The following is a 72,089-nucleotide window of genomic DNA, read 5'->3' on the forward strand; positions in this document are numbered from 1 at the left end:
GTGCTGTGACTAGGACCCTGGTCTTCTGACTCCAAATGGGGACAAGGCCCACCAACTAAGGGATTTCTATTTCCATGGGGACAACTCTATCATACTTTCTGGTATGTCTAAACTTCCAGTCACCTCCTTGGTCAAACTATAAGCATTTTTTTTTTTTTTTTACAATACCAGTTAACTTTTGACAAATGGGTGCTATGTACCAGAGATCATGCTGTTTTACATACACTGTTCTTTTTATCTTCACTCATCTCTGAGGCTCAGGCAAGTTAATGGACTTCCTCAACTTCCCCAAGGTCACCCAGCTAGTAAATGGTAGAGTTGGAATTCAAGCTCAGGTTTTTATAATAACAACCACACATTGCAACTCCCTCCCATAGGGAGATTTACCTTATGGAAAGGCAAAACTAATCAAGGGGGCAGGGAAGTCCATAGAGTTCTTTACCCCAAGGGTCAAGAAGGCTACACATTGGTCCCTACCCTTCTCTGTTCTGAAGGGACCCCGAGTGGCTCTAGTACTGGCATCCTGAGTCCTGAGTTTCCTGGCTCCCTCCTTCACCCTATTACCCCTCTGCTTTCCCCTAGTGCTTACAGCATGCCCCAACCTCCCCTTTCCCTCCCACTCACCCGAGACCAGGCCCCTTTTCATGTTCTTACTCTGAATCAGAGGGAACCTGCAGCCTTCCCTCCCAAAGGCAGAGAAGTAATAGCTTGTGGCTGGATAAAAGCTCTGAATCGTGAGCCACAGCCATTATTTCATCTGAACTTGTCATGTCCCTTCTTGCAAATGACCCCTATTCATCACCCTCGATGGCCTTCCCTTTGGCACCCACACACGTGGCAACAGCTGTCCTCTCCCAGCCCCTTTCTTGGACATCTTCAGACAGGGACTTGCCTCCTAGGCCATCCTCAGAGTCCCCTCCACACCACCAGACTTCTAAAGGCAGAGTTCATTACAAAGCCTATTGCAGCCCTCAACAACTGTCTGCTTAATGGAGATGGATCTGTCCCCCGGGAGGGCTCCAAAAGCAGCAAACATCAGTTAACGGTTTCTTCCTGCAGTTTTGTCCAAGGTAGGGACTGGACTGGTGAAAGGGAAAACAAAGAATCTCCTTAATATGTCTTTTAAAAATGAATACTTATTCATTTTTTTCACTAACATTTTATTTGAACTCATTACATAAGTTCAAATAAAATCATCCTCTCTGAAACCTGCAGGCAGGGAGGTAGAATTTCTTCCATTCCTAGTTATGATCTCATGCTGGGAAGTAGGGGAGCAGGGAACTCAAAGAAGATTGAGAAGCAGAAGGACTCTAACATCTGGGGTAGGCAAAGTCTCACTTGATTACAAAGCATTGACATTAATGTTCCCTCTACTTTCCGTTCAATTGATTTGCGTACTCTGTGGCATGAGCATGTGAATTAGTCTGGGTCTTTCTCTTGGGCCAAATATCACTTACTTCTCTTTTATTTTTTAAAATCCTAAGGAATAGCAGAATTGATTCTCTTCTAGGGAATCTATGTTGCCCTATTTATTCTTCTAAATTATTCTGATTTAATCCACTCCTCTTTCCCCTTTATCAGTCCTGATTCAGTTCCATTATAATCCTCAATGAGAGGAGTTAGTATGTGTGAGTTGGAGATGGGGGTGGGAGAGTAATTAGTTGAAAAAGGAGCAGCCAAGAAAGATTAGGAAGTCAGAGGACCCCAGCCCCGCTGCAAAGCCAGGAGGCAATGACGCATCTGTCAGACAAAGGGCTTTTTTCAAGGGTGCCAAGGACTAATGGACTATATTTTCTTTTGAAGTATTTTTTACTGATACTAATGGACTATTTCTTACTGGGTATTTTTCCTGACACACTCTTTAAAAGGAAAAAAAAAAATTGAGGAAGACTGCTCTCACAACCCACAATTTCCATTTCCTCCCTGAAGCTTATGCTGTTCTCTGGCACTCTTTGCAAGGTAAACACACACACACACACACTCACGAACACTTACTGCACACGGGCACTGCTCTAAACATTAGCACTTACTTTTCTAATTGAATTCTACAAACATCACAAATCTACAAATATGAATTGAATTCTAATTGAATTCTACAAACATTACAAATCTACAAACATTTTCATAGTTGGATAGTTGGGCAGACTGACCAGTTGTCTGCAGACCATTTCTCTTTCCTCCTGGGCTCACAGTAGGACTACATTCCATAGCTTCTCTTGCAATGAATTAGGTATAGTCACACGATGGTGGGCAAAAGGGATGTCTGGCCCATAAAATTACATAAACCTGAACATTTTCTCTCCTTTCCTCTTCTTTTGGCCAACCGGGGAGGATTCTGGGAACAGAGTGTGGAGAGAGGGGTTGAGAAACCCACCATGTGGAAGGATCCTGGGTCCCTGAGTCATGGCCAGAAGACAGTGTTGCAGAAGATGAGGAACACTCAATGTCAGACTGTTACATAAACAAAATTTAAATTTTTACTGTTAAACTGCTCAAATTTTGGTCACAGCAGTTAGCCTACCTTGACTAATACAGCCCCCATTTTATAGATTATGAAATTGAGATTCAAAGGAATGATGTAATTTCCCCCAAGTCTAAAACCTATTAAATCACAGATCTGGGATTCAGATCTGACTAAAACCACAGATTTTGCCACCATCCCACAGCTGTTTCATAATCACTTCTGCTACTGCTTTCAAGGAAGCAAAAACTCTGCTGAGATAAGCATTCATTTCATACAAATGCACTTACAGATCATTGATGTTGTCCTAATTACTCATCTAATGAAGATGGCTCAGGGGAAAATAGATCTAAAGTGGGGAGGTAATCAGGGCCAGATCCTGAGCCTGGGAAGAGATGCTGCTAGGTGACCTTGGAGGACCTCAGGGCAGCCTCAGCCAACAGGGGCAACGCAGGCTTTGGGAGGCTGTCAACACGGGAGGAAGTGGCTTCACTGTGCTTAGAAAAAGGTAGATCAAGTGTGTCTCCTGGAAGGAAGGAAGCCATGACACATGCCAAGGAGCGTCACTGAGAGGTCCTCGTGCACAGGTAGCACACCAGCCCAGTGCTGCTCCTCTGTTTGAAATTCTTCAGTCACTTCCCAGCAGCTATTGCATAAAATCCAGCTTGTTAATTTGCATACAAGGGCTGCCATAACCTCCAACTGTTACCCTACCCAGTCTTAACTCTGTTCCTTAAAGAAAGCGCAGGTAGAGTGTGGGGAGAGCACACTCGACATTATGCTACATCCGTTTGGACCATCTTAGCTCCCTGCTGTCCAGGCCTTTGCAAATGCTGTTCCCTTGGCATAGCCCTCCATCCCTAGTCCCAGCCTCCCTAAAGCTCAGGTCAGATGCCACCTCCTTCTCTACTCTGGGTCTGATGCCCTCACCCCGACCCCATGACTTCACAGTCCCCTCTGTACGCAAACATGATGGTCGGATTGCATTGCGATTGTTCATTCTTGCCTCCTCCGGACCACATACTGTGCTTCTTTGATTTCCCAGCACCTAGCAAACACCTAGCAACCAACATTTGTTGGTTGTTGAGCCCAACCCCCAACAAATGTCATCTGAGTGCACAGATAGATGGTTGAATACTCAGAATCCTGAAGAAAAGTTACTTGGCACTGTGGTAGGCAGAATTCAGTTATGAACGTCCAAAAAATGTCCTTGTTTAAATCCCAGGAAATAAGTTATATTAGATGGAGAAATGGAATTAAGGTTGCTGACCTACAGACCTTAAGATAAGGAGGGGGAGCCAGGTGCAGTGGCTTATGCCTGTAATCCCAGAACTTTGGGAGGACAAGGCAGGAGGATTACTTGAGCCTAAGAGTTTGAGACTAATTTTGGCACCATAGCAAAACCACATCTCTAAAAAAAAATTTAAAAATTAGCCACACATGCAGGAAGCTGAGGCAGGGGGATCACTTGAGCCCAGGAATTCAAGGTTACAGTGAACTATGATCAGGCCACTGAACTCCAGCCAAGCAAGACTCCATATCTTAAAAAAAAAAAAAAAAAAAAAAAGTAGGAGGGTTTGGCATTGTGGTTCACATCTATAATCTTAGCACTGTGGGAGGCTGAGGCCGGTGGATTGCCTGAGCTCATGGGTTCGAGACCAGCCTGAGCCAAAGCGAGACCCCATCTCTAAAAATAGCCAGGTGTTGTAGTGGGCACCTATAGTCCCAGCTACTCGGGAGGCTGAGACAAGAGAATTGCTTGAGCCCAGGAGTTTAAAATTGCTGTGAGCTATGACACCAGGGTACTCTACCAAGGGCAACAAAGAGAGACTCTGCCTTGAAAAAAAGACCAAAAAAGTAGGGAGATAATTCTGGATTATTCAGATGGTCCCAATGTAATCAAAAGGGTTCAAAAAAGATGGAAGAGGGAGACCAAACCGTCAGTGTCAGAATAATGAAATGTGGGAAAGATTTGGCAATCTACACTGACTTCAAAGATGGAAGCAGACCATGAGCAAAGATGCAGGCTGCCTCTAGAAACTGCAAAGGACAAAAATGAACACACACACACACACCAAAAAAAAAAAAACAAAGAAAGAAATGAATTCTTCCCCTGGGCTTCCTTCCTTCCTTTCAATCCCTTGATTTTAGCCCAATGAGACCTGTTTAAGACTTCTGACCTCCAGAAACATAAGATGACAAAATTTAATACATAAATCTAACTATAAGATAAAAAAATTTTTTAAGGCACTATTTGTGGTAATTTGTTACACCACCAACAGAAAACTAATACAGGCACTTTAAAATTGTATACAAAGAAATTCCAAAGGGGCGGCACCTGTGGCTCAGTGGGTAGGGCGCCGCCCCATATACCCAGGGTGCAGGTTCAAATCTGACCTCGGCCAAACTGCAACAAAAAATAGCTGGGTGTTGTGGCTGGCGCCTGTGGTCCCAGCTACTCGGGAGGCTGAGGCAAGAGAATTGCCTAAGCCCAAGAGCTAGAGGTTGCTGTGAGCTGTGATGCCACAGCACTCTACTGAAGGCAACAAAGTGAGACTCTGTCTCTAAAAAAAAAAAAGAAAAGAGAAAAAGATTCCAAAATAGAAAACTGCTCTTTATTCATGCACATTAATTGAACAATTATATGCAAAGAGCTGTGCTAGGACCTGCAGGGTACAGAGCTAAATCAGAACAAATCCTGACCTTGAGGACTATCCTAGGAAATTTGAGGTGGAGATAGCTGAGGCAGGTAATGATCTGCCTCTAACAGAGATTAGGAAGCATTGAAAGAAGAAAGAAGCAAAACATAGAAAGGAAATAGGAGCTGAACTTGTAACTGAGTGGGTGTCTCTTGCCAAACATAAGCATAGAAAAAGGTGTAAGTAGGCTAGCTGCCTCTGGAAAGTAGAAGTGGCCTTTGAAGGCAGCCGTCCAATTTGGGCTCTGGATCAGGCTATCCTGGGAACCCAGAACCGCTTACCTTTCCAAGAACTAGAAGAAGAAAACATTCTAGTATATTTCTATATTTCTGTATAGAAAACAATGGAATGAGATACATAGAATGCTAAAGCCAGAAGTCACTCCTGTCCAAACCCCTCACTCTACGGATGAAAGCATCAAGACTCAGGGAGAGAAATACCACTTTTATTTTGAAGTCTCAATCTTCACACAGCCATATTTCCCAGGGCTTGGTTTAATCTCTGTGGAGTAATCATTACAGGTGCCAGTGTGCACGTGACTGCCTAATTCCATCATGAGGCAGAGGCTAAATCTCACTCATATTTTAAATTCCCCTTACTAGTCCCTAATACACAATTGAAAAATAAATGTCTGTTGAATGAATTAATATAAGATCCAGACAGAGAAAAATCAGAAGAGCAGAGACTTCCTAAGTCATGGTGGCAGGGAAAAAGAGATGAGTAGCATTTTTCTTCAATAAATATTTAGGGTGGCACCTGTGGCTCAATGGGTAGGGCGCCGACCCCATATACCGAGGGTGGCAGGTTCAAACCCGGCCCCGGACAAACTGCAACAAAAAAATAGCTGGACATTGTGGTGGGCACCTATAGTCCCAGCTACTCGGAAGGCTGAGGCAAGAGAATCGCCTAAGCCCAGGAGTTGGAAGTTGCTGTGAGCTGGGTGACATCACAGCACTCTACAAGGGTGATAAAGTGAGACTCTGTCTCTACAAAAAATAATAATAATTCATAAATAAATATTTAATGCTTTATCATCAAAAATAAAGTTATGTTTTAATGAAAATGATTCTAATCATGTTTTCTGTTTATTTCAAAACTGATATTTCTCCTGGAAACCCCTTCAAAATGTAGTCCTCAGATATTTATCAGTTTTATGAATTCACACTAGTAAATTGATCACTGAGAGCTTCAGTTTCCTCATCTGGAAAGTGTGAATAATGTCACCTATTTTGTTAGGTTTTTTGGAGGATGACAAATAATGCTTGCATAGCTCCCCAATGCACAGTACAAACCAGATGCTCAATAAATGATAACTCTTACAGCATCCTTCTAGGTCAAGGTGCTTCTCTTTGCACTCAGCAGCCAAGCGCTGAGCCCACCATCACAGGGCAACTCGAGCCCTCTCTATTCCCTCCTACTACACCCTAGGGGAAAGAACCCCTTTTTTTCTGACATGCCTCCATCTACCCTTTTAGTCTAAAATCAGCTGACCCTTTGGCTATGTTGACAAGCTGCGGGAGCACTCTTCTCCACACAGAACCTGCGCCAGAAAGAGCTTCACCCAACACCAGTTGTTCCACTGAGTTCTCTTCTAAAGTCTGCGCTAGAAACTTGTGTCTTTCAGCAGATGACTTCTCTTACGTCCATGATCAACAGAATCGAAAACAAGGTTGGATTTTTGCAGAAAATGCTAAATTTAAAAAATCAAGCTGTAATTGTATAGAAAGCAGGGCCTCGATTTTAGGAAACATACAAACAAATTCCGAAACATAAGGTTGAAGAAAAAAGACGGCAAGGAAATAAACAGAAATGTCACGTTATACCTCAAAGAGGTAAAGTTATGCATGGGTTTTACTCTTTGTATATTTTGGGTTTGGGGCATTTCTACAAGGGGCACGTGTCACGTGTATCATTAGAAGTCAAACGTAAAGATTATTCACGGGTTTCTCTGCGTATCCCTCAGGGAGAAGGCAGAATGGAGAATAACGTGTTGGTCGCAGTGTTTTCTCGCGGGCTCAGTGTGGCTTCTCCCAAGCCTCACCCTCTTCTTTTCTTTGCCTTTTCATTCCATCTGGGCAGATTTGTTTGGGGCATTCTTTGCGCCCAGTTTCACATCACAGTTCACTTGCAAACACATCCTTGGAACAGTCTCAGTTCTCGAGAGCAGGACGCGTCCGTCCTCGTTCACCTCCCCAACTCTCCCCCAATGAGAACCTGCCCCATCATTCCCAGGGGTCCTGCTTCTGTTTCTGCATCGGTCAGTTTGATTCTGCCAAGGGCGAGATAAGAAAAAATGAAAATTAGGACTGTAGGTGGGAAGGGGGAGAGAAGAAACCTGTAAAATTCAAAAGGAGCATGACTAAATTTGCGGGACTTGGTATGTCGAGGGCACACATCTAACAACGACAAAGTCTGAAAAGACAGTGGAAAGGGATCCAAATGGCCTTCTCTTTACTCCAACCCTGGTAGGAAGAGACAAGAGAATGTGCATCTGAGAATGTGCATCTGAAGGAGAGTTGCCAGCCTGTCTTTTCTATGAGGACACACACTCCACAAAGGAAAGCACTGTACTACAAGGTCCCCTCCAGACAGGAGCAAGTACAGCCAGACTCAAAGCAAGCAATAATTCCCCTCTGTGTCCCCAGAGCCACACCTGCGGAGGCCTATTTACCTCGGCCTTGTCTATTCTCTGACTCATGGGTTTAATTGAACTCTCTGTCTGGCTCTCTGCCTTCTACTACACTTTTTTGTTTTTAAATCCCAGCTGTGGCTTTAAAACTGACTTCCACACCCAGATTATAAAAGGGCCATTTATAATCACAAATATCGCTGGTACGTATGATGACAGAGTTAAAGGTATTACTCATTTAAATGACCTCGTAAGAGAATCGTAATTCTCTATAAAGTTTTATTTTTTAAACTTGGGATGTTTGTCTCTCTTCCCATTGCTATTTCAGGGGGAAGAACTGCCAAATAGAGTTTTTCCACATTTGACTCTAAAGGGGGCCTGGAGCGGGGAAGAAGTTGATCCTTGTTACAACATTGGTGCCAACAGTTGGCCTGGAATAAGTGTTCACAGCCAGATTTTCAAATTCCAGTAACCAGGAGCCCTCAATGAAAAGACTCCTACAAATATCTCTCCCTGAGGCCTCTGGCCAAGAAGGGTGGGAAAGTTTGATCTTGTCTGGAGCCAAGAGGGTCTAAGGATGGAGTGGAGACAGACAAGGGTGCTGGCAAGGAACACAGCAGGGTGTGTCCTTCCAAAGCCCGTCTGAGGTGAAGCCTGTTCATTATTGGATTTGCCGGTAAAGGGCCAGCAGGATTTCAGAACAGTTGCCTGTTTATTGTACCATATTGCGTTCAGGGAGCGACTAGCCAACTGGTCTATTTGCCCAGAGAGGCCCAACTCAACCCCAGCCACCCTTCTGCAGGCATCTTGGCAGCTCTCTGAAGAGCCTCCCTTCTTTGCCTTTTGGATGAAAGTGGTCCTGGACTGCTTTTATTTTTCCAAACTCCTCTGTGCACAAACAGGATGTTTAGAAGAGCTCAAGTTAGCCAAGGTCCTGCTGTGTCTGCCATGGATCCTCACGTGGAGAGCAGTGTGGGGCAGTGTCGGTGGACCTGCTTCTGCCTGGGCTCTGCCCAGAGAGCTGAATCCCACCCGCAGCCCCCACCACAGCCCCCCTCTCTCTCTTTTTAACAGAACTTGGCTGCAGAGCTGACTGGCAGGGCTGATGTAGGTGAGACACCTTCACTTTCAAAGCAATCTTAAGGAGCCCTCCCTATTCCCAAAAGTTTCCAGGGAGAAAGGTGAGTCCCATAGATGGGAACTGGCTCCTTGCTCTCTTCTCAAGAGCCTAAGGCCTGGGGCAGGACTCCAAAGGACGATCCTCTGTGGAAAATCTGTTCATGCTTAATGGTCCACTAGGCAAAGCGCTTCTGAGGAAAGACCCGCTATTGCCCCCTGACCGGACAGAAGGACACACAGCACAGACCATGCCCGGATGAATGAGCACCAGGGCCGGCTCTGCAGGGGCTGAGTTTATCCGAGACACAAAGGGCCTCAAAGGGGGTGCTGGGTAGAGGCGAGGGAAACCCCAGCCACAATGAGAAAGGCACTGGACCCTCCTGCAAGGAGGAGAGAAAAGGAGGTGTCAGCCACAGGCAAAGGCTCTTCCCCTGGCTCTGTCCCAGTCCCCGCCCAGCCAAGCTCCCAGCTTAGCTACAGATGTTTTCAGACTGATCCACTCCCTGCCATTGCCAGAGGTCCTTGAGGGCCACTGGGCCTGCTGCAGCAGCTACTGGAGGCAGGTGCGGCCTCTGCCCACAAGCCCCTTCCCTCCCCTACAGGCCCTGCTCTCTGCCCATCCTGTCACAGTTGCACCTCTAGTCACACCCATCCTGCAGTGTGCCCTTGCTCTCAAACCAGCCTGTAGTTGCCACTCTGTAGCCCCAACCAAATTCTTTTCATTCCCCTCAGTTCATCTCCACTCTCCTATACCACGCTGGGGAACTCAGGACAAAGAGTTCCAGCCCAGGAGAGTAAGCAAGGCCTAGCAGGTGGCCAGTTCCCAGGGCAGCTGTGGGATCAGAGTGCCATCCCTCTCTTCTGGGTGTGACCCAGCCTGTGGCTCAGGCTAGGCAAGAGAAGCCCACAGGAGACTGACAGAGCCCCAGGTTTGAGAGCAGAGCGCCACAGGGTCTGTAGCACCTGCCCAGCACCTGCTCGTGGCGCCCACCCTGCGCCCCCCACACCAGCCTGTAGAGGAGTCCTCAGAGGCAGGGAGGCCTTCCCATAATAATGGCTGTGTGGAGGCTTTAGGAAGAAAGGGGTTTGATGGGTTGTAATGCTAGAGTTTGAGCTGCTCTTGGATTCCTTTCTGTTGCCACTGTTACTGCAACTGCATTCTTAGCTTTCTCCTCCCCCCAGATCAGAGGGGCTGGGAGAAGTAAACCTCTTCCCCCATATCACTCGACTCCATCTTGAGCGAAGGCCCTCTTCAACAGAATTTTCCTGCCCTGGAGAGAAGCTCTTGGAGATTAAAAAATTGCTGGAAACTTGTACTAGACTGTTTATTGCAGCTCAATTTACAATCGCCAAAATGTGGAAACAGCCTAAATGCCCACCAACCCAGGAATGGATTAACAAGCTGTGGTATATGTATACCATGGAATACTATTCAGCCATTAAAAAAAATGGAGACTTTACATCCTTCGTATTAACCTGGATGGAAATGGAAGACATTATTCTTAGTAAAGCATCACAAGAATGGAGAAGCATGAATCCTATGTACTCAATTTCGATATGAGGACAACTAATGACAATTATGGTTATGGGGGGGAAACAGAAAGAGGGAAGGAGGGAGGTGGGTGGGGCCTTGGTGTGTGTCACACTTTATGGGGGCAAGACATGATTGCAAGAGGGACTTTACCTAACAATTGCAATCAGTGTAACCTGGCTTATTGTACCCTCAATGAATCCCCAACAATAAAAAAAAAAAAAAATCGCTGGAAACTAATTGATTTGTATTGTTACTATGACCCCAGGAGGGGCCCAGTGATCACTGGTCTGGGCCACTGTCTACCCAGCCACGCACAGTGCATACACACACAGGCTTGAGAAAACCTCTAACGACTGCAGGGAAACTCATTTTTTCAAAAGCACTTAAAAACACTTTGTTAAAAAAAAATGGAAAAAAAGTACGACATTTTTACAAAAGACACCTGAAAGTTTCCCGTTAGGTAGCTTGTTTAATGGAGAATCCAGAGCAGTGAGAGAGACCACCAAAAGGTTTAAGCAAGGTTGGGGTGATATTTCCAACAGATTCCCAACAGGTACCATTTTGAGGATTTACGAATGAAAAAATCAGAACTTTCAGGAATTCTTAGAATTCTTTAAGTATTCCTAAAATTAGTAATAATACTTAATAATACACGTTACTCTTTATTAAGGATATCTAAAAAGTTGTTTCATAAATAAAACTATTAAGTTCAATAATATTTATAAAGACTGTGGCCTGTAGCAAATATTCAAATTCTGGAAAATGTCAGCAAACAGTCTTCCTTGTACATATTCAAATAACGTAACATTCAGATATGCTAGTAAGGTTTGCAGCATTTGTCAGGAAAAGTCACGGTTGAAATTGCCAGTATAGGAATGTATTTTGCTTCTAAAGCTTGTTATTTCTTGGAACACCATTTGTAAGATTAGTATGAATATTTGTATAAAATATATTATGCATAAAATCTTACTAATATGTAGCTTATTCGCAACAATTACTTACCATTCTAGGCAGACAGATCACAAACACACATTTATAACACGACTTTTGCTGTATATGAGGACAACCGACTGATTAGATTGTGACGCTTTCGTTCTTTGTACCCTTGTCCTGGTTTCTGGAAATACCAAGTTTAATCTTGGACTCTGCCTGTGTCTCCTGCTCTTGCATTTTCTCTGATATCAGTGGAGTCCTTCAAACCACTAACAGCTCTATGTCACTTGCAAAGCTTTCATTCCCAAAGAAGAATTCATTCATTTATGGTTTCAACTGATTTTTCACGAAATTTGGGATTGGAAAAAAAAAGGTTTTTTCCTGAGCTATGTTGGCTAGGAATTACTATATGGAAAAATTGGTCAAGATGTGCTCCAGGACCGTGGGAAGACCCACCAGCCAGGCTCTCTGGAAGGGGAACAGGGAGCTTGATGAGGGGGGAATAGCTGGGTCTTGGGAACTGCAGACAATGCCAGGGCAAAGTGCCTATGAAAATAAAAAACCACAAGCCCCTCTTCTTCAATTTAGAAAAATGTATTAGAAACAGAAATGCCTCATTGAGTAGTTATGAAAGAACCTTTAAAGAATTAAAAAAAAGAAAGAAAAACGTTAACAAGTTACTTTGAAGGAACAAGTTCTGACCTAGCCACTATCGGTTATTAGAGAGAAAAGGGAAATATTAGGGGATATTGACATAGCTGTTTTCAGTCACTGAAGTTAAAAGTATATCTATTTTTAGGGCGGTGTGTGTGGCTCAGTGGGTAGTGTGCCAGCCCTATATACCGAGGGTGGCGAGTTCAAACTCAGCCCCAGCCAGCTAAATCAGCAAGGACAACGGCAACAAAAAGAAGCCGGGTGTTGTGGTAGACGCCTGTAGTCCCAGCTACTCAGGAGGCTAAGGCAAGAGAATCGCTTAAGCCCAGGAGTTGGAGGTTGCTGTGAGCTGTGGCGCCACAGCCCTCTACTGAGGGCGACAAAGTGAAACTCTGTCTCAAAAAAAAAAAAAAAAAAAAGGGGCAGTGACTATGGCTCAAAGGAGTAGGGCGCCGGCCCCATATGTGAGAGGTGGTGGGTTCAAACCCAGCACCCCAGCCAAAAACTGCCAAAAAAAAAAAAAGAAAGAAAAAGAAGGAAAAAAAGTACACCTATTTCTTATCTTGTCATAAAGTTGAGTTTCTGCCTAGGTTTTATCATACAGCTTTAGATAATATCAAGAAATTTGGTTTTGATAATTCTAAGGATGGTAGGCTTATAATCTGGAGACCAAGTTTGTTCCTTGAAACTTCATTTGTTAAATGTTTGTGGAAGAAAATTTTTTGTTTTTTTTTTAATTACAACTTCATAAGTTAGCCATGAGCAGTTGATTTGACCCACCAATCCTGGTGACAATTAACTCTCCATGACATTACAGGCATTAATTCTATTCCATTTATGGAATCTCTATAAAAGGACTTTACAAATTTCATTAAATGTAGAAAATTAGCTAAAACCACATTTCCTAAAAAATGTATTTCAAGGAAAAGAAAAGAACTCTGTAAGAGACTGCCTTTAAAATGCTAGATCCTTGGTCTGTCAATGGCACAGCCCTGGCTCCCGAACCCCATAGGTCCCCCACAAGGGAAGAAGTTGCTCGCTGAAAGGGCTGGAATGCTCAAGACTGCTGTGGATGACTCTGACAGCCTGGAGAAGAGGGACAACCAGTCACATGATGGCAGTGACCCCTGAGTCTCCATTCCCTGCCCGCTTTGAGAAAGCTCCAGAATCCTAGGAAACGGGAGGCTATACTCAAAACAGGGACAGACACAAGCCCCAGATTTCTGTTTGAGGTTGTGGGGAGGGGCAGGGAGAGGAAGAGAGCGGCTTTGTAATTTTAGTGTAGGACAGGTAGAGTGAAAAGAGGAAACAAGCCCCCTGGTCAGGGCCAGGCAGAGGAGCATTTAACAACAGCCAAGTGTGGTTCCTTAAGGCTGCGGTAGGCGTGGCTTGTCCCCAGAGGGGATAAACCAGGTACAGCTGTCAGGAAACGCAGAGATAATGTACAGTGGGGGAAGATGTTCACTACAAGTCACCCAGGGGAATTTTTACTCTCTGAAGCAGAGGGAAGGGGAATGGGTAGATCACAGTTTCAGAGATTCAACTCCTGGGTGCAAGGAACTTCTCTGGGTTTCGGGGGACCTTTCCTCCTCTAAGGTTACAACTAGCTACATAATATCTGTCATATTTACTATTGCTTACAAGGTAACATTAACATATAGCAGAGCTTCAGAATTTCCAAAAAACAGAGAGGAATCAGTGAATAATTAACTTGGTTGCCAAGGGAACAGTTTCTCACCCCCCAAAGTCTCACTTTGTCACCCTCGGTAGAGTGCAGTGGCATCACAGCTCACAGCAGCCTCCAGCTCTTGGGCTTAGGCGATTCTCTTGCCTCAGCCTCCTGAGAAGCTGGGACCACAGGCGCCCACCACAACACCCGGCTATTTTCTTTTGTTGCAGTTTGGCCAAGGTCAGGTTCGAACCCGCTACACTGGGTATATGAGGCCAGTGCCCTACCCACTGAGCCACAGATGCCGCCCATGGGAACATGTTTGTTGAGTGGACTAAAGACAGTCACTGGGACGACCTATACATGTCCTCGCATGAAGGCTGGAAGTAGACAGTGGCCACAGGAACAGAATTCCATGTAATGCGTAGGTTGTTTTAGGGTCAAGAAAGCAAATCAACACCTCTTCGTTGTAACTAACAGGCTGCCCTGCAGAACAGGGTTGCTAGAGGAAGCTCAGAACCTCTGGAAGGCTGGAAGAGCCCAAGGAACTCTATGTCATCCTCCCTACAAGTGTAAGAGAATTACAGATTTCCCATAAAGAAAAAGGCACAGCAAATTTGGATTCAGCCGCTACCCCTTATAGTGCCAGTTTGGTGAGAAGAGATGAGTATGTGGATGGGCGCTTTCTGTTTGAGTTTGTCTTATATCTTTTTTATTTTGAAACAATTCCAGACTTATAGAAAATTTGCAAACATAGTACAAAGAATTCTTACATACCCTTTACTGTTCATTTAGATTCACTTTACCACATTTGCTTTATCATACCTTGCCCCTGTCTATAGTCTATCCATCTAGCTATAAATCTCAGAGGTAATTCCCTTCCCCCAATCCATGCAAAGAATATTTTGTATACAACCTCTTACACTGCCAGAGCGCAAAGATCAAAATCAGGAAAATGAAATCGAGAAAGCACTACCATCTAATCAACAAAACCTATGCAAATTTATTGTCTACTGCTGTTCTTTATAAATAAAGAAGAAAATAATCCCCTCCAGTCCAGGATCACACGTTACAGTTAGTCATCCTGCCTCTTTAGTCTCCTTTAATTTGGAACAGTTCCTCCGTCTGTCTTCATCTTTCACGACTTGACGTTTTTGAAGTACACAGCCGTTTCCTTTGAAGAGCGTCCCCAGGTTGGTTTTAAGCTATCCTCAAGATTATAGGTTTGGGTTCCGCGTATTTGACAGGAACACCGCAGAGGCGATGCTGCGTTCTTGGTGCACCCTATCAGGAGGCACACGATCTCCGGACAACACTAGTGACGGTAACGTGGATCACTCAGTTACAATTATCATTATTTATTTTAGTGCCCAAATTGTCCCAGATGTGACCAGTAGAAGCCCCTTGGACCCAGCTGTTGTGGGTTTTGACACACCCCCATCAATCTTTGAGCAATTCCTTACTTTCTAACATAGGATTGTGTCCCACCCCAACCCTAAAGTCAGCTATTTCTCCAAAAAGCCTTAATTCCCTTTACTGGAAGTGTTTTAGAAAGAAGATCTGGGTGTGAATGCTGGATATGCTCGTGTGTGTGTGTGTGTGTGTGTGTGTGTGGTGTATGCACACGTGGGTGAATGTGTGTTGATTTAAAACATGAAAAATATAGTTAAATTCACTTATTTTTGTTTAGATTCTATTTGGGGGTTTTATTGACTTTACATATATTTTAAGCATGTAACATGGTTCTAAAAGTCAAACTATAGAAAAATGTGTATTTATAGAAGTGCCACTCTCCTCTTATCCCTTTTCTTCTGTTCTTATTCTCAATTCTTTCTGCCTGGTTCTGTTGTAACCAATCTCATTAGTTTCTGGTTTATCACTCTTGTGTTTCATGTTGTAGAAATGAACAAGTCCATATACACAGGGTGGCCATAAAGTTCGTTCGTTGTCTATTTTAAATTGCACATGACCTATATGGCCACCCTGGGTTTTCCCCTAACTTCTTACCTAAAAGGTACATACTATAGAAGTTATTTTCCTCTTTTCAGTTTGAATATTCTAGAAATCCTCCCCTACTTAGTGCAGAGAGATGGTCCTTATTCTTTTTTGTAGCTGTATAATACTCCATTGTAAGGCTGTACTCCAACATTCCTTTATTATTGGCCATTTAGGGTTTTTCTCCAACATTTTTCAGCCGCAATCAATACTGTAAAGAATTACTTTGAACAATAGCTCTTATTTGGGGGGATAAGTCCCTAGAGGTAGAAAATGCACATGTAGTATTTTTAGATATTGTGAAATACCCTTCCAAGAAGTATGAGATTGCCTATTCCTGATAACCCTGCCAACAATGTGTTTTGCTACTTTTTAATTTCCCCCAATTTAAGTGAAAAGTTATCTGAGTACAGTTTTAATTTCCATTTCTCTAGCTGTGAGGGGCATTAAACATCTTTTCCTATATTTAAGGATATTGTGTCTTTTGCCCATTTTTCTGTTAAGCACATGCTTTTTTTAAACTTTGCTGTGAATTGCATTTTTCCCTTCAATTTTCCTGGCAGACGCTGGAAGTTATACATTTGTTTAAACATTTATTCTGTTCTTTTACTTTTCCATGACAAAATCTTATCTGTGGTAATGTTTTAGTTCTTGATGTGGACGTGTTCATCCTGAAATTTTTATCAAGCTGTGTGTGCATTTATGACTTGCATGCTTTTATAAGTTTTTTTTTTTTAATAAAAAGTCTGTGTCAATTTAATTCTGGGCTAAATTATCAGTCTTGCCTGTCTAATCCCTAAAGAAAAACTGATGATTCCTAGAATTGTTCCCAAGTGGCCCTGACACAGGACTAACGGGAAGGGGGGGCCCTCTCAGAAAGGGGCCGTGGAAGCTCATACCTGAATAAACCCACAGCACAACACACACACAGGCTCAGTCTTACCTCCAATCCCACCACGGCACCCACTCCCACCAGCCTCCAGGACCTTGTCAAAAAATTGGCAGCCCGAGAAGTGTCTTTCCAACTCACCAGCCAGTGGAAAGCACTTATCCAGCAGACAGCTGTAAGACCCCTGCTTTTAAGTTTTGGTGGCAACCTCTTCTTTGTGCCCCAGTAAGTGACACCTTCTGTTTCAAGTCTCATTTTCTCCATGGTTTGCAGGAGTTGGAGGATGACACAGGTAATCAGGTCTTTAAGTGTTAGGCCCTACTTAGAGATTACTGTCCTTTGAGGAGCAGCAATTCCTGGCCAGGTCCTTTCTCTCCTCTCCTCTGCCTCTGCCATCTCTCTGATATGGGAGAGATTGGTAATCCAACTAAAACCGCGGCGGGGGGATGAATAGAGGAATATTTTTCAGGTTACTTGTATTATTTCTGCACCTTTCAGGGCAGTCCAGAGAGAAGGGAGATTTAAGTAAACTGCAGAGTTGTCACGCTGCCGGCCTCAGGACGACCCAGCCGCTCACTTGAGACAGATGAGCTGGGAGGAGGTGTGGGGCAGATGGTGACAGTAGCTGTGGGGAAGGAGGCTAAACACTGTGGGCAGAAATCAGAGATAAACTTTCATCCTCCTCATTCCCTCCCCATGGAACAGACAGAGGGTGCTGGTTATTTCAAGGAGGTTCCAAGAATGGCATTTGAGACATATCACAGCCTTCCCCAGGAAGCTGGAGACGAGGCATCCAGATTTCCTCTACTTTCCCCAGCAGACACGCTCTGTGAACCCCACGCCAATGTCACCATAAACACACACACACGGACACACTTTCCCTCATTCTCTCCCACTTTAAGCAGTGCTGGGGGTAGAAGCCCATTCCTGTTATAAGAACGGGTGCCCACATCCAGGCTCTCCGAGGATCACTGGCCATCAGTCCGGCCCCAGGTCCCCACGGTGTGCTGTATTTTCCACACTTGCGTCGTGCAGGTCCGGAGCACGGGCTCATAGCTGCTAGCAGAGGTCTTCTTGATCTCCAGACACCGTTTGGTGGCCCTGTTTATAAAAGCCCTTCCCTGGACGGGGAGAGAGACAGGGTCAAGATGTTGAACTGTCCTAGCAGCGTATCCTTCCCTACACTTATTCTCCCTGCTATGACCCCCCACATGCTCAAGGGGTCCCTCAATCATCTGCAGGTCATCCAGGAGAGGACTGGAAACACAGTGTGGGATCAGGGCTTCCTCACACAGTCCCAGCAGCCCTAACCAGATAGCTTCACAGGATGTCCTCAGGCTCTCCAGGGATCAGTGCTGACCTCGTGACACCAGGGCATCTTAGAGAGCTGTGGGCCTTCTTGTGCCCCCAGGCTTATGTCGGGGAACATTTGGGGCTTTAGTTCTACAAGAGCCAGTGTTGAATCCTTGCTCACCACACACAAACAGTGTGGCCTTTGTCAAATATCCTAATCTCTCCAAGTCTCAATTTCCTCATCTATAAAATGGGTTTAGGGTCAATATTAAAGTTAAAAGGGGTTAATATTGATGAGCATCTTGTACCTGGCACATGAAACGTGTACAATGTTAGTTCATCTCTGCCACGAGCCATTCTGAAGCGGGTGCGGGAAGGAAGGGCCGTCCTTCTCCTGTTCCCGTGTGCTCCTCCCAGCCCCACACCCTGCACCTTCCTCCTGATCTCCAGGTCTCAACAACCGACCATCCTGCCATCTGTCCAGACGGCCCCCTCTCTGGCCAGGCCTCCGCTCCCAGCCCTCTCCTTCCCCACATCCTGCCTCACCCTGGGCAGGAATCACTCACATGCTCTACATTAATGCCTGGCTCGGGTTGTGCCCCCTCATCCACTGCCCTCTGCTCTCCCCCCGAGGGTGCACAACTCCTGCCCTGATGTCTGGTGAGAAGCCCTGACCTCATTGTGCCCCTTCAGATAGAATCAGGTCTCTGCTCCCTTCTCAGCATCACCTCCCTGCCTCTCATCTCTTCTAATCACAAATTGCCCCCACAAGCCCAGCTCCCCCAAAGGCACCTGCCCCTCCTCCTGCCCCCAGCAGCCCTGCTTCCTCAGGCACCCATCCAGCATCAGTCTTCCTGGGTGACTCCAGATTTCACTGCCACAGCCGCCTCCACCCCAGTAGCTCCTCTCTCTGGGCCCCTGTTTCCAGATGACGGCGCACTCTGGACAGCAGCACTGCCCAGGCAGACCTGGCTCACAGAGGCAGTGCAGCAGCCTGGCCTCGGGGCCTGGCTTCCTCCACCAGGTTACACTTCCAGGCTTTCTCAGCACACACTGTCCCTAGGTCCCCAACCCTTGGGGCTCACTTTAACTCAATGTCAAGAGGCGCACACTTCCAGTCCATCTAGCCCCTCACCTGAAGGCCATGGGCAATCTTGAGGACACTGCCTCCCTGACCGTCTCAAAGGAGCTGCTCCTTCCCGTCTCAACTGCCAGCAGCCCCCTCTCGGCCCTGAGTGCTGGACCCCCAGGACTGGGGGGCTCTTCCTGTCTACTAGCCTTCTTTTATTTCTCTTCCTTGGCAGACTCCTTTTCTACTACCTTTAGATATATCCAAATATCAGAATATTAGAAGGACCAACAAAATGAAAAATTACATTAAAAACACCCAGATCGTCACTCTTACCATCCTTTCAATCAACACTCAGTGTTTCTCTCCCTTCTAGAATCAAATTCCCAGGCAGCAAAGGAAAAACACACAGTGGTTACAGTTCTGTGCTCGAATCCTGGGCATTTACTACTCTGTGTGACCTTGGGCAAATTATTTGACTTCTAAGAGCCTTAGTTACTTCACAGGTGAGGCAGCGCTAATGATAATACCTCTCTTAGAAGACCCAGTCTGATAAGGACCAAATTAGATAACATTTACCCCCATGTGCTCAATAACTCTTGGTCATTATAATTTATTATGACTTTTTACACAAAGCTGATGGCCTATTTCCTATTTTCTCTCAATTTCCGTGCTACATATGCTTTCACAGTATTTCTCATACCCTCTAGTTTATCTTCCACTGTGTTCACCTGGATCTCACACAGTTTTATTTTTGCTTTTATTTGGGGGTGTTGCCTGTCAAGAGTTGTTCTTTTTGGGGCCTTGGTGTGTGTCACAAAAAAATAAATAAATAAAAGAGTTGTTCTTTTTCTTTTTGAGACAGAGTGTCACTATGTCACCCTTTTTAAGGTGCCCTGGCGTCACAGCTCACACCAATCTCAAACTCTTGGTCTTAAGTGATTCTCTTGCCTCAGCCTCCCAAGTAGCTGGGAGCAGGTGCCTGCCACAACACCTGGCAATTTTTAATTGCAGGCCCAGGTCGGGTTCGAACACCACCAGCCCTGGTGTATGTGGCCAGCTCACTAGAAACAAAGACAGAAGGTTTTAAAAAACTCTTGACACTCTCGGCAAACTGAGCTTCAGAGAGGGTCAGGAGCTTGCTAAATGTGCGTGAGCTAGGATTTGAGAATGTAAAATTAAAATTGAAAATCTCAGGGACCCAATATTCATTATGCCACAAAGGAAGAATTGAGCCTGAGAAAGGAGTCACACAAGCACTGCCACTGTCTCCCCAGTGAGCACAGGAATCCTCTTTTAAGAAGGGAAGGCGTGGGCGGCGCCTGTGGCTCAGTGAGTAGGGCGCCGGCCCCATATGCCGAGGGTGGCGGGTTCAAACCCAGCCCTGGCCAAACTGCAACAAAAAAATAGCCGGGCGTTGTGGCGGACACCTGTAGTCCCAGCTACTCTGGAGGCTGAGGCAAGAGAATCGCGTAAGCCCAGGAGTTGGAGGTTGCTGTGAGCTGTGTGATGCCACGGCACTCTACCGAGGGCCATAAAGTGAGACTCTGTCTCTACAAAAAAAAAAAAAAAAAAGAAGGGAGGGCGTTTAGAAAATGGCCACACGGGGGTTGGGGTAAACAGATTATGAGAGGGAGAAAGGAAACCCATTCTCCTGGCCAGGTGGTCTCCTTACACAGGTATGTCTCATGATCACAGCCCTCAGGAAATATTTTTTTTCAGGCCTTTAAGGATGTCACTCTCAGCAAGCCTGTCGCAGATCAAACAGGCAGGGCCTGGCTGCATTTCACAGAGAATCTCTACAAACCTCTCCCCGGCCTCCCCGCCTACACAGCCTTACAGCATTATTCCTGTTTGCTGGCAGCCATCTCAAAATATGTCAAAGAAATGTATTTGTAGGTAAAATAGTTCTTATTTCCTTTAGCCCTAAAGAACACCCTTAAGATGTACAGTCCTTATGAAATGAGTGCATGTCAGTTATAACCTTAAAACTATAGCCTCAATAATCTCTTAAATATCAATTACAAGTTTATCTCCACTGATGCAAACCAAGGAAGAGATAGAATCACTCACCTCCCCAAGCTGAGAAGATACAACATTGACTTTTTTTTCTTTTTTTTTTGAGACAGAATCTCATTTTGTCACCCTCATTAGAGTGGCATAGCGTCACAGCTCACAGCAACCTCCAAGTCCTGGGCTCAAGCGATTTTCTTGTCTCAGCCTCCCAAGTAGCTGGGACTACCGGCACCTGCCAGAATGCCTGACTATTTTTAGAGATGAGGTCTCGCTCTGGCTCAGGCTGGTCTTGAACCCATGAGCTCAGGCAATCCACCCAGCCTCGGCCTCCCAGAGTGTTAGGATTATAGGCGTGAGCCACTGTGCCCGGCCACAACATTGACTATTTCTTCTAACCCCTTTTATGACCAGTTCATCTTCTCTTACACAGATTCACTGAGAACCAAATAGAACTTCACAAGAAAACCATCAACTACCTTAATCGCACCTTAATATGCCTCGGTTGAGTATCACCTATCATTCAAGTTGTCAAGCGCAAACTCTCAACTATTAAACTATAACAAATTCCAGTATTTCTTCTTTCTAACCTTAGTAACAGACTGTTTCATACCCAGTTTCCTTTTTCTGGTCTGTTCCCTACATGCCGCCACAAAAATTAATTTTCCTGAAAACTGTCAAATCAAGTCTGAACCTCTCATAGTATTTTGGAAGATACTTTATCCTTTAAAAAATGTGCAACTCACCGGTTTAAAATCCCAGTAAATGTGCAGTCCCTTTTTAACTGCCTTGGAACAAGGCTCTAGAGAGGGCTTCTCCCCACTGCCAGGGTCTGTCAGGCAGCGATCATCAGCGTTTGCCTCTGCAATCAGCACCCCCATGTAGAGCTCCCCAGTCAGGAGATAGTAGACATGCTAAAAGAGAGCAAGGAACCAGCCGTGGGCACAGGCAGGGGTCGGGAGGTGGAGAAGGGGAGGGGATTTGGCCTTACAGAGGTCATGAAGACCACTCTTGGGTCCCCGAGACACTCAGTCACACAGGGGGAACTTCCTAGGCAGCAAGGAGTCACCTCTGTTTCCTACCCCCCACCTCCCAGTTGATTCCAGGGAAGACAGCAGGGGGCACTTAGCCTGCTTGCTTCCCTGCAAGGGCTGTAACAGAAGGCTTGCAAGGATGAGGGAGCTTGTCTTTGAAAACAAAACACAACTGAACTTCAAAAGTTGTCACTGTTGGCGGTGGCCTGTAACACAGTGGGTAGGGTGCTGGCCACATACCATCAAGGCTGGTGGTTCAAACCCGGCCTGGGCCAGCTAAAACAACAACAACAACTGCAACAAAAAGAAATAACTGGGCGTTGTGGTGGGCACCTATAGTCCCAGCTACTTGGGAGGCTGAGGCAAGAGAATCGCTTAAGCCCGAGAGTTTGAGGTTGCTGTGAGGTATAACGCTGGCACTCTATCTAGGGTGACACCTTGAGACTGTCTCAAAAAAAAAAGTTGTCACTGTTAGCCCCAGCTATGGGGCTATGGTAAGTAAACCTTTTCTTTTCTCTCTTTTGTTTGTTTTGCTTGTTTTTGTTTTTTGATACAAAATCTCACTCTGTCACCTTGGGTAGAGTGCTATGGCATCATAGCTCACAGCAACCTCAAACTCCTGAGTTTGAGCCATCCTCTTGCCTCAGCCTCCCGAGTAGCTAGGGCCAGAGGCGCTCACCACAACACCCAGCTATTTTTAGAGATGGGACCTTACTTTTGCTCAGGCTGATCTGAAACTCCTGAGCTCAAGCAATCCACCCACCTTGGCCTTCAGAGTGTGAAGATTACAGGTGTGAGCCACATGCCCAGCCAGGAAACCTTTCAAAGTCCTGATCTGCCTCTACCTTGCTCAGTGACCTTGGACCAGTAGATTGTTTCTCTGTCTCAGGTTTTCATCTCCCTGGAAATGGTATCTATTGTCCATAGCTGAAAAGGTTTCCGTAAGGACAGCAAGGTAAGACAATAGGTATGAATATTCTCAATAACAAATAAGTCCCCTGGCTGTGGCCTCCACTTGGTGCCAGAGCTTTTCCATCCCTTGGAGGAACTTCCATGTAGCCTATCTCTTCTCTACGGGAGACGCACAGGTGGCTTCGCCTGCCCACTTTGTGAGGCATAGAAGGAAAAGTAGAAGGGATGGGAGGTGAATGTCAAAAATATTACCACAGTGAATGAACGCTACAGAGCATAAGCTTTCTACCTATCCTCCCTGTACCTGAACCAGAACTATCTCCCCATGACTTTTAGGACAAGCGAGGAAGTGCTCAGCGACCGGTGCTGTCTGGGTTTCACACTTCTATGTCGCCCAGGCTGCTGAGCTCCTGCCTCCCCATCTTCTAACAGCGAGTAAGAATCTGGCAAAGGGTTCCAAGGGCTGAGCCGTCAGAGACTCGGCCTGTCAGGCCAGGGAAGAACATGGAAGGTACCTGCGGACTGAATGCATGACAGTGATACATGATGGGGGTGTTGCCTGGAACAGGTCCTTCATCCAGGCAGATATTTTCATTCAATGAGTTTTTCATCTGAAGGGAAAAAACACACAACACTGTAGGAAAGAGCCAGAGAAAGAGGGCCCCACGCCTCCCCAGGGCCTGCATTTTCCCCAGTACACCAAGGCAGCCAGGAACTCCCAGCCACCTGGAGCAGAGCCTTTTCTAACACGGGGAGACAGAAGTGCTGTAGTGAGGCCGCTTTGGGGCCCACCTCCTGGGAACCCCACACCGCAACCCATTACCTCACTTACAGGGAAGGGGCGTCCCTGCAGAGCTCCGGTGGGAAAGGCCAGACACTCAGATTGGTTAACCAACGGAGAGGGTCAGGACAGGGGCTGCAGAGACTAAAAGCAGAGCGAAGGAAGAAAGGCAGGAACTGGGAAGCAGGAGCTGAAAGGAAGCAGAGGGTCCAAGGGCAAAGAGCAGGGAAGGAGGGTGGGGGAAGAGGAGTCTTGGGCTGGCTGGGTTCTGGAAACCCTCAGCGGGGCAGTCCTATGACTTGGGTTTCGTTGTCTTTTGCAGTCAAGCATTTGAAATCTAAAATGCAATTTCATAATACATACTGTCCCATAGCCCACGATGCTGCGGATTGGTTTCAGGACCGGATAAACATTTTTCAGGTACCAGTCAAAAGTTTTACATTTCAGCTTCTCCCGGAGGGCCATTCTGGAAGAAATGTCTCCATAATCGATTCCAGAGTTCTGCAAACAAAACACACATTGCTGTGCCCTGAGCCATGAAGCCTCTTTGACTCTATCCATGGGTATGGACCACACAGATGCGGGCTGAGTGCCTTTCTCATGGCCTGCGAGGTAAGATGGACATTTTATATTTCCAGGGATAGTGGAGAAACCTTGAACTATAGAAACCTCTGTTGGTTTCAAAGATATTTGCAAGGACTGTAAGTGGGGTCCCTTGGGCTTCCTTCTCATTACAGCAAGCTGAGGCAGACATTGAGATACTTGTGTCAGTAAAGTACAAAACTCTCTTCATGATAACCAAAAAAGACTCTCAAAAGGGAATATTCTAGCACCACGATTTGGAGGTTAAAAGAGATTTTAAAAGTAGTATTTGTGGAGAGTTTAAGTGAAAGAATACTAAAAAGTCAAAATTGAGAAGGAAATGGCGACATCACGTGTGTATTTTTGCCCTCTTCCCAGAAGTTTCCTTTGTGGTTTGTCTCAGATCATCCCTTCTAGAAGTTCACTGATTTAGGGACAATTCCCTTGGGAATTGTGCTTGGGATAGTCACAATGACTCTGTTGAGATCAAAAAAAAAAGCTAAGGATGTCCTGGGGGGGACTTGTGTTCTTTCATACAGTGAGTATACTGGGACACCGGAATAAATTCTTATCCATCTCCTTAAACAACAAGCTAACTGTAGGAGATGAGTGGCACCTTGGATTGTTAAAGAAAAGTTTTTGGTGGCTTTGAACCATAGAGAAAGTGCAGGTGTTTCTGAACATTTTCATATTCTTCAGACCTAGTGTTCCCAGCGTTCACCCAGCTCCTGACCCTATCTTATTTCCACACTTTCTTTCCCAGATCCATTCCTCATTTGCCCACCATCCTGACTTCCTGGGGCTATTTTAGAATCCCCTGTGATGGAGGGGAATAGTTTGCCAATGAGATGAATGCCCCTGTGTGCCAATATGGTCCAATATGCTCAAGCCCAGAGGCCGAACTCAGGAATGGAGACAGCACAGCATGAGAAGCTCAGGTGGCGGGAGCAGAAGACATGGGCTAAGCTGAGAACACCACCCTCACTCTTGTGCATCCACTGATTTTACAGGGCCGCCTCCCAGCAGCCTACCTGCCATGTTTGTGTCCTACTAAGACAATGACTTCCTGAGGTCCGACACTACCCTGCAAGGAATCCCCCTTTATGGAAGAAGGATGAAGAACTTGGAAAGTAGAAGCCCGACTTCCCTGGTTTGAATCTTACCCCCTGTACTATCTTAAGCTCCTTCCAAGTCTCTGTGCCTTCATTTCCTCATCTGTAAAACCTAGAATAATAAAAATAAAACCTACTTCGTAGATTTGTTGTAATGGTTAATGAATTAACATAAAAAACAGTGCCTGGAACACAGTACTATACTGTGACGTAAGCATTACCACACCGCCATTGGGACCTTATGCTAATTTGGGGGTGTCCAACCTGAGGCCCCATGGGCCGCATGCTGATTTTGTGAAGAATTCTATTGCATACCTGTAGTGTCAGATATCATGAAAAATATGCTAATCAGCTTTCCTTTTTTTTTTTTTTTTCTTTTCTTTTTGAGACAGAGTCTCACTATGTCGCCCTTGGTAGACTGCAATGGCATCACAGCTCATAGCAACCCCAAACTCTTGGGCTTAAGCAATTCTCTTGCCTCAGCCTCCCAAGTAGCTGGGACTACAGGTGCCCACCACAACGCCTGGCTATTTTTTTTTTTTTTTTGGTTGTAGTTTTCATTGTTGTTTGGCAGGCCCAAGCTGGGTTTAAACCCTCCAGCTCCAGTGTATGTGGCTGGCGCCCTAGCCGCTGAGCTACAGGCACAGAGTCTAATCAGCTTTCCTTATTGTTCATGTGTTTACTGTGTGGCTCAAGACAACTCTTATTCTTCCAATGGGCAGCAGAAAAGGAAAAAGGTTGGACATGTCTGACAGTCTAATTCTTTTTTTTTTTTTTTAAAGACAAGAGTCTCATTCTTGCTCAGACTGGTCTTGAACTCCTAAGTTCAAGCAATGAGCAATGCTTCCAACTCAGCCTCCCAGAGTGCTAGGGTTACAGGCATGCGCCACTGCGCCCGGCCACAGATCTAATTCTTCAGGGCTGGGATGGCACTTTTCCTTTCCCCCTTCCCATTACCCCCATAACCAGCACCTCCTCCTCTTCCACTCTTCCCTGCTTTTGTTTGATTCCAGGACAAACCTGGAGAGGTATGTTCCAGGCCAAGTAGACCATGTATTTGTACTCATCCATCCAGACTTCAGCCACTCGAAGAGCATTGCGCTTCAAGGCAGGTGCCAGATCCAAGGCATAGGGCTTGTGATGTCTCTCTAGATGAGCTATCCGAGAGCAGGGTAAGATTTCAATCTTCCCTCCACACTGCCACACCTGCAAGAGAAAAGAAAACATTGCCTGCACAGGCTGGGCCTCCCAGTCAATGAGCGGTGTAGCTATGGACACCAAAAGATTGCATTTTGGAGCCCTTTTTAAAGAATGTAAGTTCAGTCCTCCCACTTCCGCTTTTATGTGTAGTACTACCTCCCAACCTACTTATAATATCTAAATAATTCTTCCTTAGAACTCTACCAGACTGTTTCTCTCCTGTCACTCAAACAGCTCCTGAAATCCTACTTCCTTCAGAAGTCCTCCTAAAAGATAGAAGAAGAGGCCACCTGTGCACCCTACCCACAAGGGCAGTGCCCATGTCTTAGGAGACTCCATTCCCTGAGCCACTCTGTCTGAATTTAGCTTCCCATGACCTTTCTCTGCCTCCAGGCCAGACAAAAGGGCAGCAGCAGAGATAGACTATAAGGTGGGCTCATAAGCCCTCTTCCTGGTGGCCACGCCCTTGCTTAATCCCCTCCCCTTGAGTATGGGCCTGTGACTGCTTCTAACCAATTGAATATGGCAGAGGGGACAGCATGTACTTGATCTGTACATGTATGTGATTGCATTATATAAAACAGTGTGTCCAGCCTGGTAGGAGATGCTCTCTCTTTTGCGTTTTGAAAAATCAAGCTGCCACATTATGAGCTAGCATAAGGCGAAGGCTTCCAGGCAAGAAACTAAGATTGGCTTCCAACTGATAGCCAGTAAAAAACTGAATGCTTCCTCAGTCTGGACCACTTCAAGGAACCAAGTGCTGCCAATAATCATGTCTGCATGAGAGCAACTCCATCCCTAGTCAGGCCTAGACAAGAACCCAACCCTAGCTGACATCTTGATGGCATCCTTGCAGAGGACCCAGCTCGGCTGTGTGTGGACTTCTGATCCACAGAGACTGTAAGATAATGAGTGCAGCCTGGTTTAAGACACTAAGTTTATATAATAACGTTGCACAACAATAGATGACTAATTTAAGTATTTCTTGACCAAGAGATACCATGACTTAGGATCCAATTATAAATATTCTTCCTTACCATCCTGAGGAGTACAAATGTACTTGTCAGAACTAACACTTGGCTCAGAAAATACAGTCTTCATCCCAAAAGACAATAGAATTATGTGATAATATTGGATTGATACCACGTCTCCTGTGTCCCCTCCTCATGGCTATTTGTGAGAGCTGCAGTTTCTAGGAGTTAATTAGCCCACCTAACAGTGGTTAGCAACCTACACACTCCTACCAATGGGAGCCTCTGAGATGCGGCTGACTGATTTGGACCCTGCTGCTTCAGTTAACATATCAAAAAAGGGTCCACCTGAAAAGTCAGCCTCATTGTCAGACTTTCAAATCTTTTCACCTCTGTCCCTGCTTCTTAAAGTACGGATTTCCGGGTTTTCCTTACTCAGTACCCCACAGCCTCCAATAGTAGGATGGAAAAAAAGACAGGCTTTGAAATCAGATTAGCTGGGTTTAAATTCTGACTCCATCACTACACACCTAGAAGCTAAAGACAAAACACCCGTTCCCCCTCCCTGAGTGGCAATTCACTCATCTGCTAAAAGGCACGCCCACCATGTGGGTTGTCAGCAGGATTAAATGGCCGTTAGGGCAGCCTCCCAGCTTAACTTGAAGTCCATCTTTTCTCCCATCACCCTTCTCTGTGTATCCTCCTTGATCCCCAGAATTAAGTAGAAGTTTACATCCAGTTTAGTTTCAGATATTATTATTCTCTCCAGTCAAATATCCAAAAATCCAAATACAACTTTACTTCAATTTTCCTGGTTGATGTAAGTTTTCAACCCATAGGAGTTTAGGAGAGAACAATTAATTGTTGGCACAAGAAACCTCAAATTTAAGTTAAAAGCCAGCATTGCCATTTACCATGGCAACGGTTTTGCCACACTTGCCCAACAGTTTTCAAACTCTACTTTTCCAATTTATTCCCAACTTGCCAAACTCTTTCTATTCTCTCTCTCTCTCATTCTCCCTTTCTTTGATACACACAGAGACATGAAGCTTCTGGAAATAATAATGGACAACTTTGTGTTATACTGTCTCCTAAAACTTTCTATGAATTTAACCCTCACCAGGCAGGTGTGATATTATTGTTATCTCCTTAAGTAACTTGCCCATGTACATCAGCTAGTAAATGACAGTTCTGGATTCTGAACCCAGGCAGACCACTTGTTAAGCTTTGGCAAAGCGTCAGGAATATACAAAGCATTGGTTTTCCTTTCCTACCCGGCATCTCCATGTACACACATCCGTGAACCATCCCCACTGTGGCCACTAGATGTCAGAATAAGGCACTCCGTGCAGCTCTAACGCCTTCCAAGGTCTGTTACTATAGAAAGATGCTGCCAAGTTGCTTCGAAGTTTTGTTGTTGTTGTTGCAGTTTGGCTGGGGCCAGGTTTGAACCTGCCACCCTCAGTACATGGGGCTGGCGCCCTACTCACTGAGCCACAGGCGCCACCCTGCTTAGAAGTTTTAAAAAGCAGACAGTCACACACAAACCAAAGAACCCAAATGTAAGCAGAATTATTTAATTCAAGAAAAGGAAAAGAAACTTCCCACGTTTTAAGCAAAGTCCATTTAAAAGCCACACACACACACAAATGTTAAAAGAAATAGGATTTCTTAAAGAAAGTGAAATAGCAGTATTCTATGTGTGTTTGAGAGAATAAAAACAGAGAGAGCCATCCAGATGCAAAAGGAGGTAACAAAGCATAAGGAACTGAGGAATAATGAAGGCTTTGTGTCCTAAGTGAAAGAATTAGGGTTTCGGCCAAATTCATCTAAAGCTCTGGTAGATAAAAAACACCCACCTACAACATAACTAAGGCCATCTTCCATCTTCAGGACTTTGCTAAGTACCAGCATAAAATGATGACTTTTGCATTTATATTTTTCTGCTGGAGACTAATTGTATCCCTCATATCTATTTTCCTCTACACTTACAGTTATAAAAGGAATAACAGGGCACTTAACCAACTAAAGTACATTTCCCAGACGCCTTTGCACACAGGTACGGCCACATTCCTAGCTAGTGGCCACTGGAATGTGAGATCAAACTATATGCATGACTTTCAGGTAATGCCCTTTAAAAAAAAAAAAAAATCATGTTCTTTTTCCTTCCTACTGGCTAAAATACAGATGTAATATCTGGTGTGTAACAGAACCACAAGGGAAGAGTCTTGGTCCTCACCATGACATTGCCACATTAGTCCTGAACTGCTTATGTTCAAACTGTTACAAGGAAAAAAAAATTAACTTATATCTCGTCTAAGCCTCTGTTATTTTAGCCTCTGTCACAGAAGGTGAACAAGCATTCTAATTAGTAGCTTTACAAAATCATTTCTAATCACGATTAGAGTTTGACTGCCCCATCACCGTTATGCAGTACATTATTACATAAGAATGCTTCTTTTCATTTACAAACAGGAAAACTGATCAAGACTCGATGATCATGCTTAGTAAATAACCTAGACAAGAATTGAAGTTCATGTGTTGACATGGGGTCTTGAGTGTGTCCTAATTGGGTACAATATATGGCCATATATGTATCTGAAGACAGTTTCATTAAGGAGGAAATTAGAGAGAGTGGAACTGAACAAACCCTAGATAGGAAATTAAATTACTCTAGACATTGCAATGGACCAAAGTTCACCTTGTGTTAGGCACAGAATTTCGAAACTTAAAGGGGAAAAATCCATTTTATAAAAGCTCAGTTCCCAAAGCCAGCATTAGAACTCAGATCAAGCACTTTTTACAATGCCGTCTGACATTCTTGCTGTGAATTTTTAGTACTAACCACACATTGAGGGTAAGCCATGTGTCATTCACTGCGTTAGGTGCTTTCTGTTGCAGGTATGGCTTTGAGAGCTTGTATCTTGCACAACTAGGATCACACAAATTTTTAAATGGCAAAGCAGGATCGAGGTAAGCCTGTCTCTAATTTCTGTATAATTTCCACTACCTTATGTTGCCCCTTTTGAGAGTTCAGCCTTAGGCTGGAAGATAAACTAACAAAAACAATCACAAATCTAAGGGTCAGCACCTTCTAACAAGTCCCCATAGTTATACCGAAGGAGTAAAAGGAACACTGTGAAAGGAATACCTTATGCATGAAACCCATTCTAAATTGGTTCTGATGTCTGATGTGTTGAACTTATCGGCCTTTTGTCTTCACACAACTTAGAGCTTGGCTGTGTGACTTACGGTGAAATAGCATGCTACTTCCAAAGTTAGGCCTTAAGAGACCTCATGTGGTCCCGCTTGTCCTCTAGTACACCAAGGAAGAGCATTCTTTCCCTAGATAGCCGCTGTCCCATCAGGCTGAGTCCCACGATGAATACATGTGCAACAGAGCTACTTTATCCAAGTCCAGCTGGCCTCGCAAATCTGTGAGTATCTATTATAATTGCTTTTAGCCATTAAGTTTGAGATGGTTTGTTATACAGCAATATTTTTTTTTTGTCAATAGCTAACTGATACAGTGATGTAACGTGAACCTGCCCTTGGAATTTCTCTAGTTGTCTTGGTTTACGTATGAATTCCCTTATAGAGCCCCCAAATTCAAGTTGTTCATTTGACCTAAACAAGCATAGGAAGCTGTCAGGGGCTGACAAGAGGCATCACTGCTGAAGTGGGAAGTCAGTATTGTTCTGGACACACACAGAAGTTGATCTGAACTAGACCTGGTATGAAGATTGCAGTGAGATGCTCCCCACTACTGGCTATTTGTCCTAGAGTAGACCGTATCTCAGCACAGGCTCAGGCTATAACATCACCTGCCCGAGCTGTCCATACTAAAGTAGACAGGCTGCCCACACATCTGCATTCCCTGGTCCCTTTACCCACGCCAGTTTTCTATGTCTTTAGTTTCATAGAGAGCCCCAGAGTTATGCCCCAAAGTTCATTTATTCCAGGAAATGCTTGGAAATGCCCAGAGTCCTTAAGCAAAATAGGGACAACATCTCAACTCAAAACCTTCCCACCCACCCCTCCCAGATTATATAGGCCTACATGATAAAGCTTCACTCAAGACATCCTATTGCCTGCCCCTCCTTAACCTAGTGACCTGGAAACGTGAGAATTTGTCCACCTTTTGAACTGATGACATTCAGCTATGTCCTAGGATTGCAGAGATCTTACTTCCTTCCCATTATTTCTCCTTTGCTTTGTCCCACAAAGAGAATTTCTCCTTTGCTTTGTCCCACAAAGAGAATGGCCATGTACCTACCCGTAGACTAAGCTCTACGTTCTCTCCTCCATAGACCAGCATCCCACCATCCAGAGACCCAATCTCTCCCAGGAAGAGCCTGTTGGCAGCCAGGATACCCATTATGGAAGGACTCCTGGAGAGCACACAGCAAGAGAGTTAGTGACTTCCCTTTGAGGCATGGGTCAGGATAGAGGTGGGGGATGGGACGCCCAGTGTTGGTTTGCCCTTCAAAACTCTCCATAAGTCTCTTCTTATCGTGAAAGCCTTCCCTAAACCCTCTGGCTGGTCTAAGTGCTCCTAGCTTTCCCTCATTCACTGTGCTATCACAACCCTTCTCAAAGTACATCTCCTTTATCTAGGTATCCCTATTTAACAGTCTCCTGATAATGCTTGAAATGACCCCCCCCCAATTTTTTTTTTTTTTTTTGCAGTTTTTGGCCGGGGCTGGGTTTGAACCCACCACCTCCGGCATATGGGGCCTGCACCCTACTCCTTTGAGCCACAGGAGCCACCCCACCCCCCCAATTTTTTAACATGTTAAATTCTTTGCTTTCTTTTTTCCTGAACACCCCTACAAAGTGTCATAATTTCTTATCTGGGATCAGCTCATTAGGTTTGTCCTCCCCACCCCCCAGCCCTTGTTTGTTTGAAACAGAGTCTCACTCTGTCACCCTGGGTAGAATGCAGTGGCGTCACAGCTCACAGCAACCTCAAACTCTTGGGCTTGAGCAATCCTCTTACCTCAGCCTCTTGAGTAGCTGTGACTACAGGTGTGTGCCACCAGTCCCAAAAAATTTTTCTATTTTTAGTAGAGATGGGGTCTCGCTTATTGCTCAGGCTGGTCTCAAACTCCTGAACCTCAATCCCCCACCTCAGCCTCTCAGAGTGCTAGGATTACAGGCATGAGCCCCCACACCTGGCCTACCCCTTTCCTTCACCTCATCCCCTCCACTCCTCTCATCTCACCCCCACTACTCCCCCCAAAGATAAACAAAACCCATACAGTTCGTTCATTCCCACATGTTGCTCACATCGCTGAGCCCATTCAGACTTACTTTATAGGAGCAGTGACATCATGCAGGTCAATCCAGTCTTGTGGAAGTGTGTCATAGCGGCACCACAGTTGCCAGTTAAATCCATCAACTGCTACTCCATACCTTTCTAGCTTAAAGGTGTCAAAATGAATCTTTTCAAACACGGGTGATACAATCACAGTTCGGTCTTCCTGAATCCGAGCCAAGATGGGCTCTGCCCTAGAGGGGCAGCAAGCCCAGCTAAATACAACGGCAAGCAGAAAGTCTGCTCCAAGCACCTTGCCCTGACATTGGGTGCCTTCTCCATTTGGACTGTGCCATGTTAGCGCTCTCTGGAGTCCAGAGAATCACTATGCCTTTTGGAATAGCTGGGGTTGCTAGCCACTGACCCATGTCAAGAGCAGATTTGACCCAAGTACCTCCCCTCAGGCCATTGTGAACGAGGACTATCAATACTCTGCCTGAATTTACGTGATCTCTATTTCCACAATGGTGTTTCCTGTGTGATTTCCCACATCCTCCAAAGAACACAGCCCTGTTTATATCATATAAATTTGAGGACTGAGAAAAGTCTTAGAAATTCCAAAGAGTCATTTCTTCATTTTATAGTTACAGACACAAATGTCTAGTTACGACTCATTTAGAGTCACAAAGTATTTGGCAAAATAAGAGTCAATACTCCCAGCCCATTGTTTTTTTCTCTAGCACTACACTACTTCTCTTAGCCAACCCAAATTCCTGAGCAAAAGTATGCTCTCTTTGGAGTTTCCCTTTGTTTAACATTCCCATGTCCCTAATACCTTCTCTCTTGAATTCAGTACAAGTACAATATCTCTCTTTTGCCCTTTTTCAGAAGTGGCAGCCTCCTGGGGTCTTACCAGCCAATGGTCACTTCAATATGAGCATCCAAGATGGCGACCACATCAGCTGTGGTGGCTTCCCAGCCAGTGTTGCGGGCTTGAGCAAGGCCTTTCCTCTCAGTATGCCGTATTATTTTCAGTAGTCCTGGATACTTCTGGTTGTAGATCTTAATCTTCTCATCCAAGTATACCTTTAGTTCTCCTGTCAACCAAATGCACACCTACAGAAATTCTGAGTGCAATAACCAATGTGGTGCAGAAGATTCATGCTATTATATAATATGTGTAGTGGTTGGGCTACCTCCAGCACAGGATGAGAAAAGAGGAAGCATCTCCCTCACATATACCTCTCTTCTCCCTTCCACTGAGGTTTAAAATTATCATCCCTGGTTTCCTTTCTCTCGCAGTTAAACTATGTCAGAATGATAACACTGCTTACTGTTATAACAGACACAATTATAACTGCTTTTAACACGTTGAGAAATTCTTAACAGAGCTACAGGCACAGACCTGGACAGCACTGCAGGGAAGCCTAGAACATCTTCTTCACAGCTCAACTCTCAAGACTTTCCAGAGAATCCATAAACAACTAAAATTGTTTCCGCTATTTCTAGTAGGCCTACTCAAGGATCAACTGAGACAGAATTTACGGAATAAATCTCTTTGCCAGCTTCTTGCTAATGAGTTTACTCCTAAAATTATGCAAACTAGATTCATTATTTCCATATTGTTTACAGGGATCTTTCTTCTCTATTCCTCCTTTCTTCTTTTTTTTTTGAGACAGAGTCTCACTATATCGCCCTCAGTAGAGTGCTGTGGCATCACAGTTCACAGCAACCTCAAACTCTTAGGCTTAAGAGATTCTCTTGCCTCAGCCCACATAGCTGGGACTACAAGTGCCTGCCACAATGCCTGGCTATTTTTTGTTGCAGTTGTTTAGCTGGCCTGGGCTGGGTTCGAATACACCACCTTCAGTATATGTGGCTGGCGCCATAACCACTGAGCTACAGGCACCGAGCCTCTTCCCCTTTACTTCTAATCAAGCCTCTCTGTGCCTTTGTCTTTTGAGTCAGACCGCCAGTTGAATTCCTCACATGTATGAAAGCTACTCAGATTCAAATATCTAACCAAATAATTCTGAGTTATTCACTGATATTAATTCATTTAATTCTAAAAGAATCCTATGAAGTAGGCAGTATGGTATACCCACTTTACTGATAAAGAAACTGAGGCACAGAGAGGTTAAGAAACTTTTCCAAGTCATATGTCTAGCAGTAGGCAGCCCTGGGTGTGAACTCATGCTGTCTTTAAGCACTATGTCACACTGCCTCAAGGACAGTGGGCACACCTGGTTGAGTTTAGCAAGCCCTCGCTCCTTCTCCTTTCTCCCCATGGCCAAAAGATGAGATTCTTGCTGGTTGCTCTCTCAAAAGAAGAGTACGTTTGTGAGACCTAGAGTGGTCAGGACCTGAAAGCAATCATGCTATGGCACTACAATTTCCCCCATTTTGAATAACAGGCTCCAAGTATACCTTTAGTTTTCCTGTCAATTGAGAGTGAGTGACTTGATTATTAAGGTGCTAAGCCAATGGGTTCAAGGCTGTTGGCTCCTACCGGGAGTGAGCTGGTGGGTAGCCAAGGTGAGCAATGCCTGCACCCACCTGGGCACTACTTTAAAAAAGTATCAGCAGGAATTGCCCTAAAACCTGGATATCTAGTCTCTAACACAGTTACTACCTAATTCTGCAACACTTCCCATTTAGGGGTTGTCTGTTTCTTCAACTCAGAGAGAAGTACCAGATAATCCGTCAGGACCTTTCCAACTCCAAAATTCTCTGAGCCATAGATTCTGAGTCACCCCTTAGAAATAATGCCTCTAGTCCCATACAAGAATTAAAGATATTTCAATGAATCTTCTACAGTAGACCTATGCTCCTGCATGGCCCTCCTGGTGGGCTTCTTCCCAAACCCTTTACCCTCGGCTAGTCAGCTCAGGGTGCTGCTGGCTTCTACATCTTTGTCCATGTTGTCCTTTTCCCCACTCCCCATCCCCCGCCCCACCTCGGTTTCCGAGTCTTATTTTTCTCTGCTGTCTCCAGTCCCTGTAACACCAAAGAAAGGCTGTTCCCTTTTTGTGCCCCATCCAAACAAATGATCTCTATGGAAAACAAAAATGGGTTCCAGACCCAAGTGAGAGGAATACGTTATGTAATAATAGGGTTGCAGTTTAGAACAATAGAGAGCTCTGTCTGGCTTCTCTTTATGTGTCTGCTCTGTTTTTAATCTTGTATCTTTGATTTTATTGTTGCAGAGGAAAAAGTCTTGAATTCAGTCTTATTTATACCCGATGAAACAGAGTGTTAGGCCAATTTATTTTTTCATAGAAAAAGATATCTTTAGTGGTCTTCCAGCACACCCTTGCATTTGCCCCAGGAAGAAGCTAAGTTCCAGAAAGGCAGGAGGATTTGCTTGAGGTTTCTCAGGGAACCTGGGAGCAGAACCAGGGCATCTTCAGATGCCTACGACAGATGTCTTTCTAATCAAACCACCTATGTTTTGCTCGCAAAACCAGGTGTACAATTTTGTATCAGTGTCTGTGACCAGAAGCAAATGAAATCAGTATTCTCTTTTTCAATGGAATTTTGCTCTAAGAATTATACCTTATTTTTTCTATAGTTACATTGGAAGGGGAAGGTATGCAAAGGATGAAGAGAAATATTTTTAGTATCTGAAAATCCAAAAAGGAAGTTTCAAGTGATCATTTTTCTGTCCCTCTCTCTCACCTCAGAAACAACTTGAAGCTGTGAAAGCCTGTCTAGCACTTAAATATCCCCAAGTAAAGAACAAAATCTGCCTCTACTGAGCCACCACCTCACAGCCCTCACAGTTAGAAAATTCTTCCTTATTGCTAGCCCAAACCTCTAAGATGTTGTAATTTAATTCGAGTCTCACTTATTTGATGAACAAAATTAATAAAACTAAGAGCTAACACTTTCTGAGAGGCTACCGCATGCTAACCGCTATATATAATTTACACATTCTATCCATGAACATAGTGGTTTGAGTCACAGTTCTGGACTCTGAAGTTCACAGTCAAATCTCAATTCTCTCACTTACCAGCTTTGTGATGTAGAGTGAGTTCCTTGACCAACATACGGTGCTTAGAACAATGTTTACTGCTTTTATTATTTCATTTAATTCTAACTATGGCTCATGAGATAGCTATTACTATCAACTTCCATGTTTTGCACATAAGGAAACCAGAGCATGCAGAAGTTAACCAAGGACATAGCACTTACAAGGGAGAAGCCGTGACTATGAACTCAGAAAGGAAGGACTTAGGCCTGCTATGTCCCACTACCCATGGGTCCTCCTGGGGTGGGCTGAGTGGGGCCCAGGGGATGCTGTGAGCGAGAACTGTCACTACTAGGAAGAGTGCCAGCACCCAAAGCTCTCTTTTCTCCAGGCTTAATGACCCAAGGAGACTGGTCGTTTCCTCATGAGGAACAATGGTAAGTCCCTTCCTGGTATCTGAGGGCCTCCTCAGGACCCACTTCACCCTGTCAGGACTCCTTGGTGCACAGGAAGGGCACAGGTGATTTTGGAGTCACTTGGACCTGAGCCTAACTCCCAGCCCCACCGCTGACTTGCCATGCAATGTGGCCACACGCTGTGACCTGTGTCTTAGTTTCCTTGTCTTTGTAATGAAGATAATAATCTTCCATCTTGACTTTGCAAACATTAAATGTGGTCAGCACAAATTGACCTTCAATAAGTGATCTTCCTTTGAAACCCAAGGTGGCTAAACTGTAAGCTAAACCTCTTTCCAGCCAAGCACAGATGATAAGTAGTCATTTTTACAGTAATTCTTTGATCAAGTTGCTCACCATTTGAGCTAAAATCATCCACCAAGATTATCTCCTTCAACAATCGAGAGGGGGTCCGGTTGATGATACTGGTGATGGCCCGTTCTATAATGGACAGAGCTTCATTCACAAATATGAGAATGACACTAAGGGAAGGCAGTTGTGAAGAATATGTCTTCTGAAGACACCTACAAGAGACCAATTTTATCATCATGTTTGTTATTATTTCAACACTGCTATCCAATCTTCCTCTTCACTACATACAATGTTAATCAACCCACTGACAACCCACACTCTCACAATAACAAGGAGCTTTTATATTTGTTTATACAAAATTCTTAGGCTATGTGAATAAAACCATTTCTTTCTTATTAATTTTAAGTAGATATTTCCACTTGAACACTCAATATACCCCCAAAGGAATTCCCATTTCTCTTCCATCTCCACACTCTTCTTCAACCATCACTGCTGCCTTTCACCAAGTTCTCAGAGCCTCCATCACCTTGGACACACCCTCTACTTCAGGCCTGGAGACAGGTGGCAAACCATCTAGAGAATTATCTTTGACATTTTTTTTAAGTCATATCCTACAATTATTAAAATGCTTACCATATGCTAGGCAATAGTTTACCATTTTATTTTTACAGCTTTATTGACGTATAATATACAAGGAAGTGCACATATTTAATGTATACAACTTAATGAGTTTGGACATGTGCATAACCTATGATATCGTTGCCACAATCAAACACAGTAAACATATCCATCAACTCTAAGTTTCCCTGTATTTCTTTGAGTGTGCATGCATGTGTATGTGTATGAGACAGACAGAGAGAGAGAGATAAGAACATTTAATACGAGATCTATCCTCTTAAATATTTAGGTGTACAACACTGTGTTGTTAACTACAGGCACTATGCTGCACAGTGATCATCTAAAACTTATTCATCTTGTATAACTGTAACTTTATATCCATTGAATGACTCCTCACTTTTAAACATCTTTACTGAGATGAAATTCACCCCTTTGAAAGTATTTTTATAAATGTTATAAATTTTAAAAATTTCTTATGATACAGAGTTGAATAACCCTTACCACTATCTTTTAGAGCACTTCCATCACATAAAAAGAAACCCCATCCCATTACCAGTCACTCTGTTTCTCCCCAATCCATTCCACACCTTCCTCCCTGTCTCCATCACAGGCAACCACTAATACACTTTCTATTTCTATAGAATTATTTATTCTGGACTTTTTATATAAATGGAAACATAGTATCTGATACTTGTGTGTGTGTTTAAATTTTTATTTTTTGGGGTGGCGCCTGTGGCTCAGTGGGTAGGGCGCCGGCCCCATATGCCAAGGGTGGCAGGTTCAAACCCAGCCCCGGCCAAACTGCAACAGAAGAATAGCTGGGCGTTATGGCGGGCACCTGTAGTCCCAGCTACTCGGGAGGCTGAGGCAACAGAGTCACCTGGGGCCAGGAATTGGAGGTTGTTGTGAGCTGTGTGATGCCACAGCACTCTACCAAGGGTGATAAAGTGAGACTCTGTCTCTACAAAAAAAAAAAAAAATAATAATAATAATAAATAAATAAATGTTTATATTTTTATTTCAAATTAATATGAGGGTAAAAAAATTTAGGTTACCAAAATAAAATTAATATATAAACAATATATGGTCTTTATGACTGGCTCCTTTCACTTAGCATAATATTTTCAAGGTTCATTAATGTTATAGCATGCTTCAATACTTCATTACTTTTTATTGTCAAGTAATATTCCATTGCATTTGTTGTTTATCCATTCATCCATTGTTGGACATTTAAGATGTTTTAATTTTTCAACTATTATAAATAATGATACTATGGACATACTTGAACAAGTTTTTGTATTGTATATGTTTGTTTGTTTTGAGACAAAGTCTCAGTCACCATGGGGTTGACCTCCAACTCTTGGGCTTAAGCGATTTTCTTGCCTCAGCCTCCCAAGTAACTGGAACTACACGCACCTGCGACAATGCCCAGCTACTTTTAGAGCACTTAGTTTAGAGATGGGGTCTCAAGCTTGCTCAGGCTGGTCTTGAACTCCTGTGCTCAAGCAATCTACCCAACGTGGCCTCCCAGAGTGCTAGGCTTACAGGCATGAGTCACTGCACCTGGGCCTGCTGTATGTTTTCATTTCTCTTATATACGCTCCTCAGAGTTCAATTGCTGAGTCACACAAGTCTCCAGAAAGACCTGTACTCACTCAAGTCACAGCTCTGTCACTTTCTGTCTGTGTGATCTTTCTGTGTGTCCCTCTACTTAGCTGTAAAAATGATAATAGTAGTCATAATGGTAACTCATAGTGTTATTATGAGGTTCAAATGTGGTAATGTGCATAAGGTGCTTGAAATAAAAGAAGCCAAATAAATTTTAGCTGCTATTCTCACTACTTTGACAGTTACTCTTGTTCTCGTTGTAATTATTACCTGGACAAGGGCACCATTCACTTAGCAAGGAACAGTAAGAGGAGAAAAAGGAGTTCACACATTTAGATTGTCCATATGGAGTCAGAGATGCCTCTGAATTACACCACACAATCCCCTAGCAGGTCATTGCATAGATGCCCCCTGGGCCTTGGCAGAACAGCTTGGATTAGAGAAGTGTGGATTTGGGAGTCATCACCATGTATGGGGTGGTCGAATTCATAAATGGATAAAATCACCTTTGCTATAAGCAGAAAGGAACCTTGATCATTAATATTTAGTCTCTAATAGGGAGCCCACCAAAATGTCATTGCCTACATAAATTGCAGTACCCATCACAAAAGAAAAATATGGGCCCTTTGTGAAAAAACACTTAAGAATTTCAAGATGGTGATAGTAAAGCATTAAACCAAGTGAGGCGACCTTCTAAGTGTGGGATTCTGTGTGACTGTATAGGGTGCATGCCCGTGAAGCTGGCCTTGCTGCTGGCATGATTTGTCTTAGGAAATCTCAATGTAAGAATAGATTCTATGATTGGTTAAAGTCTTTTTGTATGTATATAAATCAATTTATTTGTTCTATACAACAGCAGTTTTTAGGCAAAATTGTGACATGTGTAATGTTTATTTTTCCAGCTTTGCTACCTAGAACTTACGTTACTTCTGTGCTCATCCTCTACTGTTGCTTGGGGTGGGGGTAGGAGTGGCTATGACTGTGATTCTCCACTAGGGAAAGTTGTTAGAGATGAGTTTCTCTAGATGTCATCCAAACAACATATTTTCAATGTCTTCTGCTGCACTGTCCAATATTTTAGTGAATAGTCACATTTGGCTATTTACATTTTTAAAATAATTTAAATTAAATTTAAAATACAGTTTTTAGTTACATGAGCCACATTGTAAGTGCTTGATAGCCATGGCATAGCTAGTGGCTATCAAAATGTATAGGACAGATATAAAACATTTATGTCATTGCAGAAAATTCTATTTCTTCATGGCTATACTGAAAAATACAGGCTTCACCACTACACAATGTATCTATGTGACAAAACTGCACTTGTAACTTCCTAATCTATAAAAAAAATTAAAAATAAAATATTTAAAAGAAAGAACTGCACTTGTAGCTTCTTAATCTATAAAAATAACAAAAGAAAATATTTAAAAGAAAAAATATTCTATTGGACAGCTCTGGTCTGCACATTTCAGATCAGGTACTGAGGAAGCAAGGGGGAGAAGAGGATTATTCTTTTTGGAACTGCATGCACCACATTGCCTGCCTCTCTTGATAAAAGGGAGGGAAGAGAACATGAGGTGTGGATAAGACAAGTATCGTGAAAGCATTTAGAATATAGCTAGGATAATATTCAAAAGAGTTCATGGGAGACAGGGTGGAGAAAAGAAAAACTGGAGGTTGCTGATGTGATTATGTGCATTAAAAAGAACTGAATTTAAAAAAAAAAAAAAAAAAAGAACTGAGTTTTAAAGAATTTGATGTACATCCTTGTTGGCTCCTCTGCCTCTGCTTTAATTTTTGGGGCTGCCTTTTCATGTGTTTAATTATTTGCTGGTGCTTGGAGAATGGGGACTGAAGACCCTATTCTTGGTAAAGGAAAGCACCCCCAGAAAAAGAGGAAAATTAAAAAGTAAGTTGAGTGAGTCAAACAAAGAAAAGTCAGCTAGTTTACATTTAAGCTTGCCATTGCCAGCAAGCTTCTTGCCTTTTCTGAAATTCTAGCCTGTTGGGAATATAACTTACAAACATCCTGCTGGGTCATTGAGCACTCTGAGGAAAATAATGGTCATAGAAGAGGCTATGGCAATGTCCTAGGAATCTGCTAGGGCATTTCCTGCCCATTAAATAGGCAAAGAAGATACCCATTGTGGAGATTTGCTTTTGTCAGGGACAGAAACCAAGGGAGTAGCTCGAGCCCTGAGATATGGGCAGAACAGCTTATATCCCTTATGGCAGAGGAAGATCCTCTGTGGTGGTGATCAAAGGAAAATGCCTCCCTCCCATCAATTCCTCAGAAGAGATTAACCCTGGTGGTGTTTTACTCCACAGAGAAATAGCGGAGTTTAACACCTCCCTAGAAATCTGTGATCTCAAGCAGGAGGCTTTCCCAATACAAGGCTCAGATTTCAGATTTCTGAAGGCCACCCTTAAGGTTAATAATAGTAACAATAGGAGCTTATCACTCACTCAGAAAATGCTGGTGTCTTTGTTCCCTCCCTCAACTTACCCTCTGAGCAAATAGACTTCAATAAAATCAGAGTGGAGCAAACACTCGGAGCCATTGCCAGAAGCCCACAATGGGCAATGGACCCCTGAGCTCCCACTTTTAATTCTACTCTATGTCTCGTGTCTCTTTCTTTACCACCATTTCTAACTCTATATTTCTTCAGTCAATCGCTGCCAGTTTCCACAGGTCTTAGCGGATCCTGCTCCCAAAGCAGGACCCCAACAGTTGGTATTTAATATCTACCCAAATTCAATAAAGTGATTGACTAATTATCCAGTTCCACACAACATTCTCCCAAGCAAAAAATTTATGGGCTATGGTTAAAACAGAGCTTGGAAGGAAATTTCTATCTGTAAGCACCTATATTGAAAAAGAAAAAGCCAGCCACAGTGGCTCATGTCTATAATCATAGTACTGTGGAAGGCCAAGGTGGGAGGATTGCTTGACCTCAGGAATTTAAGACCAGCCTAAGAATGAGTCCCCCATTCCTACCAAAAATAGAAAAATTGGCCAGGCACCATGGCATTAACTTGTAAGGCCAGCTACTCAGGAGGTTGAGTTATGCTTAAGCATAGAAGTTGGAGGTTGCAGTGAGCTACAATGACACCATTGCACTTTGTATAGGGCAATAGAATGAGATTCTGTTTTCTTTTTTTTTTTTTTCTTAGAGACAGAGTCTCACTTTATTGCCCTGGGCAGAGTGCTGTGGTGTCACAGCTCACAGCAACCTCCAACTTCTGGGCTTAGGCGATTCTCTTGCCTCAGCCTCCTGAGTAGCTGGGACTACAGGCACCCACCACAATGCCTGGCTATTTTATTGTTGTTGTTGCTGTTTGGCTGGGGCCAGGTTCAAACCCACCACCCTCAGTATATGGGGCTGGCACTCTACCCACTTTGCCACAGGCACCACCTGGGATTCTGTCTTAAAAAAAAAAAAAAAAAAAAAGGGGGTGGCGCCTGTGGCTCAGTGAGTAGGGCGCCGGCCCCATATGCCGAGGGTGGCGGGTTTAAACCCAGCCCCGGCCAAATTGCAACAAAAAAATAGCCGGGCGTTGCGGCAGGCGCCTGTAGTCCCAGCTGCTCAGGAGGCTGAGGCAAGAGAATTGCGTAAGCCCAAGAGTTAGAGGTTGCTGTGAGCCGTGTAGTGCCACGGCACTCTACCTGAGGGCGGTATGTGAGACTCTGTCTCTACAAAAAAAAAAAAAAATCCTCAAATCAATAGTCTAACCTTCCATTTAAGAAATTATAAAATAAAGAGCAAACCAAATCCAAAGCAAGCAGAAGAAAAGAAGTGAGATCATAGTATAAACACATAAAATAGAGAATAGATATAATAGAGAAAGCCAATGAAAATTTGATTCTTTGAAAAGATCAACAAAATTTATACACTTTAAACCAGACTGACCAAGAAAAAAATAAAGAGCACTCAAAATATTAGAATAGGGGGCTGGCAGAATAGGACATGGTAGAATAAGACTCTCCACTAATCATCACCCTCACCCCAGAGACATCAGTTTAGCAACTCTTCAAAACTACCTTTGCTAGAGCTAAGGAAGCCAACTGAGAGATTATAATACCTGGCTGTAGTACAATACTAAGAAAAGATGCATTAAAGAAGGTAGGAAGAACCGTTTTTATATTACCCATGTCACCCCTCCCCCAACCCCAGGTAGCCCAGCATAGGGAGAGATACTCTTCAGCTGGGAGAAGGAGACAATTGTGAGCACGAAACTTGGTCTTGGACCTTAACACTAGGCTTACCCCAATAAAACCTAGCACCAAGCAGACCCTCCATGGAGCCAAACTCCAAGCAACTACCCATAGATTGACACCAGGCCCACCCCAGAACCATGCTGGCCACTCTGCAGCCCTAAGTTCCAGAACCGTATGGACTCAATCTGCAGTTCATCCACCACTTAACTGACCTCAGCAGCTCCTGACTTCAGACAACACTCAGCAACAGGCCAGCCCCAGTAGCTCCAGGCTCCAGAACTAGAATGGACTCCCATGTCTCCAGGCTTTAGGCTTACTCCAATAACAGACCAGATATTGCCACCCTAGTCATCAGGCCAGCACCCAGGGACACAGGCTCCAGGCTGGCCCCTGTGGCCAAGTGTTTGAGACTAGCCTGTGCAACAAAGCAAGACCCCATCTCTGAAAATAATGATGATGATGATGATGATGATAAGGCTCCAAGATTGCCTAGCACCAAGCCTGTGTCCATCCTTTAGGGAACCAGGACCCAGGCTTACTGCACCTTAGACTTAAGCTATAGGCCTGTGCCAGAACACACATGTTCCAGACCCATCTCAGTGCCTGGCTAACCTCTGCAAAGTCAGACTTAAAGTCCCCCACAGCACCAAGTTAGCCCTTGTGGACTCAGGCTTCAGGCCAGTCCCCAGCCCCCCGTCCACCCTAGCAGATCCAGTTAATAGGTCTACCACAGGAGATCCAGGCTCCAGGCCCACCCACCTTCTGACCCAGGCACCAGGCCAGCCAGACTAAGAATTTCTGGATCATGCCAAACAGCCTGCCTAAAAACTTTGAATGGGATGACTGGTAAAGTGTTTTCACAGCCAGCCTGTGATGATTAAAGTAAGTACCTACTTTTTTACAAAGATGCCAATGCATGATCATAGCAATCAAGAAAAATTGGGGAAATATGACATTTCCAAAGGAACAAAACAAAGTTCCATGACTAACTCTAAAGAAATGGAGATATATGGGCTTTCTGACAAAGAACTTAAAGGAAATTCAGCAAATTTCAAGAAAATTCAGACAAAGTTAAGGCTGAGCACAGTGGCTCATGTCTATAATCCCAACACTTTGGGAAGCTGAGGCAGGAGGCTCACTTGTGGCCAAGAGTTTGAGACTAGCCTGTGCAACAAAGCAAGACCCCATCTCTGAAAATAATGATGATCATGATGATAATAATAATAATAAATTAACCACACATGGTTGTACATGCCTGAAGTCCTCACTACTCAGGAGGCTGAGGTAAGGAGGGTCACTTCGGGCAGGAGTTTGAGGTTACAGTGAACTATGATCATGCCACTGCACTCCAACCTAGATGAAATAGCAACACCTTGTCTCTAAACAAAAATGAAGTTAAATTGTCCCTGTTTGCCAATGACATGACCTTAAACATAGAAAAACCTTTAAAAATCCACCAAAAAACTGTTAGAACTAATTTGTTAATTCAGTAAAGTTGGAAAATCAAGAGACAAAAATCAGTAGTCCTGCTAACTACCTAAAAAAAGAAATCAAGAAAACAATCCCATTTACAATAACCAGAAAAAAATACTCATGAATAAATTTAACCAAGGAGGTGAAAGAATGTATTCTGAAAACTATAAAATATTGATGAGAGAAATTAAAGAAGACACAAAAGGTGAAAATATATCCCACGTTCATGAATTGGCAGTAGAAATACTGCGAAAATGTCCACACTGCCCAAATCAATTTGCATATTCAATGCAATCCCTATCAAAATTCCAAAGACACTTTTTATAGAAATGAGAAAAAAATTCTAAAATTTCTGTGAAAACACAAAAGACTAGCCAAAATAATCTTTAGCAAAAAGAACTAAGCTGGAGACATCATACTCTATGACTTCAAAATCTACCTACAAAGTAATAGTAATCAAAACAGCACAGTACTAGCCTAAAAATACAGACCAAAGGACCAGAATAGAGAGCATGGAAATAAACTCATGCACTTACAACCAACTAATTTTTGACAAACATGTCAAGAACACACAATGAGAAAAGGACCATCTTTTTAGTAAATAGTGTTGGGAAAATTAGATTATCCACATACAGAACCCTTACCTCACACTATGTACCAAAATCAGCTCAAAATCAATTAAAGACTTAAACATAAAACCTGAAACTGTAAAACTACTAGAAGAAAATAGAAGGAAACATCCCTATGATTGGTCTGGACAGTAAATTTTTTGGAAAATATCACAAGCAAACATATCAAAGCAGAAAGCTTCTGCACAACAAAGAAAACAATCTAAAGAGTGAAGAGACAATCTATAGAATGAGAAAAAATGTTTGTAAATCATACATCTGATAAGGGGTTAATATACAAAATATTTAAGAAACACAAAACAATGGACACAATGGCACACCTCCTGGGTGAAAGGCTCAACTACAACTTGGAATTTTCCTAATAAACACAAACAATGTAACCTAATGGTATGTACCCTTATATTAATTTGAAATTAAAAAAAAAAAAAAAAAACAGGCCAGGCACAGTGGCTCATGCCTGTATCTGAGCACTTTGGGAGGCCTGGGCAGGTAGATTGCCTGAGCTCACAGGTTTGAGACCAGCCTGAGCAAGAGTGACACCCCATCTGTAAAAATAGGTAGGCGCTGTGGCAGGCAGCTGTAGTCCCACCTACTCAGGAGTCTCAAGCAAGAGAATTACTTGAAGTGGCTGTGAGCTGTGATACCACAGCTCTCTACTGAGAACAACAAAGTGAGACTCTGTCTCAAAAAAACACACACACACACACACAGATAAGTTGATAGCAAGAAAACAAATAAAAATCGGGCAAAGGGACCTGAATAGAAATTTCTCAAAAGAATATTGCAAATGGCAAAAAAAATATATGAGAAAAATGCTCAACATCGCTAATCATCAGGGAAATGCAAATTAAACCCACAATGAGCTATCACCTCATACTTGTTAGAACGGTTATTATTAAAGAGTGGTAACAAACATTGGTGAAGATGTGTGGGGGGGGGGAAGAACCTTTGAGCACTTTTGATGGGAATGTTTATCAGTATAGCCACTATGGAAAACAGTATAGAGATACCTCAACAATTAAAATGAGAAACACTGTATGATCCAGCAATCCTCCTACTAAATACCTACACAAAGGAAAAGAATCCGTATGTCATGGAGATAGCAGCACCACCATTCACCCGTGCATTAAAACATTATTCACAATAGTCAAGACATGGAATCGACCTAAGTTTCCATCAGCAGATGACTGATAAAGAAAATGTGATACATATACATGATGGAATACTATTGAGTTATTTTAAAAAAAGAAGGAAAACCCGTTATTCTAGACCACATAGTTGAGTCTGGAGGACTTTATGTTAAGTGAAATGAGCAGGCACAGAAAGACAAATACTGCATGATCTCACGTAGACGTGAAATCCAAAAAAGTTGAACTTACAGAAGTGGAAAGTAGAATGGTGGTTACCAAGAATTGGAGTGGTGGATGGAGCAGGGTTGGGGAGATGTTAAATGCAAGAAAATAAATAAAAATTGAATACGGAATTCCAATGAGATCAGAGGAAGATCACATGATCTTATATGTATAGAGATAATAAGTTCAAGAGATCTATTGTACAGCACAGTGACTACAGTTAATAACAATATGTAGGATTCTTAAAAAATGCTCATACATTGATTTTGTGTTTTTAATCATAAAAATGATAACTACATAGATTAATGTACTTGTTAATTAGCTAAACTTAAGCCATTCCACAATGTATGCATACAGAGGGTACAAAAAAAGGTATACACATTTTAAGAAAAGAAAGCACTGTATTAAAATTATAATACTCAATATTATATGCTCTGTACTGATAACAAAAGAGGAATGCAAGTCACCTCTGATCACCTCTTATAATTGCAGAAGTCAAATATGACCTGACTATTAAATTTTAATACAGTTTTTCCTTTCTTAAAATATGTATACATTTTTTGGGCACCATCTGTATTTTTTTTCCTTAAAAAAGCTGCTTTATTGACTTAAGTGGCAAATTTATAAAAAGTGAACATTTCTGGATCTATTAAAAATTATGATGTATATCAACACAATAATTGTGTACAGTTCATGTAACATTCATACTGTACTCTAGTAAACACCATCTGTATTTTAAAACATCGTGTTGTACACTATAAGTACAAACAATGTTGTCAATTTAAATAAAGTAAAATAAAATGTTAAAGAAAGAAAACAATGCTATTTCCAATGGCATCAAAAAGACAAATAGGAATAAATTTAACAGAAGAAGAGAACAACCTTTACTTTGAAAAGTCAAAGTATTATTGAAAGAAATTGAAGAAGACCTAAATAAATGGAGAGATTTCTTCTGTTCATGCATTAAAAGACTATCATTGAGATGCAATCCTCCATAAATTGCACTACAGATTCAGTGAAATCCCTATCAAAATACCGCAGGTTCCGGGGCCTGTCGCTCAGTGGGTAGGACACCAACCCCATATACCAAGGGTGGTGGGTTCAAACCTGGCCCTGGCCAAACTGCAACAAAAAATAGCCGGGCATTGTGGTGAGAACCTGTGGTCCCAGCTACTCAGGAGGCTGAGGCAGGAGAATCGCCTAAGCCCAGGAGTGGGAGGTTGCTGTGAGCTGTGATGCCACTGCACTCTACCCAGGGCGATAAAGTGAGGCTCTGTCTCTAAAGAAAAAAAAAAAAAAAACAATTAAATTAAAAATATCCCAGGTTTCTTTTCAGAGATTAATAACTAATTCTAAAGTTCATATGTAAATTCAAGGTCCCAGAATATAGAAAACAATCTTGAAGAAGAAGAAAGTTGGAAGCCTCACATCTTTCTATTTTAAAACTTACTATGAAACTACAGTTATTAAGATAATGTGTCACTGGAATAAGGATAGACTTATAGTTCAGTGGGTTAGGATTGATATTCAGAAATAAACCCTTATATTTATCACCAACAATAGTGCCAAAATAATTCAATGTGGAGGATGGGCAATTCACTCTTCAACCAAAGGGCGCTAGGACAACTGGATAGCCACCCGGAAAAGAATAAAGTTGGATCCCTATGTAACACTACATACAAAAATTAATTTAAAATTAATCTAAAGGCCTAAATTTAAGGCTAAAACTATGAAACTCTTAGAAGAAATCATAGGCGTGAATCTTTGTGACTTTCCATCAAGCAGTGGTCACTTAGATATGACACCAAAAGTACAAGTAACCGAAGAGAAAATAAATAGTACATAATCAAAATCCAAAACTCTTGTATTTCAAAGAAGACCATTAAAAAAACAAATAGACAACCCACGCAATGGAATAAAACATTTGCAAATTATATTTCTGATAGGAATTTGTATCTAAAATATACAAAGTACTTTGCAACTCAATAATAAAAAGGTAAATAAAACAACTTTTAAAAGAAGAAAGTCTCGGGCAGCACCTGTGGCTCAGTGAGTAGGGCACCATCCCCATATCCCAAGGGTTGCGGGTTCAAACCCAGCCCCAGCCAAACTGCAACAAAAAAATAGGTGGGCATTGTGGCAGGCACCTGTAGTCCCAGCTACTCCGGAGACTGAGGCAAGAGAACAAGAGAATCACCTAAGCCCAGGAGTTGGAGGTTGCTGTAAGCTGTGACGCCACAGCACTCTACCGAGGGTGACAAAGTGAGACTCTGTCTCTAAAAAAAAAAGAAGAAGGAAGTCTCCAAATATACATTTCTTCTCGTCTTCATTTCTTTAAAGAAGATCAACAAGCAGCCAATAAAAGCATGAAAAGATGCTCAGCGTCATTAGGCCTCAGGAAATTTAAATCAAAACCACAATGAGGTACCACTTCACACCCAGTAAAATAGCTATAATTAAGAAGACAAATAAAAATAAGTGTTGGTGAGTGTGCAGAAAACTCTGAACTCTCATACACTGCTGGAAGGGATACAAAATGATGGAGTCACTTTGGAAAACAGTCTGACAGTTCTTTGTAAATCTAACTATAGAGTTATCACGTGACCCAGCAATTCTATCCCTAGGTTACACCCACGAGAAATGAAGACATTCGTCCACACAAAAACTTGTACAAGAATGTTCACCGCATGGCTCGGCACCTGTAGCTCAAGCAGCTAAGGCGCCAGCCACATACACCAGAGCAGGCAGGTTCAAATCCAGCCCGGGCCTGCCAAACAATGACAACTACAACCAAAAAATGGCCAGGCCTGGTGGCAGGCACCTGTAGTCCTAGCTATTTGGGAGGCCGAGGCAAGAGAATCACTTAAGCCCAGGAGTTGGAGGTTGCTGTGAGCTGTGATGCCACAGCACTCTACCCAGGGTGACAGCTTGAGGCTCTGTCTCAGAAAAAAAGAATGTTCACAGTGGCGTTATTCATAATAGTCTAAAACAGTGGTTCTCAACCTTCCTAATGCCGTAATGTATTTTCATTGTTAAAAAGGGGTCACAACCCACAGGTTGAGAACCGCTGGTCTAAAAGAAGAAACAATCTGAATGTCTACCAACTGATGGATAGGGAACAAAATGTGGTAAATCCATACAAAAGAATATTATTTGACAATGAAAAGGAATGAAATCTCCATACATGTGATAACATGCATCATACTTTAAAACATTATGATCAGTGAAAAAAGCCAGTCACGAAAAATCCCATATTACATGATTCCATTTTTATGTGAAAGATCCAGAATAGGTAAATCCGTGGAGACAGAAAGTAACTCAGGGGTTGCCCAGGGGCCAGGAAGCTGTGAGAAATAGGGAGTGGCTCTAATGGGGTTTCTTTTTAAAGTGATGAAAATGTTTTAAAATGGATTGTGGGGATGGTAAGCAACTCTGTGAATATAACAAAAAAGAAACATTAAATTGTACACTTTAAATGGATGAATTGTATGGTGTGTAAATTATATCTCAACAATAAAATTATGAGGGAAGTTGGGAGAGGTAGAAGGAGAAAAAAACGATGGGAGAGGGAAACAGAAGGGGAAGGAGAGAGAAGACACTTCAAATTAGATTAATAACAAAGCGGAATCGGGCGGCGCCTGTGGCTCAGCGGGTAGAGCGCCGGCCCCATATGCCGAGGGTGGCGGGTTCAAACCCAGCCCCGGCCAAACTGCAACAAAAAAATAGCCGGGCGTTATGGCAGGCGCCTGTAGTCCCAGCTGCTTGGGAGGCTGAGGCAAGAGAATCGCGTAAGCCCAAGGATTTGGAGGTTGCTGTGAGCTGTGTGACGCCACGGCACTCTACCGAGGGCGATAAGGTGAGACTCTGTCTCTACAAAAAAATAAATAAATAAATAACAAAGCGGAATCTAAGCCGAGAATTCAGGGAAAAGTAGGGAAGAAAGTAGAGCTATGAACTTTGGGTGACTGGCACACGACCTTTCTCAGCCTCAGTTTTCTCTTCGGTAAGATCATTCATTAAGACCCATCGATCTCTGTTTCTCTGCATCAAACTTTCTAAAGGATCTGTTTCTCTGATACCTCTGCTCATCTCTGCTCTTCTCCAAGGGGCTGTGAATATTTGGACCAGTCAGCTATATACCCTGAGTGTCATAAAACAGATTGAAAACAAGAACTCTGCTTGGTCAACCTGCACCCCTTCTCCATCAGCTCCCCACTACCCCAACCCTCTGACCAACCCTTGACCTCCACTGCTCCCAAAGCTCACTCCCAAATCAAACAGATCTCTTGGAGCCCTCCCTGATCCATCCCACCTGGGATCTCGTGTATCGGGGAGGGTGCGATTGAGGGGCAAGTGGTTGCTGAGGTACGCATTGTAACCAAACTCCTGGAAGAGGTCCTGTGCCTTTCTCTGCTGGGTCTCGGAAAGGTCATCACCCCACTGCTTGAAGAGCGGCGAATGTGGGAAGAGCTTCATGTGGGATGTGTGCTTCCTTGGTTCATTCGACTTGAATTTCACTGCTTTTCGGACATCTGTTGCCCTCTGTAGTGTGTGGTTCACATGTTCTTGTTGCTTCAGAGCCAATTTTATACTTTCTTCTGCAAATGAAGAGAATGGGGGTGTGGAAGAAAACATTTCAGCTGATCCTCAGTCACCTAGGCATTGCTTTCCACCCTAATTTCCTTGAAATGGTTTACTCTTCAAATCCTGAAATTTACAAGCTCTTGGCCCAGAGGATGTGCTATGTCAAAGGAATTTGACAGAACCATGCAAGGCTGTCCTGAAAAGGCATGCACTCGATACATATCTCTCCCTTTAGCGCCATCAAAACCTACTTGTCTGGCTTGGCGCCTGTAGCTCAGCAGCTGAAGCACCGGTCACATGCACTGGGGTGGTGGGTTTGAACCCAGCTTGGGCCTGCCAAACAACAATGACAACTACAACAACAAAAATAGCCAGGTGTTGTGGAAGGCACCTGCAGTTCCAGCTACTTGGGAGGATGAGGCAGGAGAACTGCTTAAGTCCAAGAGTTTGAGGTTGCTGTGAGCTTTCATGCTACAGCACTCTACTGAGAGTGACATAATGAGATTGTGTCTCAAAAAAAAAAAAGAACACCAGTCCCACAGCTCCTAGGCTCCTCTAGGGATTAACTCACTGTCATCTAAGAAATATATTGACAAAAAACTAATGTTTTTCACAATTGTGTCTGAGAATCATTTACATCAGAACATCAGTTGTGATTATTTAAAAATGTAGATCTGGCTCTGCGCCTGTAGCTCAGAAGCTATGGCGCCAGCCACATACACTGAGGCTGGCAGGTTCAAACCTGGCCCGGGGCTGCCAATCAATAATGACAACTACAATGAAAAAATAGCTGGACTTGATGGTAGGCACCTGTAGTCCCAGCTACTTGGGAGGCTGAGGCAAGAGAATCGCCTAAACCCAAGAGTTTGAGGTTGCTGGGAGCTGTGATGCTACAGCACTCTACCAAGGGTGACATAGTGAGACTCTGTCTCAAAAAATTAAAAAATAAAAAATAAATAAAAATGTAGCTCTCCAGACATATCCCAAAATCTGCTACTCAGAATCTCCAGATCAGGTGGGGATATAGGCAGGGGAAGTTACGAGAATCTACATTTCTCAAAAAACCAAGGAGAAATTCTTCTGTACAGTAAAATATGAGAAACATTGTATTACACTACTGGTGGCTAACAAAGGCAAGTCTGTTCTAACCACCACCACCATCATCCACCTACTCCTTCACTTCCCATGCATTTGATTTACCAGAAACTTTGACATTGAACATGTCCTCGTCCTGCATTTTCCAACTTGCTTGGTTATAAGAAAGTCTTCAAAAGTTTATTAAAAACACAATATGCCCCCCAAAAAAATAAAAGGAAAAAATATATAGAATCCCATGCAGCCACTGGAGACTCTGACTCATTAAGTCTGACACTGAGTCTAGGAATCTATATTTTTAACAATTGTCTAGATAAATGGTCACATTAATTTGAGAAATATTGCCTTAACTCAAAACAATGAACCAATAGTGACAGATCCAAGCAGAGGACTTTTCATGTACAGGAGATCTTGCAGGATTCATGAAGTATTAACTCATGGATAAATAGTATTTGGAAAATGGCCTACAAATTTCACTACTCTTTTCTACCCATTATTTACTTCACCTTTACAATAACCCTGTAAGATTGTGCTGGGGAGTCTTAGCACAAGTGCTCTGAACTCCCTCAAGCTCAATCTGTGAACTCAACAAAAAGAGAAAAAGTAACAATTTTAGTGTTTAGTGACCGTGGCATGCCTTGCCATTAAACTCCACAATGGTGGTCGAGGCACTCTGACATTGGATCCAATTAGTTCCCGCTAATCCTCCCCTAAATCCCCACTAAATTCCACCAGACTGACAGGATCAACTTTTTTTTTTTTTATTAAATCATAGCTGAGTACATTGATATGATTGACAGGATCAACTTTAGCCAATCCAACATCTCTCTGCAAGTTAGTAGAAGCCACCCCTTTTTCTCTGGATGATTACAACGCAGGGTCACCAACTTGGTGAGGAGATAGTCCTGGAATAGAGGCAGCTCCATGGCTTGGGGAGCAGAATGTGGGGCCAGATCTTAGATCTGTGTATAGCCCCCCAAAAGAAGCAGGGAAGTTGTGTAACTGGTAGGAGAGCATGTTTGGAAAGTGGCATAAGACTGGCATACGAAAACTCAACTACGGAACTGCTTGAGGCAAAAAGAGAATGATCAAAACAAACTGGGAAAGAAAAATAAGTGCTAGGTCTACAGATTTGCTTTCCAGAAAATTGCACTACAATAAAACTTAAAAATTAAGATATAAAAATATCTTAAACAGAAACTTGCCCAGCCCCAAAGGAGAGACGCCTGATGACATCACGCTGGTGGGGCTTGGAGCAACCCTGTGGAGGTCCCAGCAAACTGGTGCAGAGTCACTGATCCCTCCCTCAATAGGGACATAATTATCAGTATGTGTTTGCTTTCACTCTTGGTTGTTTACATAATTTATCTAAATATCCTTGTTGAGTGATGGTTTTCTTCAGTCTTCCTGGAACCCTGGAGATGGACAGCAGCCAAGATGACAGGCAATGAGCAGATCTTCAGTTACAGGGACCCCTGCAGGGCAGAAGAGCATCGGCGACCTAGACTCAGGGCCCAGAAGACACTTGAGGTTCATCTCAGGCGGGGGCAAGTCTCTCAGGTCGCACCATCTTAGAGTGAATAAAATGAGGGAGCACCGAGAATGAAAAGAAAAGGAAAACCCAGGCATTGCAAAGGACAGGGCAATAGACTGGATGGCTCGGGATGGCTCTCCATGGCCCGTTGTGTCCCAGTTGAAAGAGTAGCTGGGCATTAGGTCCGACTCCTGCTATTTTAAGGTGTGAGAGGGCTGAGCCGGTCTGATGAGCCTTGGGAGGGGAGAAAATTTAGGTGTGGTCTGAGTGTTGTGCTAAGGCGTGCCAGGGGTGTTGGATCAGCACCTGGGGCCACGGGCATCCTCCCGAGGAAGCCACACTGAGCGCGTCTGCACAGGCAGCGTCTGACTCAGCCGGGTGAGCCAGGGCCTGGGGAGCTGACTCCTCCCTTCGTTCCACCCACTGTCTTGCCCTAAATCACCGTTCTTTCATCCCTGTCTGTCTGTCCTCTTCTCTCTTTCCTACCCTCACTCGTTCATGTATCCACCTAGTGATTTCTATGTGTGCATAGAAATGCCTGGTAAATGAGACATTCGTGGAACCAGCCCTCACAAAACCTGTCTTCTGGAAAATTGTACCACGAGAAAACACATTGAGTCTTATCAGGGGGAGCTAGAAGATGCTCTGGGTGCTTTCTGCCTCCTCCTCTCTCCTTTTATGCTTCCCCCATCTCATTTTATTTAATGTTTTCGCTCTTATTGTCCCCATGTAAATTCTTCCCCTCTCTCCCCAGACTCTCACTTCTCTGCTCCTTCTCCCATTCCTTCTCTCCTCTCTCAATGGCCTCCTCTGTCTCTCCCATTCCCTGATGTCTTCTCTTTCTTCCTTTTTCTCTTCCTGAATTTCCTTCCATCCATCCCTCTGCCTCACCCCAAACCCGGACAACACTAAGTTCTCACTAAAAAAGACTTTCCACAACTCCAACCCCATGTGCAAACATGTGAGCAGTCACTTCCTTGCTCACACAGGCAATACCCCCCTTCAGGGTTTAGCACTTGATCCCTGTCACCTGGGAGGCAGGGTGAAATTGCTGCCTTCCTCACTGAAGTCAGAAGCACAGAGACATAAAATGCAGAGGTGTTACAGTTCCACAGTGAGCCAGAATTACAAACAAACCTCAGAACTTGCAGAAATCTCACCCTGAACTTTCAACGAAGAGGTTAAAATTTGGTGGGTATCAGTTTATAGATCGCTCTCTGCCTGTGTTTCACAAAACCCTGTGAGGTCAGGTAGATATCCATCCTTATCTATCATCATCTCCATTTGCAGACCAGGAACATGAGGCTGAGAGAGATAAGCTCTGAAAGTCACACAGCCAAGACAGCCCTATCAAGATTGATCTTAGGTCCTCCAACAGGGCCCTGTTAATTCATGATAGGAACAAACAGCAAAATGGAATTGAGATCTATGCCCTGTCTTTAACAGCCCACGTGGCACAGGGACCTAAGAGCAGGGCCGTGCCTACACATTCCTGAGGCTCTCAGGGATTCTAACTCTGCTCCTTGCTGCAGGTCTGTGGATGTGATCGCGCGTGTGCACAAGCACACATGCACACACACACCACTCACATACACACACCCCTGCCCGACCCCATACTGTTTGCCCTAATTCCCACTTCTGCTCACCTAATTCTCAGCACGTATCTCCCTTCTGGAGGCACAGGATTCAACACCAGATGCTTCAGTGAGCAAGTGAAACATGACAATGTGACCTCTCACCGGTTTCCTCTCTCCATGCCCCCTTTTTTCTAAGTGCCCATCAACACACCACACACACACATACACACACACCCGCACCAACACATCCCCTCTAAATTAGTGCTGTGAACTTACTCAGATGCTGCAATTCCACCTCCAAGCTGGAGAGTCTCTTAATCATTGCCCCATCTGGTTCAGGCAGAGACAACTGGAGCTCCCGGTGGGGATCGCCCAGAATCAAGTTCTGGAAAGCTCCTTTAGCATAAAGTGCCAGAAGGAGATTGACAATGACCAGAGTCAGGCCAATGCAGAGGACTTTGGGGAATTTTCTCCCGAATACCATCTTCTGCCTGCGGCACATCCACTCCCCATAGGGCCACATATGTCACTGTCAGGAAAGGCACAGATCGGAGCCAGCCAGGCTTTGTTCTGGGCATGGACAACACCCTGCCAGGGAAAGCAGATGTTCTCTGGCCAGGAACACCCTTGCTGCTGCCTGGCTTCTCCCCGAGCAGTGCCAGGTGTGGGGAGTGTGCTGTGGCAGCCACCCAGAAACAGGTAGGTCACCTGAGCACACCTCGCTCTGTCTCAGAGTCAGGTGAATGCAGCTATGGCGAGCTGCCTGGGTGAAATGCTTTCCTGTCTGTGTTTGGTTTCTAATGTTCTCTGTCCCTGAGCAAAATCACCGGAGAGATGCTGGTAGGGCATGTGTCGTCTGGTCCCGTGGGTACAGAAGGAGAAACTAGGATGAGAAAGGAATCCACAAAATGGCAAGTACTGTACACTTTTTGAGAGCAAGGATCTAAATGCCCCTTTACCTAACTCTCCAGGATCTTGAACATAGTAGGTTTGCAAGAAATGTTTGTTCAACAGACTCCTGCTGGTTCCAGGGGCCTCATTCATTGCCTGTCCCTCTGCAGGTGGAGAATCCTGGAGGCGGAGTCAGGGCTGAACCTTGGGGGATGACCAAGCTTTACTGGTGTCTGTCCTTTGCTTGTCCTCTGCACACTGGGATTCTCCCCTGTGTCACGTTCCAGTGATTCCTTTGCCTCCATACCTTAACACGTATTCTATGTTTTGGACAAATCACCTAATTATCATCATTATAGTTAAACACTTAAAATTGTTCCCCAACCTCAAAAGTTTAAATTTCTTAGTCTACTGTCTGGTGTCTCCATAATTATAGTTCCCATCTGTCCCAGCCCATCGGACTCCTTGCTGAGTCTCCAAACACAACATATGCAGACCAGTTCTGAGGCAGACACGCAGGTCAGAGTAAAGAAATGTCGCTTTAGGAAAAACAGGCAGAATGAAAAAGAACGAAATGAAAAGTCATCAGTTCTTGGGGTTTTTCATTGATAGAAAGTCTTTGAGGTTCCTACCTACCAATTAGAGTCAAAACAAGTCAAAAATCATGACTCCCCTCTGTTTCTGGGACAGGATGGAAAAGATAAATTTCTCTCTCTTCCTTTCCACTAAGGGTGACTGAAAAGTCTAAACATTATATATAAAAAAACATAAGAAGGCTCTGAAAGGTAGAGAGAAGAGGGAAGGCTGATGGGAGGTCTCAGGACCCAGGGAGCAACACAGACATGAGTTTCCCATGTTCTCCTTTTACTAATATATCCTAGACTAGATTCTAGAGAAGTCGGCAAGCCAGAAATGCCAATGGACACAGACAGGAAAAGCCCCAGGAAAAATATGCTCTATCAAACCAAAGGAACAGGAAGTGGGCAGCCTAGCAAGACAGAAAATGTTTCAATAATAGTAGTACTAAGTACCTTGGATATTTTTTTTCCATTCCTGAGATACTTACTAAGAAGAATATTTTCCATCTCCATCCATGTAAACATAAAACAGATAAAATCTCCATCCTTTTTTGATATTGCATAGTATTCCATAATATACATATACCACAATTTATTAATCCATTCATGGGTCGATGGGCACTTGGACTTCTTCTAAGACTTGGCAATTATGAATTGAGCTGCAATGAACAATCTGGTGCAAATATCTTTGTTACCAAGTGATTTTTGGTCTTTTGGATAATAACCACTCTACAGCAGCCAGACTCCTGGGAAACATGCCACCCCATACCTACCCTAAACAAAGGCCAGGTGGAGAGCACAGACATCCATCCTCACCCTCTGTGTGCCATGTGCCCCTCCCCCTCCCCACTCTCTCAGTAAGGTGGTATCAGATAAAGGCTAGTGGGGAGCCAGGACTTTTATCCCTGTCCCCCCATGATGTCATAAGGCAGCAGCAATAAAGTGGACCTCCCCCTCTCGGCCAGAGTGGTGTCAGCAGAGGCCAAGTAGGGAACCTGGGCTTCCACCCCCACCTGGCAGTAAAAAGCTGGCCTCTTCCTCTCCCCATCAGAGCAGTGTCAGAAAAGTCTGCTCAAACAGAAACTTTAAATAAGATCCAGAGTCTCATAAAGTAATATTCAAGATGCAAATCCAGGCACAATGGCTCACACCAATAATCCTAGCACTCAGGGGGGCCAAAAAGGGAGAATTGCCCAAGTCAGGAGTTTGAGACCAGCCTAAGCAAGAGGGAGACCCTGTCTCTACTCAAAATAGAAAACCTAGCCAGGTGTTGTGACAGGATACCTTTAGTCTCAGTTACTCGGGAGACAGAGGCAAGAAGACTGCTCTAACCCAGGAGTCTGAGGTTGCTGTCAGCTGTCAGCTGTGACGCCATGGCTCTACCCAGGGTGACAGAGTGAGACTCTGTCTCAAAAAAAGAAAAACTTCAGGATGCGTCAAAAATCACGTCTATCAACAAGCGGGAAAATCTCAATTTGGACAAGAAGAGGCAATCCACAGATAGCAAGATGGTACAGATGTTGGCATTGTCTGACTAAGATTTAAAGCAGCTGCAGGAAAATTACTTCAATGAGCAATTCTGAACATGCTTGAAACAAATGAAAAAATAGAAAGTCAGCAAAGAAATAGAAATCTCAGGAAAGAAACAAGACATGAAGAAGAACCAAGTGGAAATTTTAGAAGTGAAACACAACAGACAAAAACTAAGTCACTGGCTGAGGCTTAAGAGCAGAGCGAAGAGGACAGAGAAAAGAACCAGCAAACTCAGAGAACAACACAAAATGTGCAGTCTGAACAGAGAGAAAATAGGCTGCAAAAATACAGAAGATCTATGAGATTAGAACAAAAGATCTAATGCTGATGTCATGGGAACCTATGAAGGAAAGGAGGAAGTGTGGTGCTAAACAAAAATTTAAGAAAATAAGGGCTGAAAAATTCCCAAAGTTGGTAAAAGGCATAAATCTTAAGACTTAAGAAGCCGAGTAAACCCCTAATAGGATAAAGTCAAAGAATTCCATGCCCAGCATAATCAAACTTCTGAAAACTAAAGACAAAGAAAAATTCTTGAAAGTAGTAATAGAGAAATGGCACCTATAGGGGAAAAACAATGTGAATGATAGGGTTCCCATCAGAAACCATCAGAAACCCCAAGACCTGAAGGAAGCATCACAACATTTTTCAAGCATTGAAAAAAGGGAATGGCCAACCCAGAACACTATATCCAACAAAAATATCCTTCAGGAATAAAGGAGGAAATCAAGACATTCGTAAACAAGAAAACAAGAGAATTTGTTGTCAGCAGACTTACCTTAAAAGGATGACCATAGAAATGTTTCTAAATGATAAAATGACAAAAGAAGGAATCTTAGAACATCAGCAAGAAAGAACAGCAGAAAGAGCAAAAATCAGAGTAAATACAAAAGACTTTCCTGACCTTGAGTTTTCCAAATTATATTTGACAGTTGAAGCAAAATTATAACATTGTTTGATGTGGTTCTCAAAGTATGCATGAGAGATAGTGAAGATAATTAAAGATGAGGGAGAGTAAAGGGACTTAAAATTAGGTAAGGTTTCGATCTTTTACTTGAATTGGGAAAACGAAGATACCAGTAGACTGTGATAAGTTATGTAAGTACAGTGGTGATGAGATAGTTCTGAAGTATCTCAAGTGCAGTGGCGGTTGCATGAATCTACATGTGATGAATGGCTTGGAATTATATATACGCAATACCAATGTACCAATGCCAATTTTCTAATTTTTCTGTTGCACTATGACTATAGAAATTTATCCACTGGGGGAAACTGGGTGAGAGGTACATAGGACTTTTCTCTACTATTCTTGAAAAATGTTGTTAATCTGTACTTATTTCCAAATTAAGTGTTTTTTTAAAGCATGATCCCTCCCCTACACAAACTAACTGCTAAAGTCGATGACTTTCTGAAACTACAAACCCTTTAATAAAAGAACACACAGAAAAAAAATCGCAGTGGCCACCAGAGCTTCCTAATTAGGGGTGGGAGGAGGTAATAGTGGGAAGGAGAATCACTTTTCACTGCATAGTTTTTTATGTGATGTGAATTATGTACTAAAAACAAAGTAATTGATAAAACATTGCATCATAGTCTTGGCCACTTTACTGCGGCCTAGACTAGGACAGATGTCCACTCAACCGGAAGAGTCCAGCAAATGTTCTTTCTCTGCCCTCTCGCTTGCACCTGTCCTTCTGCACAAAGAAGGTGAGAAGACTCCTTTCTCTGGGAATACCAGTTGCATCCAGTCACTTCTTAGAACACTGGGGCAGTGGGCCTCCAGTGTTCACTTACTAAAAATCAGCATGGTAAAAATGCAGGTGGCCAGGTTCTAAGCCTAAAAGATCATTGTGGGACCTGGGTATCTTACATTTTGACAACTGTCTTATAAGAATAAACTTGTATCTCTACCCTGAGGGAGCCCACACATCCTTAGGGGAGAGAGGTTGATTTACAATTAGAGTCAATGTACTTACCACCCTATATAAGGGTGATCAAGACCACAAAGGGGCAAGTCACTATTCTTCTTATGCATGTGGTATCTTGAAAAATCCATAATTTCCAGTTCCTCTAGAGAAGGGATATGCATAAGGAAGCTTACAGGGACAAGAAAATACAAATAGTTAAGAGTGGTCAGAATGTGGAGATGGAGACTGGGACACAAAATGATAAGTGCTGCTCACCTCATTAGATTTATAATAGCAGGACAAAATAGAAATAATAATAATAATAGAAATAAGCTGACCTGAAGATCCCAACCACAAGAGAATTATTCAATAACTGATGGTGCATAATAGCTAAGTAAATTATAGTCCCACCACTCAATAGAATATTAGAATATTATAGGCAGTGAGGAGAAACTGTTGGGAAAAGTACGGATTTCAGAGTAAGATAGTAATTCCATTACTTACTAACCTGGTAAACTAAGGAAAGTCACTTCTCCTCTCTGGACCTCATTTTCTTTATCTTCAAAATAGAGATAACAATCTTCTTGGCAGGTATCATAGCTCACACTAAGGAAGGAGGACCACTTGAAGACAGGAATTCAAGACCAGCCTGGGCAATATAGCAAGACCCTTTGTCTACAAAACACAAAAAAATACTGGCTGGATATGATAGTGTATGCATATCCCAGGAAGGGGTACTTGGGAGGATTTCTTGAACCCAGGAGTTCAAGGCTGCAGTGAGCTATGATGGTGCCACTGAACTCTAGCCTGGACAACAGAGTAAGACCCCGTCTAAAAAAAAAAAAGCCTTTCTTTGCAGAGTTTTGAAACAACCTTTGTAACATGCCTGGCATTTTCAGTAGACATTAGATAATATTGTTGAGGTTTTGTTAAAAAAGGTTTTGAAGGTCATATTGCAACATAGAAAAGTGGTTATAATGAAATGCTAAGTGAAAAGAAAATGGCTAGAAAATTATTGACGTCACCTGAGCTTCTTAAATAGGTTACTATAGGAGTCATAAATAGATAATGCCATGAACAGTCCAAATTTATTTGCCCCTTACCATGCCTGCTTTTACAGAGTTCCAGGCCTCTGAAAAATCTCCTTAATCATTTCTAAAAGTGCCCAGAGGGGTCTCTGAAATAGTCCAGCCAGGCTCCACGAAGCATCTTACAGTCTTCCTTCGTTAGTATTCCTAAACCCCTGCCTGGGTGGTGTCTCACCAAACCCTGCAGCCTCCCACAGCCCACCCTACTTTGTTCTGAGGAATTCCAGGCCCCCATGCTTCAGAGGATGCACTCATCAGCACCTTAGCAGTGCCAGAGATTATGAGACTTTCTGTGCCAAAGCTGGAAAAATGTATCCCTGCTTTACATACTCGACACTGTTGGAGTGGACCACAGCAAGCTAATCTATCCTGTATTCCACTGTCTTGAGATTGTAGAGAATATTCACACACATTTTTCCCCTAGGACACAACCCCAGTGGGCAATTCCCCTAGGAGGAATGTTGAGTCAGAGATAAATCCAAACGTCTCCTACCACACCCTCTCAGAATCACTTCTCCCTCGGATGAAGAGGACTTTGTATTTGACCACATTGTCTGACTCCTTTCTTTAGTGTGAGTTCTTCCCCCGGAGGCTCCCCGGGTCTAAGTACACTCCTAGTTACCATCCTGCGGCTTGCCAGTTGTGCCCAGGGATGACTAAGCCCTAGTAATGAGCCTATCTTAGACCATATGGAAACCTCACTCCCACACCAGCGTAAACATTACAGCAATGTTTAAAAGAAAACCCAAGGTCCACATTCCCCAATACAAGGAACCAGTGTACTTTGCAGAAATGACTGAGTCTCAAACTGAGGCAGGGAAGATATGAGATGAACCCAAAGCACCTTGTAGTACCAGGAAGTAAGGAAATGCTGAAAAGCTGGTGATGGGGAAGGATGAAAGAAGGAGAGAATTCTAAAACAAGAAAATACAAACAAATACAATTTAAAAGAAAGCCTGGAGGAGATACGCCAAAATGGTAATAATGGCTGTTTTCAAGTAATAAAACTGTAGGCAATGAATTTTATTTTCCTGTTTTTTAATTATTCTCTGATATGTCCTATCAGATTTATGTGGAAAACATTTATAAATTAATGATATCTTAAAGTGGCATTCTTGGTGGCCATCTGCAAGTGGAGGTGTGGGGGAAGGAAGTGGTGAAGACAGACCCTGAAATTTCTTGCTTCAGGAATGAAGAGCTTTGTAGTGCCCATAACGGAGAAGGAGACCAAAGGTAAGAACAGATGTGAGGGAAAGTAGCTAACACAACAAGTGCGGGTTTCTTGACAAAGGCCTCTGTAAGATCAGGTACGTCCAGTGAGCCCTGGACATTTGAGTCTCAAGCTCAAGGGCAGAAAATTTCTTTAGAGAAAATGAATAGAGTTGTTCAGAGGTAGCAGTGTATTGAAATTAAACATAACAATGGAGCATTCAACAAGTTATGGAACATTTTATGTTTATGATATCTTAAATCCTACCAGGTGATTCAATCATGCCACAAAAGCCTTTAGCTAGACAGTAGGTATTTCAGAATGGAGTGCATTTGTTGATCGTAATGATGACTCTTTCCCCCTGCATATTTCATCACTAAAATTTCAGTACATTTTATGCTTAGTGGGGGATAATATGTTCTCAAGAGATTAAACTATATCCTCAGTTAAAAACATTTGTGCAACTTCAGAAGAGTCATTCATTTTACAATGAATAGAGCTGATGGTGGCTGAAAAAAAGCTTATTTATAGATTTTGAATATGTATTCAAGGACAAAAGAGGAAGTCAACATTTTTTATGCACCTTCTAAGGGACAGCCAGTGTTAAGCATTCTCTATACGTGATTTCACTTGGTCTCCACAATCACCCTATGATGCAGGAATTATCACCCTACTTTATGGTCAGGAAAAGGAAGACCAAAAGAAGTTAAATAACTTTCATTCTAGATCAGGTTATATATATTTTTTTCCATGTTAGTATCTTTAATCATAATTCTTTATGCTATAGTTTGGGGGGGGTTGTTAGTACAGGTAGCCTACAGGTAGTTTTCCTTTTGCTGATATACCCATCTTCTAGTGTCTTTCCTGGACACCTGGATTGGTTGCCCACATAGTCATTATTGTGTTGGACTCCACACATAACACAGATGTGTTTTGACCCTAAGTGCTCAAGTAGGAGGAAGAGCATAAGATCGTAAGACCCAGGAAGAAATTGTAAGGTAAGACAGGCTGCTGAATGAGAAAACATTCAGGTATAACTCAGCTTAAAGATTATCTTTTCCACAATAATTAAGAGGCTTAGGAAAATCTCCTGCACCATAGAAACGGGAAAAAGAAACACTGCAGAAGTGGAGAATATCATAACACCCATCACATTTGCACATAAAGTGCAAATTAAGACCAGCCGATGGCATGGTCAATATAGTTGATAAATCTCTAACTCTGAGAAACGGCAGAGTAACAGAATTCTTTGCAATTAATAAGCCCTGCATACCTAAAAGAGAAGAGAATTGACTCATGGAAAAAGATTAGCCTGGAAGCTAGGCCAATATAGGTTGCAATGAAAGGTAAAAAAAGAAGAGGGAAATTGGGACCAGAACCAAAACATGAGGGATTTTTGTTTATTTGTTTTGTTTTCTTTGTTGTTTTTGTCATTGTTTAACATACCTGGTTGTGAGTTTCACCAGTGACCTAACAAGGAAGACTTGGCCACCACCGTCAGAACTACTTGAGAGTAGACGAAGTTTTTACAGGGCCCATACTCATCCATGAAATTCTCTGACATAAGCCTTTAGACTCAGTTCTTCACATGTTATCTGATGGCTGATGATGATTCGAAGCACTATCTTACCTACCAGCTGCTACCTGCCAGCAACCAGCTCAGTTTCCATTTCATGTAGGCATTCTAGTGAGACTTTAAATAATTGAAGGTGAAACTATCAGTTTGTACAAAAATTGAAAGAAGAACTTAGGAAAGATACTCTGGAATTTCAGGCAAGTAAAGACTACTTTGATAAGTTTGAGAAAAGAATATCACTGCATTCTATTAAATTGACTGAAGAATCAGCTGGTGGCAGATTAAAGAAGCACCATAATATTTTTTTTAACAATCAGAAATCAACTTCTGCTTCTAGCCATGAAGGAGCAACTGAGACTGGATTTGCCCTCCTGCCCCAAATAACTATAAAACTGAATAAAATATATGAGACAACTGTTTTCAGAAAATAAGCAATAAAAGACTGTAATCCCTGAAAGAAGGGAAACATTTACTCATTGGTTAGCCTGGGAACAATTTCATAACCCTGGTATAAATGGTGGTCCTCAAGCAGAGCATGACAAACCCCACCTCTCTGAGGAGTCAGAGAGCAGAGTTTGGGACTTGCTAAAGCACCCAGAGTTTGCAAAGGAAGGTACCCAAATTAAAGGAGCTATCTAGAAGGAAGGGACACAGGGATCTGTTGGAGAATTCTCTGTGGATCCTTGGACAAGTGATAGGCTGCATGAGTTGCGTGAAAAAACTACTCAAGGTCTAGCCCAGAGCAATTGTTACAAGACTGGGAGCATAAAAGAGATGCTAGAGGTCACCTAGTCTTGGGAGACACATGAGTTTTAGTTGAGTCCTAATGGAAAAGTCTTATTGAACAGCCTGTGTATTCTGGTAAGACACCAGGAAGGTTACTGCTGACAAGTATAAACTATGTCCTATGGTAAGGGCCACTCTAAACCTACTCCAACAAAGCCTAAAACCAAGTCTCAATGGCATCAAAATGAGTTATCTACAATTATGGAGAGAGCAACTCATAAAACAATTTGAATAAAAAGTTAGCAAGTATATTAGTTTCCCATCTCTGAGTAAAAAATACCACAAAATTTGTGGCTCAAAACAACACAGTTTTGTAGGTCAGAATGTTGCAGGAAGATGAGGCCCAAAGGAGAGAAAGAGCACCCAAACACCCTATTTAAGAGGAAAAAAGCTTTTATTTCAGCCAGCAAAGCTTACAGCATAGAAGAATTCAAAATGGCCACACTTCCTGACTGGCTTGGTCTTTCCCTTTTAATCTCCAGTCAAAAAGTTCTAACCCACAGGTACCTTTATTATTGGTCAGTTTGAATCAAGAGGGAGATGCTGTTCCAGCCCCCATAGAACTACAGGATTTCACAGAAGTGGAAATTTCCAAGTTCCAGTTAGTGAAATCTACAAATTTCTTTCTTTTTTTTTTTTTTTGTAGAGACAGAGTCTCACTTTACCACCCTCGGTAGAGTGCCATGATGTCACAGGACTCACAGCAACCTCTAGCTCTTGGGCTTTCGCGATTCTCCTGCCTCAGCCTCCCGAGCAGCTGGGACTACAGGTGCTTGCCACAACACCCGGCTATTTTTTGGTTGCAGTTCAGCCGGGGTTGGGTTTGAACCCGCCACCCTTGGTATAGGGGGTCGGCGCCCTATTCACTGAGCCACAGGTACCACCCGAAATCTACAAATTTCTAAGAGCTGAGTCACCATGGAGCAGACCCTGCAGGTGTATCCTTGGGGTCTCTGTGAGAAGACCTGTTCTTCTGGTCCTCACGCTTCTCAGGTATCCTCTCCCAAGAAATCTGGGCAGCCTCAACTGGGTTCTCTGATAATTATCTCAAGGGGCCCAAATCGAGGTGTCAGCTGGGCTGGGCTTTTATCCATAGCCCGGGGAAGAATTTTCTAACAAGGTCATTGGGATTGTTGGCAGGATTCTGTTCCTCCTTGCAGCTACAGAACTTAGGTCCCCAGATTTTCACCGGCTGTTAGCCAGGGCTGCTCTCAGCACCTGGAAGCTAACTTCATTCCTTGACATCTCCCCGCCTCCATCTTCAAAGCCAGCAACAGTACATCACATCCTCCTCATGCCTGAAAGCTCTCTGACTTTCTCTTGGGCTGCTAGTCAGAGAAAACTGTTTGCCTTTAAAGGGCTCAGGTGAATGGAGCAGGCCTACTCAGACAACCTCCTTATCAAGATCAACTGATTAGTAATCTTAATTGCACCTTCAAAATCCTTTTTTGCCCCATAATATGATCATGCGAGTAACATCAGGGAGTGGAGATCACAGGGCCCTTTCTAGAATCCTACCTACCACAGTAATGATATAGAAGATAGAAACAATACAATCAGTGGGGTCTGATGGCATACAGGTAAAGTGAAGCTTAGACCTACCCTAGGATCCAGCTGAAATGGCGCAGGAAGACGAGGCCCAATGAAGAGAATGAACACCCAAACACTGTGTTTAAAAGAGGAAGGGCTTTATTTAAGCCAGCAGAGCTATGGTACAGAAGAATTTGAAATGGCCACATTCCCCGACTGGCTCAGTCTTCTCCTTTTTATCTCTAGTCAGAAAGTTCTGGTCCACAGGTACCTTTCTCATTGGTCAGTTTGAACCAAGCTGGAGAAGCTGGCTCTGGCTTTCACAGAACCCTGGGCTTTTGGGCGGCGCCTGTGGCTCAAGGAGTAGGGTGCCGGTCCCATATGCCGGAGGTGGCGGGTTCAAACCCAGCCCTGGCCAAAAAAAAAAAGAATCAGAACCCTGGGCTTTTACAGAAGCGGAAGCAAGCATTAGTTTCCAGGCCCCAGGAAGTTAAGTTTCTATAAATTCCTAAGAGCTGAGTCATGATGGGGAGGACCTCACAGGTGTATTCTTGGGGTCTCCTTGAGAAGACCTCTGTTCTCTTAGACCTTACTTTTTCCAGATATCCTGTCTCAATTCCACTCCTATGTATTGACTCAAGAAAAATGAAAACTAATCTAGAAAAAGACTTTTAGGCCCCCCGGAGCCTGTAGCTCAGTGGTTATGGTGCTGGCCACATACACCAGGGGTGGCAGGTTCAATCCCAGCCCAAGCCTGCTAAACAACAATGACAACTACAACAAAAAAATAGCCAGGCATTGTGGTGGGCATCTGTAGTCCCAGCTACTTAGGAGGCTGAGGCAAGAGAATTGCTTGAGTCCAAGAGTTGGAGGTTGCTGTGAGCTGTGATGCCACAGCACTCTACTGAGGGCAACATAGTGAGACTCTGTCTCAGAAAAGAACAAAAAAAGACTTTTAAGTAATATTTAAGTAATATTCATAATGTATACTTTTAAATAGAAGATTCTAGTGATAACAATAAAAGTATATGTCTTTTCAGAACGAGAAAAATAAAGGCGATTAGAAACTCCATGAAAAATTTCTTTTTCTTAAATCACATAAGAAATGACAAAAAAAGTAAAAAAGCCAGGGAGGCTGCTAAATAAATGTTAAAATGATTTCCTGATGTTCTCTTTCTTTTCTTCCATCCTTGGGTCTCTGCACTCTTAGCTACAGACTTTGGACCAGCAGGAGCCCAGGCAAGACTCCTGTTTCATACAAAGTCAGGAAGGTCTACAACATCATGAAGGCAGAAAAAGAGATTGTGGGGAAAGCATTCACAGGTGGTGAGAGCATGGTGGGGGAAGGAGGGGAGTGGTGTTTGGTAGAGTTAGCGAAGATGGCTATTTCCATGAAGGATCGGAGGCAACCTGGGTCATGGGATGCTTCTAAGGCAGCTGTTAGTACTGCTGTGATTTTTCTTGGCCCTTTTTATTTCATTTGATTTATTTTTTTAGAGATACCCTGTCTGGAGTGCAATAGCATGTTGATAGGTCATGACTATGACTCGAATTGCTGAGCTCAAGTCATCCTCCCCCCTCAGCCTCTTGAGTACCTGGGACCATAGGCACATGCCACCATGTGCAGTTGATCTTTTAATATTTTGTAAAGACAGGGGTCTCACTGTGTTGTCCTGGCTGGTCTCAAGTGATCCTCCCCACTTGGCCTCCATAAGTGCTGGGATTACAGGCATAAGCCACCATGCCTGGCCTCAGCTGTTTTTAATATTGCCACAATGGGCTTATTTGGGTGGTATAGAGAGAAATGTGTTTGAAATGTTCTTTGAAGATTTTGTCATACTTACGGCTCTCTGAAAATGGACTCCTCTCCATCCTTCTGGGGCTCTAACATAAATTTTTTCAAACCTTTGCAGGCAGGCAGCAGGAACCAAAGTAGGAGCCAGCTCATTACAAGTATTTGTTAAGTGCGTGTGTATGTGTGTGCATGATTGGTATCTTAGCTTGATGCTGCATGTAGCTGATTTATTCAAACAAGTTATGGCATGACTTTCAAACTGGTAGAGTAGCTCTGCTAGGGACTCTGCGCTTCAGGGTTGAGGACGGGTCTTGGGAAGAAACCTGACATACCTCCCCTGTGCTCCCAACCCAAAGACAACTGACAATAAAAACATTCTTTCTTTTCATGAGCAGTTTGCCACCAGTGCCCTCTTTTAATGATAACTAAGGCTGGTTCTATTTTTCCTGAGATCTTGGCTTTTTATCCCTAGTGCTCTGAGCCAGTGAGAAACTCTAGGGACTCCATACAGATTCCTTTGGAAATGACGTAAAGGTCAGAAGGTGAACAACAAGCTACAGACTTATCATTCCACCCCACTTCCACCAGAATATCTTGTTCTTACTTCTTTCATATATAAGCTGGTAGAGAAGGAAGATTTCAACTAAAGAAAGTGCTAGACTGTTCAAAATAAAACTGAAACCAGTAGTTTTCTCATGTTTAGAATGTTATTATTTACTATACAACAGGTAGGAAATACCTCATTGTCTTTTAAGTTTGCATTTATTTGTTACTAATTAGGTTGACTTTTTAAAAATAGACTTATTAGTCAATTATCTTTCTGCTTTCTGAATACTTCCACTTGGGAGCAGCACCTGTGGTTCAGTGGGTAGGGCACCGGCCCCATATACCGAGGGTGTCGGGTTCAAACCCGGCCCCGGCCAAGCTGCAACAGGAAAATAGCCAGGCACTGTGGCAGGCACCTGTAGTCCCAGCTACTCGGGAGGCTGAGGCAAGAGAATCGCCTAAGCCCAGGAGTTGGAGGTTGCTGTGAGCTGTGATGCCATGGCACCCTACCGAGGGCAATAGACTAAGACTCTGTGCAACAAAATAAATAAATAAATACTTCCACTTGGATATTCCACAGGCATCTTCAAAATTCATTCATCTTCTTCCCCTTGTAAGTCTGTTCCCCTTCTAAGGGTCCATGATTTTGTCAATGGTACCACCAGCCAGCCAGGTCCCCAAGCCAGACCACACCTTGGAAACATTTCTCACTTTGTCACCCTTGGTAGAGTACCATGACATCATAGCTCACAGCAACCTCCGATTCTTGGACTCAAGCGATTCTCTTGCCTCAGCCTCCCTAGTAGCTGGGACTACAGGTGCCTGCCACAATACCTGGCTATTTTTTCGTTTGTTTGTTTACCAGGCCCTGGTCGGTTTCGAAACCACCAGCCCCAGAGCAGGTGGCTGGTGCCCTAACCACTGAGTGATGGGCGCCCCAGGAAACATTCTTGATTCTTCACCTTTCCTTCCCACATCCAGTTTATTACCAAGATCTGTTGATTCAACATCCTGAATGTCTTTCAAACTGACCTTCTTCTCTCTGTCCACTTTTCCAAGCTATCATCTTGTCTTCCTTGAATGACTTCTCCAGACCCAGCCAGTCTCCCCGCCTCCAATTCCACCCTCCTCTGATTCCCTTTATATGATACAATCAGAGAGAGCTTTCCCAAGCACAAATCGGATGCCACTGCTCTGCTGCAAACCCTTCGGTAGTGGCTGTTTCCAGGAGGAAGAGGTCTAACCCTCCTCAAGTGCTGTACACGAACACGACTGGCCCCTGCTGCTTGTGCCTCCTTATGTCACTGTGTCTTTGTCCCCCCCGCCTAGAATGTCCTTCCCCCTTGCTCACATTTCACAATGTGCCAAGCTCCTATCCTGCAAAGTCCAGCTTAGACATCAGCTTGCCTGTAATGCTTTTCCTAACTCTGCATTTAGCCAGCGAAGTGCTCCCCATGTCTCCATGTTGCCTTGCTGGTATCTCTGAAGTAGCACTTCCGGGGTGTATTTGACCTGTTTGCATACACGTCTTCCCCACTAGACTTTCACTCCTTAAAGACAGAGAAAGTATCTCCTTTATCTCTGATTTTCCTAACTTCGCATACAGTTGGACATATTGTGTCTTACAAGATGTTGAATAAAAAATTTAATAAATAAATGAAATAATACACGGAACTGGTGATTCTCCAAAAATGTTTTCTTGAAGAAAATGTGTTTTTCCTTTATAAACCCAATTCTTTTTTTTTTTTTTTTTTTGAGACAGAGTCTCACTTGGTCACCTTCTGTAGAGTGCTCTAGCGTCTTAGCTCACAGCAACCTCAAACTCTTGGGCTCAAGCAATGTTCTTGCCTCAGCCTCCCAAGTAGCTGGGACTACAAGGTGCCCGCCACAACACCCGGCTATTTTTTAGACATAGGGTCTCACTCTGGCTCAGGGTGGTCTTGAACTTGTGAGCTCAGGCAATCCACCCACCCTAGCCTCCCAAAGTGCTGGGATTACAGGCATGAGCCACCACACCCACCTCTATAAACCCAATTCTATTGCTGTCATTTCATCTAAGGTGTTGATCCATCAAGTAGCAAGGTAGATTTTAGGTGTACTTCGTTGAATATTAAAAATACTGTAAAGCAGGTGGCTCAGTGAGTAGGGTACTGGCCCCATATACCGAGGGTGGCGGGTTCAAACTTGGCCCCAGCCAAACCACAAGAAAAAAAATAGCTAGGGCGTTGTAGCGGGCGCCTGTAGTCCCAGCTACTTGGGAGGCTGAGGCAAAAGAATCACCTAAGCCCAGGAGTTGGAGGTTGCTGTGAGCTGTGTGATGCCACGGCACTCTGCCAAGGGCGATAAAGTGAGACTCTATCTCTTAAAAGAAAAAAAAATACTGTAAAGCTATAATAATTGAAATAGAATCTAATTTGGCA

At 43.4% G+C, this 72,089-nt stretch overlaps 1 protein-coding gene across 3 annotated transcripts; it reads right to left on the minus strand.

Annotated features, from left to right (window-relative positions):
* Nucleotides 1-14,400: 14,400 nt before the first annotated feature.
* On the minus strand, nucleotides 14,401-56,830 carry GALNT8 (polypeptide N-acetylgalactosaminyltransferase 8). 3 transcript variants are annotated; one of them, XM_053554808.1, is made up of 11 exons: nucleotides 56,509-56,830; nucleotides 51,755-52,040; nucleotides 37,589-37,755; nucleotides 33,720-33,903; nucleotides 32,863-33,060; nucleotides 31,826-31,940; nucleotides 26,399-26,584; nucleotides 24,048-24,185; nucleotides 23,419-23,514; nucleotides 21,704-21,871; nucleotides 14,401-17,703 (listed from the first exon to the last, which is right to left on the minus strand). In XM_053554808.1, the coding sequence occupies exons 1-11, from the start codon at nucleotides 56,753-56,755 to the stop codon at nucleotides 17,551-17,553; spliced, it is 1,938 nt and encodes a 645-aa protein (XP_053410783.1). In that variant the 5' UTR covers nucleotides 56,756-56,830; the 3' UTR covers nucleotides 14,401-17,550. The 3 variants fall into 3 exon arrangements, with proteins under 3 accessions (XP_053410783.1, XP_053410785.1, XP_053410784.1); XM_053554809.1 differs by lacking the exon at nucleotides 14,401-17,703 and adding an exon at nucleotides 17,727-20,008; XM_053554810.1 differs by lacking the exon at nucleotides 21,704-21,871.
* Nucleotides 56,831-72,089: the final 15,259 nt, after the last annotated feature.

The sequence above is a fragment of the Nycticebus coucang genome, chromosome 12 (assembly GCF_027406575.1).
Source record: "Nycticebus coucang isolate mNycCou1 chromosome 12, mNycCou1.pri, whole genome shotgun sequence".
Lineage (NCBI taxonomy): Eukaryota > Metazoa > Chordata > Mammalia > Primates > Lorisidae > Nycticebus > Nycticebus coucang.

Bases quoted from the DNA above. Each gene is read 5' to 3' on its own strand.
- GALNT8 (XM_053554808.1), bottom strand. From the start codon at position 56,755: ATGTGGCCCTATGGGGAGTGGATGTGCCGCAGGCAGAAGATGGTATTC. The intron at 26,585-31,825 runs GTAGGTACATGG...TTTCTCTTGCAG, and splicing joins ACGTAGAGCTTAGTCTACGG to GTGTGGCAGTGTGGAGGGAA. The intron at 23,515-24,047 runs GTATGTATTATG...TTTTCCCTTCAG, and splicing joins GCATCGTGGGCTATGGGACA to ATGAAAAACTCATTGAATGA.